The following is a 71,037-nucleotide window of genomic DNA, read 5'->3' as shown; positions in this document are numbered from 1 at the left end:
ATTCATTGCTTACTTTTAGCTAACTATTTCAAACTTGTTTTTTCCCTTACTTTTAGCTAACTATTTCCATTATTTTTTAGCTAGTTTATATGTTTATTTTTTGTTTATCCATTACTTTTAGCTGAAAACTAACAATCTGAACAGTTTGCTTTTAGCTATTTATCCTTAGCTGTTTAGACCTCCCTGCTTATGCTAACTACTCAACTGCAACACATAGTCTTCAGGTGTTAAAGCTAACTTAAAATGCAGATACATAGTCTTTATTTTTGGCATGGCAACTGCAGAGATGCCCCATAAGGTATGAGTACTGGTTGAGAATCACTGCTGTATTGCATGTTCATGATTTGACTTTGTAGCTTAGTTAATATTCATCTTACATCAGCCTACCTGGGCTCTCTTATCTGTCCCTACTGTGACAGGCTCCTCCTTTCCCAGACAGCAGCATACATTTTGGCAGCTGAATGTCATGACGATAAAGGCTGGAGGAATTTTGGCTCGCAGGGGGAATAGATGACGCTGACTGATGTTTATCAAATTGTAATTTTGTGTTCTTCCACCGTCCAGTGAATGTGGGGTGCTCTGTTCATGCGGTGCATCTGTTTCTTCGACAGGACAGGTGAAAATGGCGGAGGGGTCCAGAGACCAGGGAGGCGTGGGCACCACTGATCCTGAAGAGGACTCCCCCAATATGATCGTCTACAGAAAGGCAAGGCCAACTCTATGTGTGTGCTACTGTATCTGAGCTATATGATGGGAGAAACATTTGCTGAGGAGCAATGACCCATAGACAGGCTCCTGACAGCCCACTGGTCTGCATCAGTGTGTATCCACCACACACATGGTTTCACTGTCAAACTTAGGTGTCAGTAAGCCTCTCTTTCAACCATCTTGAAACTCCCTCAACTCTTCCTACCGCTGTACCCATCGCTATTCTGTCAAACTTCATCCCTCCAGTGTTTTAATAAGCTCTCAATCCCATCAGTGAGGGTTTGGGCAGTGAGAGGGCCTTTTCGGTGTCAAGGGTAATTACCTCGTCCCCATGGTGCCTCACTTTCAATAGCTGATGTTTGATTGGAGAGGGTGAGCAGTATCGGTGGCTAATTACGTGGATGTTCGGCAGGGAGGAAGTGGCTGATTCTCCAGGGCTAGGATTGGGAGCAGCCAATGAGGGGGTGGTTATTACTCCTCAACCGACGAATAGCTTGTTATTTCTCTGCCAGCAGTGTGACAGCCCACTCAAAAGAAGAAAAAAAAAAGAAAAGCTTCTTTTGATCAGATTTAAACCACGGGATCCACTGCTACCGCAGAGCCTGCTGTCTTGATTACGGTAAAAAAGTGAGCTATAAGCAGGCTGTGGTAGACAGATCCCAAATCTGTTGTTTCATCCTGCTCCTAATGATTGTCCGTTCATATGGCTAGATAAACATATTAGTAGGGAAATGGCTGAGACAGGATGCGAAATAATTGCTGACAGTCAGTTGTTAAAATTTCCTTTTTGGGCGTGTTGTTAACTATGTGTCACTGTGCTTGGTGACATACTGAAGAATTTCTTGTAAACCTCCATCTGTGTAATAAACACCTCCAGTCTGCGGCTCACCTGGAAGAACTGTCAGGACCTCTTTTGTACTCAGAAACTTGATAAATCTCTGACGCTACTTCTGGCAATTATGCTACTGGGATTGTGTGCTAACAACTGAGTGTCACACGTCAGCAGTTGGCAGCAAAAAGACAAGTGGAAGTGCACTGCCAGCAACAATTCACTTGTCTACCGTAAATACCCGTTAGGGTAGCACTGGGCTGTTCCAGTCTCTTAAAGTCTCTGCCAGGAATCCAGGAATAATAATCAATAATCAAATCAGAACTATCACTGTCTTGAGACAAATGTCTTCTATTCTTGAAGCCTGGTATCACATGACTGTCAAAATATTTGTGTAATGTTTTGGGCTATTTTATATGTCTATTCTGCATGGTAATGCATTCATTATTGCAATGCGGTATTGTCATTATCCTCCATGTATTCTAAGAAGCTGTCACACTGCTGAGAGAACTTACTGTAGTTGCATGTAATACTGGGTATCTTCATGGATTTCACAGCGTAGCTTCATTATGTAACACTACACATGCCTGGAGGCAACGCATTTAAGAGGCTAGTTTTTCCTTGTCAGGATCCTGCCTGAGGGAATATTCATCATTTCATGTTTTAGTCATACGCAGTGACAACAGACAGATGATTCTGAGAGTGACAGGACATTTCTGCCCTTCTTCCTTTGAAAATGTGATTTTTGATTTGAAGCTTTTGAGGAAGACAGCTGAGGATACAACACAACTAGATAAGCAAATGTGTGTTTTTTTTTTTTTTTTTAGGAATAATAATTTGAGCTGCAATATTTGTGTTTTGGCAGGCTTAGGTCTGACTGTAGAACCTGACCTTTAATTTAATTGACGGTGCATTTCCTTGTATTTCACCTCAGTGTCAGTCACTACCTTAAGATGTCAAAGAAGCCAAATGATAGAGAGGTGCTGGGTCTTTGAGGGCAGAGTGCCCATGGCCTCTGGACTCAGTGGGTGGGCAGCTTGGCGCAGCGTGAAGGCGCTGCTTGCAGAGAGGCAGATGGCCACCAATATGTTCAGCCGCCTGGGAAAACACTGGCAGCTCCATCCCAAAGGCCTGAGCCCCTGTCAGCTGGAAGACATCAGCATCTTACAAGTGCCCTAGTCAAGAGATAAAAATATTTCAAAGTGTGGGCAGCATCTTTTTGAAATGTGTTGAAGGTTAGGGTTAAAATACCTTCACTTATATTGCCATATCTGTTTCAGAACTATTAAGTTAACTGTGTAGGCAGTTAGACCCAGATGAATGTGATGTATTTAGCCATTAGAGAGGCTGAGTGCTCCGGACGGGAGGAGGCTGTCTTTGTCAGATGCATTGTAGGTGCTGCAGTACTATCCTGCTCCGTCTCTCTCCTCCCACAAAAAAGAGGAAGTCAAGCAAAACAATCCAATAACTGCAGGATGTCTTATTGCCTCAAGAACTTGTAGAGAAAATACAAACGTAAGTTGCACACATACTCTAAGTACACACACACAGGAACTCATACACATGCTTCCTGCACCTTACGTGTTTTGTTGTCGTGTTTTACCTTGCTATGTTCGGCATGCGTTGCAGACAGAAGGTGGTGGGTAGATAAATGGGACTGGCACCAAGAGACGCAAAAAAGAAACCCAAACCATGAAGCACTAGTGTGCGGAGAAATGCAATTAAGCGGAGGAGAGAGGCCACTTCATTGCTCTAATCAGGTAGAGCTCACAAACTATTAATAGTTAACATCTCTCATCCCCTGAGTGCATGTGTGTGTCTTCCCCTTTTCCCCCTCTGCGACTAGGGGGCGAAGACTTATCCGAGCTGTGTTGGCTGCCTGGCTTTTGACAACGCACACATGCACACACACACAGTTAATTGTTGCTGAAGGACTAAAGCACTCCTGTCCTACCACCCAGGGAGAGTTAAGGGTTTGTGCTGCATCCTCTCATCCTTTTATTCAGACCATTAAATGTCTGATTGGATAATTCTTGGCAGTGATACCCACAATACCTGAAGGCCGGTATTATAGCCATAGCATGTGTGGTATGTGTGGTCACACACAGCTTTCATCCAGATGGGTTTTAGGAGCCATTAGCAGATGAATATTAGTAACGAGCCATGCCAGGAGGTTCAAAAGCAATACTTGGTGCCAGTGGCCTTTGGGTGTGTGTAAGCTTTAACACTCTATTAGCAGAGAGTAGTTTGGTTGACAATTGCAGCTGTGTTATTTTGTAGCTCAGTACACACCAAGATTTTCTCTGGTCTTCAATGGATCTGAACATGTGGTGCTCCAAAAGCTCCGTCTGTACCATAAATCAGCACAGAAAATGCTAATGGCGTGGCTCCAGGGATGGCAATATCAGTCCACCACTGAGGTCCAGACTGAAATATCTCAACTTCAATTGGATGGATCGCCAAAAGATTTTACACAGACATTTATGATGATTACAAGATGAATCCTTCCGACTTTGGTGATCCTCTGACTGGAGCAAGCGTCTGCTCTTTCATTGCATTTGAGGTGATGTGCCCCCTTTGGGTTGCTGTTTTGTTGGTGGACCTTTAAGCATGTGTTAGAGATAAAATAAAGAAGCTGTATCTGCTGGATATGCTACTCTGTCTCTATGTCATGTGTACTATTTTTTTCATCAAATTTTCCCAGTAAGGCAAACCCGAGAGACTTCATTTTGTCGGTGGTATAGCAATGGATTTTTTTTTCTTCCTGCCCACTGATTGTAGTGTATTTCTTTCAACTCAGCCTTGTTGTTATCAGTGCTGTTTTTACTACCTTTCCCCTTCTCTTTTTTCTCCCCCATTTATTCCTTTGTTTTCAGCCTTTCTTCTGCTTCTTGCTGATTAATAATTGAAGCTCATTTCAAGCATTCCATCTTCGGAAAAATATCTGGTCCTCTGGGACATCATATCCCCCCCATTCATTTATTCATATCCAGCATATTTTTTATCATCACTTTGTATTTTTATCCGTGTATGTGCTTCTAAATGTGAAGAGGGGAGTGCTAGAGGAGAAAAGAACAAAGGATGCAAAGAAAAGATGGGTTAATGCCTTAATAAAACATAATACTTCTACTCCGTCAGTTGGGCAGATCTTTGAATTTGCATTTGCACGAACATTACAGTTTTGTGATACATGATAGCAGAGGTTTGCTCCTGTAGCCGGAGCTATGTGGTGACTAACACAAGTTTTCACACCTGTGTCACTCCTGCAGACTGGATAGATGTTGAATCTAACATACCCTGAGTGGCGTGAGAAGAAGAAATTACTGTCAATGCCAACTCTAACCTTGCACAGCATCCACATCAGCGGCTGTCAGCGAGTTGAGTTTAGGATGATTTTAGAGACAGGGCACAGAGGGAGTTCACTCCACTCCTACAGAGCGGATGATATGGAAATGCTGGAAATATGTATAAAATTACAGCAATCACACTACCGGTTAGACACTGACTCTCCCTTGAGTGGCAAGAGAAGATGAAATTACTGCAAATGGCAAACTCCCACATCGTCCATTCGCCTACTACAGCAGGGACTGACAGCTGGCTGAGTTTGAAGAGGACTGAGGCGCTGCAGTTGTGCTGGTCAGAAGGAAGCTCGCCTGCCTGTCTTCTTGCTGCCGTCCATGAGTCACACTCTCTTCTCTCTCTCTCTCTCAAGTGCCTCCGGGGCCCATGGAGGGGTATATCTCTTCTCTTTCACGACTAACCTCCATCCGAGGTGTCTATGGGCTGCGATTCGCTGTTCCTCTGTGCACTTAAGATAGCGCGGTCCAGCCGAACGCTCTGGATATCACCTCGGCAGCTGTAGGGACGAGTTCTCCCAGTGCTTTATCATGTATGACCGTTTTAACACCATCCCCACTTGCACCATGGTAGCCTTTATCTGAGGCGCTGGTATGGGCTGAACTATCAGGGTCACGCTGAAGCCTGTGTGCCTGTATGCTAAGTGCCAGTGTGGGTTGCTTTCCTAGTTGGGTCAATAAGATAAAACAACAGTAACAGTGCAAACCTTTATCTCTTATATAACTAACTCCTGTCTGTTTAATGTGTTGGCCTGTCTCTTCGTTCCAGTAAAGCAGAAGGACCAATACATGAAAATCCTGGAAGTTCAATGAAACATACATCATAACTGGATAATAATTCACAGTGTTTTGGCAGCCTGAGCACTGTGTTGACAGGATTATTCACCTCATCCACAGAGAATCACTGTGACTGAAATAAAAGGCTTTACTCCAGTGAGGAAAGTCCTTCCTGTGCCAGTGCCTCTCCTGGTCTCCCTCTCTGTTTGCACAAATGCTGACAATATGCTCTTAAAGGAGCACATTTAATAATGCAGCCAGTGTCTCTGTGCATCTTATTGGGACTATGCAAGCATAGAGTGATGTTAATAGGGAGTTTGGTGGGGGGGTCGGAGGGTTGGATTGGTTGGCACCAATGCGTCCTACTTCTAAATACCCTCCAAAGCCCCCTGAGCCTCCCACTTATCGCAGCCTGAAAAGATTGCTTGGAATTGCACTAGAGATGGAGTACGCCTTAAATACCTCCTCCTGTACTCTGAATAACCTCAGCATCTCTGCAGGACGCTGAGGGTGCTCACCGCACTCCTACAGAGCGGATAATATGGAAATAATATGGAAATACTGGAAATAAAATTACAGCAATTGACTTGGAGAGGATACAAATCTCATTAACTGTCTTTGGGTTAATAGTATCTGTGAATAAACTGTTGCCCAGTTAAACTGTTGTTGATGATGTTGATATAGAATAAACTCTTGTGTCATCATGAGCTGTAAATACTAATGGTTTTATTGGAACTGGCTCTGACATTAGTATGTTAAAAGCTGCTGGTGCTCAGTACCTTCGGGTGACACTCTGACATGTTTGACAGCAGTGACTTGCTGGGCAAACTGTAGCCCTGCGGTAGTGCTGACACACTGAATTAGCAAAAAATGGGATGTAAAAAGAGAACAAGCTATTACAGTCCCACATGGTTTTGTCACATTTTTCAAAACTAATGCATTCACAGCAACCGTGATAATAATTACATCCCTATATAGCATTTATTGTAGGTGTACAAGGCGCCTGCCAGGAGTAAAGTGATTTAAAGAGATTAAACATCAATTCAAAGAAAATCATTCTAAAGTAATAAAGTAATAGTAAAAGTCATCTAAATACTATTGAGAAACTGAGAAAATGCGTCATGAGTCTCACCTGAAGATCTCTGTCTGGACTCATATAGAAGTGAAAAGTCAGCATTGTATTTGGCCGGATTGAGCCATGCTTGGTCAGGAGGTGACGTCTGCTGAGTAAACGCTACTGAAAAAGTAGGGTTAAGCCCAAAAATACATGTGGTAGTCAATTCAAATTCCTGTGCTGAAGGCTGCGATATAGCTTGAAATGAGCAGGACTGAGATCGGCTTTTAAAAGGAGACGACTATCTCATGTCTTTAACTGATTTTTTTTTGATAGTTGGAGGCAGAAACCAGAAACCAGCTGTGAACATAACATTGCCATATCATCACCTTATGAAGCTAATATGCCTAATTTTACATCCAGCAATATAATCATTCATTTAAAGTCATCAGATATTCACGCTACTTTGCTCTCTTGTTTGGTGTCCACCAACTTGTGAGAAAAAAATCGCTTTTTAGCTGCTAAATGCTAACTGTACCAATGCTAACTTTGTCTGTTTGCCATTTGGTGCCTTGCAATTAGCGTACAATGAGTATTTAAAGCTTTCTGTATGGGTTCAAGTGACCCCTTTCACATACAAACAATAATTCCTGTGATCCATTATTAATATGAAAATGTTGATTATAGCCACTTTAAGAACCACAGTCTTTGTATTAGAGCACTTCTGCTGTAAGTTCAAAATTCTCAAAATGAGATAGCCATATTGCAAAAACTAAAAAGCCATTTCTAAATGACAAACTGAGAGCTACAATAAGTTAGACTTGAAGGACTTATCAATATATTGAATAAATACTGGCCTTTATTCTTATGTTTCTCAAAGTTCCTCTCCAGATGTTTAAACCATGTAAAAAATACTCTGCTATGATTAATATTTTTGCTTAACGTGGTTTTCCCCACATAAAAAATAAAATAAATAAATAAATATATCAAAAACTGGGGGCTGTAACCACATAATTTCCTCATAGAAAAATCTGGATCAGGGCTTATGCCCCGCCCAACAGCAGAGTATCAATATAATTAGTGGAGCAAACATGTTTGAACCTCAGTCAGACCCAGACTCAGGAATTTTTGAGGAGTTTATTTGTTTATGTTGTTTGTTAGCTTGTAGCTAACTGGCAGCACGGCAGACACAGTGTTGGTTGCTGTGCTAATGCAAACTCTTGCTCTTTGTACAGACAAGGTTTCAGGGTTATTTTGCCCGCCCCCCTTCCTGCAAGTTGACAGGATTGCTTCCTTATGTTTGTGACATATGAATCCCTGGCTGTCTGCAACCACTTTTATGAGACTGTCATTAGTTCACTGGAGTTCCAAGGTGGAAATACTCTCATGGCATCGACTGCTTATTTCGCTCATATGTCTTGTATTATATGAAAAACATCATATGGACATGTTAACAAGATAAAAAGTTGATTTTCATTGGAGGGGGTCTTTCTTGTCTTACTAATAATGACATGATTGTAGATCACAGATGTATACCTGTAGTGTGTACTCAACCAACCTCTCATCTTTCATAATATCAAAAAATATTTACAGGAGGTTAAGTTTTTAATTGTGTTAAGCTTTTCTGTCCTCGTTTTTTTACAACCGAAGTTGCATCATTAAGCCACAGAGATGGATTAACTTTGTGAACTGATCTAGTTTTCAAGGGTGCAGTAACATCCAACACTGACGAGCATAGGTCCCTAAAGTGGCTAACCGAATCATTTGTGTGTGCAGTGTCTGTGCAGAATGAGCCCTAAGTCTGCTTTTACTCAATTCAGCTGATGAAAATTTAATAGCTGATTGAGCATTAAGGATGAAGGAGCAGAAGCTTTATTTGTCCAGCAAAATAACAACTTTAAAGGAACATTAAAAACCAATATTCTTACGATCAGAGATAATGATCCTCAGTGCAGAGTTTCCACATTTATAAAGAGACACACGGTGGATAAATTCAGCAGTCTGTAAACTCAGCACAAGTCTTTCTTCTTTTAATGTTAAGTATTAGAATAAATTCTCAGATGCGTACGAATCTTACTGCAATGCTCATTGGCATCTCACTACTGCTACACTCTTCCCTTTTTCACAACTTTATCTTCTTCAAGATTCAATTTCGGCTGCAACTTTAACTCCGACTTGTTCAAACCTCGGGGGATCTTGTCTAGAAATGCTCCTCGCCTCCCCTTGTCCCATTTTCACTCTGACTACAATGCTAATCAAAGAAAAGGGTTTTTTTGTCACAGCTGACAGTCTTTTTCGTTGGTGGTACATTTTGTCCCTGTGTTGGCAGACCAGCCGGTGATGAGAACGCTCTCAATATGCTGAATAGAACTGATGAAGTATGGTTTGCTCATGAAAAAAAAGGCTACACTCTACTTGCCCGATTACAAGATACTTCATGTTTTAATCTCTCAGTGCTTCGTTAGACGGCCTGTCCTCTGCTCAGAGTCTAGCAGAATGAAAGAATGAAAAATGGCAGAAGAATCTACAGTCTCACTCTCATGCAGTATTCAAATGGCTGATAATTACTTCTGACAAAGACAAAGAGCATAATACAGAGTACAGCTTGTCACACCATGAAGACTGTCAATGATATACGCTGATCAACAACACTTTGCGAAACCTTACTAATGTACTATAATTGCAGCACCATCTGCCAACACTCCCATTTGTATTGTTTACAGACACATCAGATAGGTTGATAGATCGAAATGAGTTGCCCTTAAAATAGAAGGTCTGACTCAGATGAGAGGGAGACAGACACAGAGTGTCATCTGTGCACTGTTGAACCACAGGTAATGATGGAGTGTCTGTTGCTGGAGTGGTGTGACTCTGTGTAATTGTCTCTCGGTTGACGCTGAGGCAGGGATGAGTCACCCAGGCCCCAAATGTTAATCACCCTGTCCAGCTAGTCTGACTGTACAGCCCTTGGAGGAGAGATCAGACCATTTGGCTTCACTCCAGAACATGGAACCTGCACCCCCAAACCACCACCACCCCCACCCCACCCCACCCTTGGTTCACTGCAGACCACCCTGACTCTGTAACTTTGCCCCTTGGGATTTCTTAGTTAAGCAGCACACAGTTGTCACTACAACTCAACCCCACATTCAGAAATTAATTGGACAAATGACTGAAATGTCCTTGTGTGTTTGTCCGGTTCAGTCACAGCCAGAGTCATAAAAGGTCTAAACAACTCATTTGTCAAAAATGACAGTTCTATCCTCTGGCATGCAGGGAGATTTCAAACTGAATGTGTGATGTTAGGGAGTCTGACATAATGTGAGTAAGCTAGATAATCGGTCGCCGATTTTCTTATTTCTTCTTCTTCAGCTTGGAAACAATAGAAATGTCCTTGTGGGAGACCTTGCTGTGCACCGACTCCCATTTCCACTCCAATTGTTCTGTCGATAACTCATACGTTAGAGGCCAAATCCATAACAAAGCTGCGATTACTTTCATCAGACTGAGTGAGTGAAAAATCTGAGCAACAGAAAATGCAGAACCTGGGCCCTAGTCTTTCTGAGCTTTGCTTGATGAAGGTTGCATTTGCTTTTACACGTTTTCATATTCAGATTTCAGGTGCACATACAGTACATGAGAGAGTCCTTTAAACCAAGTATCCTAGATCTTTTACCAGAGCGAGAAACCTTAATTAATCCTACCTTCCTCTTCAGCTACATGCCAGGCATCATGAGCTTAATTCATTTAGACACACACAATACATCCAGTGTCAAATTTGACACTACTGCTTTAAATGAGATTGGTCTTAATCAACAGAAGAGAAAGTAGGAAGGGAGTGGCGAAGCTTTTAAGCTTGTAATAATCATCAGAATCGACCAAGGCCAGATGGGGAGGAAGGCAGTGACGATGCTGCAAAAAGGGTGGTAACATGAGTAGAAGCTAACAGTGTTATTCTCTATTCCTTAACATGGCACAGCTGCCAGCAAGGCGCGCATGCACATTCATAAGTGTGTGATTTTTTTTTTTTTTTCCACAGTAAAGGCTGTTGCTTTGAAAAGATAATGAATGAAGTGATGGTCATTTGCTGTTGGTTTGTTGTTCTGACTGCCAGCGTCAGTCCAACTCCACAGGCTACATGGCTGACGTTTAATCAGTTTCCGATGGGACAATGATGTAAGAATGACTGTCAAAGAAGCCTGTGGTTTGACTTATTACTCATCAGAAAAGTAATTACTTTCATTTATTAATAACTCTTCATCAAAAGAAAGAAACTTGTTGTGGTACTCTCTGTTACTCAGCCTTGTTCTGTCAGAGGTGTCTGTGAACCAAAAGCTCATACACCCAAAAATCAAGCCCCTTCATCAAGCAGCCAGACTACAGTTTTTACTGAACCTTAGCAGCCAGCTGCGAGTGGATGGATGGTCTGGCAGACCCTTGATGAAATTTACATCATACTGACCCATGAAGCTGATCGGATGCAGAGACTATAAAATGCACTTGAGGCCAGATTTGAACTGAGCTCTCAAGTTCTCTCTTTTTCAACATCAGTCAACTACTCCCATTACTTTTCGTATGTACGGGAGAAGGACACGCCATGAACGCCTTTTTATTGAAAGTCTGACCAAAACTTTGCATTTGTACAATTTATAATTTAAAAAGGGACACAGTGGGAGGGAAGTGTGGCCTTTCAGAGGAGTTCTTGCCTTCAGAGGTCTTAAGTAGCTAACTAGCCAGCTGAGAAGATATAACATGTAAATAAGACACAGAGTTACTGATTCCTCGATTGGTGGAAGACAGCCGAGGTTCCCCAACCAGCCACCCATTTGCCAAGCTGACATGTTCTGGACCAGTGTGTCTGAGCTCACTGAGATGAAACTAATATCAACTTTCCGAGAGACAGCAACTAAATCAATCACCCAAAATGTCAAAGTAACAGACGCTGAAGTTACCTGTAATGTAATTACTGATTTTCCGATTGTTGGTCCTCACACTTCTCATTAATCTTTAATTAATTAGATTACTGTAATATATTACTCAGTAACACGTTACTGGTTTTGACTTGCAGTATGTTTAAATACAGTAGTGTCACACATGAAGGTAACTGTGTCTGTCCATTTGTACTCACGTCACATTGACGTTCACGTGTGATTGTGTCCATTTTATAGAAAAGCAACAGATCAGTTTTGGGGTCATAAGCTTAATCCTTCTCTACTTGCCAAATAATGCTGTTAGCTAAACCATGATCTTTTTGAGCTTAAAAAAAAAAAAAAGTACGACATTCAGCCCCTTTTAAAAAAAAAAAAAAAAAGTAATTTTGTTGCATTCTAGATGGAAGAAACTTGGTTAACAAAGCGGAAGCTATTTAAAGAAAGGTTTTAATTCTTATCATGAATCCATTAATTATGAATGCACTTGAATAGAGAAGACGGTGCATTAGCAGATGTTGAATCTTTATATATGACAGGTGATGGCTTTTTGTTTAAAGCTTTGCAGAGTTTTATCTCAATAATGCAAGGTCATCATTGTCCTGCCCTTCAAAAGAGGAGGAGACAATTTGCAAACTTTGCACTGCTGTGGTGAGAGAGTGATATTTGGGTTTGTCAGAATCCAGTATTTTTCCCCTTATGTATCTTTTGTAGAGTTATTTTTTTCTGTGTAATATTTTATTCATAGGTCGTGATAGGAATATCCTAATCCCTGTTTGGAAAAGTAGTTTCAACAGTTGCCGTTGTGGAGGAAATAACTAGACAATTCTGATGTGCAAAGTCCTAAAGCAGGTGTGGCAGAGCAAATCGCTTCACAAACCCTTGCTAAATTACAGCCAGCTGTCACGCACAGATAGCATACAGCCCAGGATGAAAACAGAAAAGGACACTCCACTTCATTTTGAAATATGTCGAGAGGAAATTAGATCACAAAGCATGGCTAGTCCCTTTCTAGGAAACCTATTCAATAATTCAAGGGGGTGTGATGGTTAGGTTGCAAATTCTAGCTCGGCGGACATAATAGATGGTTCACTTTTTGGCTCCCCTGAGGTGAAAGAATAAAAGATTTGATAGTGAATTTGGTTCCCACCTAGCAATGTATTAGCTAGCACTGGAGGTGGTCCGTTGACATTATAGATAATCAATCAGCAGTGAGTAAGGATTTGATGCCATAAAACAACCGTACTGTAGCGCCCAGGCTTTACTGTCTATTGATTCTATTATTCAGTCAGTCAATTGGCCTTTCAGGTAACACGTATCCTGTTATTAAACACTTTTTTTTGTGCCTGTGATACAATTGTAGGAGCTTCCTCTGGCCACTTCAGGCCTCATTCGGTTTCATTAAAAGACGATTAGGAGGATGATAATGGGACGAGTGGTGTATGAGGGAGAGGGTGACAGTGTGGCATCTCCTCTGCAGGTCTCTATCAGGAAGAGGAGTCATCCCTCCGGGGACTGAGGGGCAGCAAAGCACATTACAGGTTTGTGACGCTGCCTGCTGCCCTGTGGCACTGCGAGATGAGATTTTCCCTCCACATGTCAGCCCAGCCGCGCGGATTTCATTACCTGCACCTGCGAGTTGGAAGTAACAAGACTTTATTGCCAGTATTGAAAATCCGTCACCCAGCGAGAACAGAGTTGTTTTCGTAGCACCTCGCCAGACTTGAAATGATGCTCAAAGAAAAATATCCTAACGCTGCTCGGCGTTACACACAGAACAGCCGGCGAATGTGCTGCTTGCTCTCTGTCAGTAGGTTCGGCTTGTGTGAGTTACGCTGAAGGGGTCCAGAGGCACCTCCACCCCCCCTGTACTCCACAACGCCTCCTCTCTCTTCCATAACAGGTCTTTTCACTTAGTCCCTGTGTTGTCACAGTAACACTCCTTGCCCCTAAAAGCCTGTCAGCATTCTCACACTCGCAGGTAATAAGGACGTCAGGTCTGCAGTAACAGCAGTGTGTGGGTGACAGCCGTACCACGTTGGTGGAAAAGAGAGAGGGGGGGGGCTAATGATACACAGTGGAGCTATAAAAAAAAATCCTCTCTTATACCAGTAGCCAATACAGGAAATCCATGCACCTCGAAAGGTCAAGGGTCTCTCTTACTCACTGATTGCATGTGAGCACAGGAGCACCGCAGGAATAGAGCTGAGAACCAGTATAATTTTGAGCTGAGGTATGAAATGTGTAGTGGATTGAAACATAACATGTCCCAGGAGAGAGAAGGAATTAGGAGCAGATGGTGTTATGGAATCATGACATAAAGTGGAAAGAAAAAAAAAAAAAAAGGATTCCTTTAAATCAAAAGTTGGCTAAGCTGATTAAGATGTGATGCATCATTTGGCTGCAAGTGCATCTATATGCAACACACACACACACGCCTGCAAACGCACACACACATATATGCGTTACCCATTCAACAGTTTACTAATGACAGGCTAAAGAACCATCTGTGTGTGTTGTAATGGATGGAGCTGAGCGCAGATGGGAGAGGCCGGATCTGCCCACCACTTGCATTTTATTGTTACTAGAGAACACGTCTTGTCATCTCAAATAACCGCCTCAGATGCCGGCTCCATGTCTTTTGTGGTTGCGTCGGGCCTATCAAATATCACGCATCAAAGCTTCAGTGGAAGAAGACACTGATTAGACAGCAAGAGGAAATTACTTGCTTTGACTGGTGTAAATATTGAAAGGAAGGAGTTATGTTGTTGACTTCTGAAGCCCAATTCCTTCACTGTGGCAGCCTCTCCTCTCCTCTCCTCTCCTCTCCTCTGAGATGAGTAAACTCTGTGATGAGAGAGTTTTCCGTCTCCTGTGTCCCAGACATCAAGAACAGGCTTGTGGGCCCTGCGAGGGCCGAGGCAAACCTGGGCTTGATGACGCCTCCTCTCTCCTCTCTTTCGCTCTTTCTCTCTTTCTGTAACCCAATTACCACCAGGCCTCAAGGAATAGGATGGGCAGGAGTGGCGTGTCAGGGGACGATGCCAACATCAAAGATAGACAGATGGTCCTGAGGTTTTACCACCTCAAACCAATCTCCTGTAGATATTATTACTGGTGTAGTGCCCCAGATAGGAGGCCAAGATGAAGATATATTGATCAAGAAAGTGAAAAAGATTCAAACCTAACATGAAGTCAATGTCACCCCTCACACACAGACAGCGACAGTGAGTAAGAGTAGCTTCCACAGGCCACTGAGCTCCTAAATTGGCAGCAGTGGGGAGAATTGTGCCCAGTCTCAGGCTCCCAGAGGGGCTTTAAACTGTGGGCATCCTCAAAATAGACAGTGTTATCCACTGCCTCTCACCTGACACCGTCACACCAGTGTTGATTTTCACTCTCACAGTTTAGCAGCTTACCTAGGTCTTGTATAACAGTGAGCATGCTGTGACTTAGAGGCGAGACTTTGATTTCTCTCATTACTGAGCGAATGAAGGACAGCAGTGGCCCGGCGAAGACATAAAAAAAAAAATACGCTGATAAATGATAGAAAACCCTCTCTGGAAGAGAAGTTTGAAACTGAAAGTCAGGCAGATAGAAGGAAATGCTTCCTGTCTGGTGCAGTCTGTCGCATCCCACTGCTCCCTCTCTATTGTTTTATCGTTACTCCACGTGTAAATACCCTTCCTTTTGCTTTTCTTCCCTAATTACAGACTGGCGGATGTAAAGATACTGAACCTTATTAGAGTCCGAACCTTTACAGAGTCCCCACAGGCACTCAACATGCAGGTGCTGTGTGAAGTGTTTGCAGTGAAAGTAGCCTCCCTGCATGTAAATTTGCTGTTAGTGAAAGCTCTTTAAGGTAAATCTTGCAGAGGAGTGAACTGTGGGTAATGTGATTCTCTCCCTCTGGAACAAAAATGACCTTTTGTGGCTTGTTGGCTGTAGCTGTGGTTCATTTCTGACATGCAATAACAACAGCACAGTTATAAACTCAAACACGGCACAGTAAAAACCAGCCTATAAAAGCGGCCAGTCGAACTTGTGGCTGCTGATGCCCTTCATTTCAGACAGTGTCTTTTAAAAGTAGCCCCCTGTATCTGCACAGGGCACTTTGTTTTAGAGTGGGCTATCTATTCAGAGGAGCAGCAGACTCCTGTTTTTTCCTGCACTCAAGCCCTTAGCAACCCGTGGAGTATCTAACAACAGACATTTACAAGAGAGGAGATCTTTTTCGGTCCTCCTTGAGTCTCATCAACAGAAAGGTGACCTGATGAGTCACTGTGGTTTGTGTAGGCTTACACTCTCCTGAGTGTAGCCTGTCTTAGCCAAGCAGTGCATTTGCATTTTGCTCACAAGAATCATGCCAATGCTTTGATTTTTAAGCATCTCCTTTTGATATTGAGGAGCATAAAAGGAGCTTGTTAATTCCTTTTTCTTTTTCTAAAAAAAAAAAAAAAAGAGTCAGAAAGCACTGACAACAAGATTATCCCTGCCGTCCAAAGAGCTCGATCTGTAATTGTAATTTAGTCAAGCTGGCATGCTGCCCATGCCGGAGCTGTACTTGACAAACTTTTAATTGCTTCACTCCTATTGCCACTGTGTTGCCATGGAGATGGAGGATCTAAGCTGACACACACACACACACACACACAATTACACACACACACACACACACACACACACACACACACACACACACAAACAGTGTCCCCCATCCCGTTTGCTGACATCTCCGCAACGCATGCATGTCAGTTACCATAAGGGATCCTCAACTGGCTCAAACAAGAGACAAACATCCTCATCAACACTCTCTGTCCCAACATATGGGTCTGATTGGTTCAAAGTGACGCGCAGCATCACAGTCGGACGCTTCTGGATCTCAGCGTGTTCCCTCCCCTGAGGAGCATCCAGCTGGGTGGGCAATCAAGCAGTGGCTAATTGGACTCTTCGTACAGTCGTGCACCTCTGGGCCTCTTTGTCAGGGCAGGGTCTCTATTGTTTTGTGACCACTTAAGCTAAAGAGGCTGCTAATGCCTGGTATGTGCTTAAATTACACATGAATCCACAGGGTAACACCTGACTTGAGGAAAGAATGTCACTGAACACTTGGACTTAATTGCAGGAGCTGGTTGGCAGAATAAGATGAATATAGTGTAAGTCTACGTTGGATTATTTACATGTTTACTGAAAGGTAACCAAGATGGCTCCCTAATACTCTTAATGTGTTGCCTCACTCTTGAGAAAGCCTGAAGAGGCCACTAGGCAGAAAAATACAAAGATGTGCTCTAGCATTCATTTAACCTTCAACAGGATTTTCTCGAAATTATGAGGAATGGGATTCCTAAACTCCACATTCAAACAATTAACTTTATTGCATCTACAATCCACTTGCTACTAATGATCACAGGGAAACAGATTATGAAAGGTATTGGCAGAAGGCAAAATGGCTTCGCTGGAGTGTGAAAGGCTGCAGGGCCTGATGGGAAAACATTTGTTTATTGCAGAAAAGAAAAGGCTTCCCCTGCAGGGCAGTCCTGTGGAGATGGCAATTTGGAGAAGAGATGGATCACTGAATAGGTCTCTTTCAGAACCGTTAGGACTTACGTGAAATGCAATATTAGACTCACCAAGAGCTTTGTTGCAACCGTTTATGCTTTTGTGCATGTGTTCATAAGCACATGCTGCATGGCTGTGCATAGGTATGCGTCAGTGTGTGATTGAGTAGTGTATGTGCAAATGTGATTCATTCACACGTCTCCAAAGTGGTATGAGTTTCCAACTATTGCACTTGGTTTTACAGGGTTTTTCCAGTCTGCTGTGTTGCTCCTTGCATGGCTGTAACTCTCTCTCTCTCTCTCTCTCTCTCTCTCTCTCTCTCTCTCTCTCTCTCTCTCTCTCTCTCTCTCTCTCTCTCTCTCTCTTCCCGGTGTGTCAGACCCAGCAGAGAAGCTCTCATAGCTCCCTCATCATGACTTGGCATGCTAAGAGAGTTGGAGGGTGGGGGGGGAGTGTTGGTCTTCTCTCCAGCAGGCTTTATTCTCACCTCGTTCCCCAGGGCACCACACACCAGCTGGAACTCACTTAATTATGCACCCAGTATGGCACAGAGGTCAGAATGGCACTCCAAAAAAAAAGTGTCGTGTGACAGGTTGTGTACTTTGGAAAAGTTACTTCACAGTGCGTCATCAGCCCAGACAGGACTCCATGTATTAAATACACACAGTATGCACAATTATTTCACGCTTTGCAGTATTATTTATAACATGAATCGGCTTGTAGACAAATAAAAGCATGAACACAACAGTATACAGGTGTTATTGAGAAAAAGATAGCTACTGTCCTTTAGAAAACGGGGCTGAATGAGAAGAGTTTACACACAGTAATGATTGGCAATGACAAAAACATCACTAAGTTTCACTCACTCCATTCATGTGAAACCAACTGAACTTATCTTTTAACAGTTAATGAACAACTTGTAAAGCTTGCTGTTTGTGGTGAGGTATAAAATGTTGTAGAAATGAAACCAAAAAGAAGGCTACAGGCTGGGTTACTATGCCAGTGGTGTCTGACTGGCCCACAGGTTGCTGGAGGCATAAGTGCTGAAAAGATAGTGCTTATGACAACACACTCATGAATGCATTGGCCTGACCCAGTGGAGGGTCAGTGCAGCCACAGCTACACACTGTGAAGGTAGAGACTTAAAATGTAAGGCAAGACATCGCTCCAGCACCCTGCAGCAGTCAGCAATCCAAACAATATGCAAAACGAGAGTGTACAATTTAGCAGCGCTTTGAGGCGATGAATTAATTTCAAGTATATAAAGCAGTTTGCACGAGCAAGGCAAAGCAAAACAGTTCATCTAGGCCTAAGTTAATTGACACAGCAACTGACTTACGGCCAATTAGGAGGCAAAGCAAAACAAGTGGCATACTGTAAGGCAATGGAAAAACAACTATTCTGTTAATACATATTAAAAAAACATATTAATGCAAACACATCAAGTCCAGGATTTGGAGCTTGAATTGCAGAGTGCTGAGTCCAGTCGTATTCACCATCTGCTGATCCGATATTGTTTTAAATTGAAGGCAATATGTTATAAAAAAAAAAAGAGATTTGCATACTTATAATTGTTTAAATTCAGAGGACACGTCCACGGTCAGTGTGGAAAACACCTAAAGTAAGACAAAAATGGCTTTTTATCATTCAGCTGAATATATGCAGCATTTTTCTGTTAAGGTCATATGCATTTAAAGCAGTATTTCCTTTTATTGTTGAAGGTCACTACTTTAAAATGTATTCATATTCTCTAATTTCACGATGGTTTGCAGCAGAGTCCTCCTGACGTATTGATTATTTTAATAGTTGAGAAAAATGTAACTATAATAAATATCACTTTTAGTATATGATACTCATTTAAATCTATCTCTTAATATTCAATACTATTATTATTTCCATTGGTAATGACAAACAAGTGACGTATATACACCCTAAAAAAGCATCAGGGCTTATTAAAGTGTTTGAGAATGACTTAGCAAACTTGAAAACTTTTCAAAGCCTCATCACTATTTCATCTTCACCTCCCAGCGACCCGTCAGAACTATCTCCATGCCAGAAATGTATCTTTCCACCCGTCACCTGGACATTTCCTCACAGACCCGAATGTCTTTCAACAATGACAAGTGAGTCTGAGTCTGCTGATGACTGCTGAATCATTAATGGCGCTGTTACGGCCTGATCCATCTTCTAGCAGCAGCGGTCTCATTTCTGAAGACTGGGCCAGTTTTTAATAGCTTCATCTGTGGCCATTTTTGGAAAAAAAAAAAATAGGGGGCGCAGGGTTTCAATTAGTAGGAGAAGTGATTGTTTCCATACTTACAGGCTCGCATTTATTTTATGGTTATTTTTGTCGCTGACGCTCCAATTTACATGGTTTTATTTCACTTCATTAAGTCCAATTACAAGACCATGTTACAGGAAGTAGTGACATCCTGTTATAGACATTAGAGTGCACAAATTTTCCCTGAAATTAATGTGGAGTAAATGCTTAGTTGTGGCCTTAGTTTGTTGCTGTACATCTACATCACCTGTAGCTGCTGCCTCACATTCTTTAATTTAATAAGCATGTTGTTTTAATAGTTGCATTTTACTGTGAGTATTTCATGTATGTTATTAACTAATGTCTCAATATATCCAGTGTGTACAGTATATATGTCATGTTATAGGTGACACATGGTAACATCACTCTTGTTATGGGGACATATATGTCATATATATATATCATGAGTCATGGTATAGTTAGGCATAAAAACTTTATAGTATACTAAGGTAAAAACAAAAGTCATACGATAGTAAGGCATGAATACGTGCAATAATAATAATAGCAAAGCATAAAAAGTCATAGTAAGCCAAAAAAAAAGTCATACTATAGTAAGGCATAAAAAGCCATAAAAAAGTCATAGTGTACAGGCATAAAAAGGCATAGAAAGCCATAAAAAAAGTCACAGTATAGTAACTAATTGTAAAGCCAATTAACCTGACGTGCATATCTTTTGATTTTACTCCTGTTATCAACCTACCTACCCTAGAGAAGACAGAGGCCAGGGTTAGCTTGCTGGTTAACGCTAGATAACATGATTAAATAACATAAGTTGACATTTTCCTGGTGACGTTAGGTACCACTGTGATATTCTCCCATGACGTCAGCCCCCGCCTTTTCATTCAATGAAATGCTAGCATGCTTAAATCTGTCTTGGATACGTAGCCTCTTGGAGGGCACATTGGAATGACCTAATATGACTTCACTCCAAACCTTGTGCGAACGAGTTCAGTCAAACATTGGTAAGGACAATTCTGTCCTCCCAAAATATTTGTAGGGACATGTCGCTGCCATCCATATGCAAACCTACGCCCTTGCCCTAAACCTTTACCCTCCTACCTGTGCCATACAGGGTGCTAATGCTGCCCACAGAGCTATAAAAGATAAGATGGACAAACCACACTCAGGCAAATACACAGTCAAGCATGGGTACAATTTTGAACACACGTGTGCTGCAAATGCAAACATACAGTGGCAAGATACACAAGTGTTCTCCTGATAATCATTTATAGAGCTTGGTGGCTTGGGGCAAAGTGCTGTTATCGCAGGCTAGCAGCAATGTTCAGCTCTCAAAAACCCCTCAGACCAAGCTGCAAACACCATTAGCTTGTACATCCAAGAGATATGATGTGCACTTTCTATAGTTGTTCCAAGCACTTCTTGTCTCCTGTCATCCTATAGCGAGATAATGAGTTCTTCTTTCTATGCCGCTATAGTGCAAGGTCCATTATTACATGAGAACAAAAGGACTTAATCCTTTCCATGTTGTTTTGTCCCAGGGGATTTGAGTAGTCCTTCAGAGTTGGATCGAACGCAGCTGATTTCAAAGCTTTCCCCTTTTGTTTTGCGTGGAAGGTTTGTCCTCAAAGGAAAGATTGTGATGTTTCAGTGCTAATCTGTTGTGCACCTGATTGTGCTCATGTAAAACTGTTTATACTCACATGTAGGCGAAGGCAGGCCTGAAATACCAAGGCTTTGATCACAACACAGAGGGCAGATGCAGCTCTTTCTATCTCTCTCTCCGCTGCCCTCCTGTGAGAGATTTATCAACAGAGTTGAGGCAGTAATTCTCCATAGTGGATGTTCAATAATTCATGCCAAGACACTCTCTCAAGCTTATGGTGAGAGATTGGTAATTGTCTTGCCACATAGTGCTCCCTCTCACCTCTCTGATCCGCATAATGTGTGTTATTAAATCCATATACAGCTGGGTATTTTGTTGTAGATTCATGGGGCTTTTATGAATCATCCATTTAATGCTTTGCCACGGAGAATGATTACATTTGATTGTAATAGTGGCTGAGTAAATGTGCCATAGCATGCTGCACTCTCTGCTTGTTGTTCTCTCTTTACCCCCCTTCTCCAAAAGATACTGTAGTTTTGTTGTATCACTTTAAAGCTACACAATCATGCAGAATCGAAGAACAAACGTGTAATCAGCTGAGGACAAATATTACATCTGTTAACATAAAGATGAAAAGAATAACAATCTCACGGTTGGGGTAAAACGCACATTTGAAAGCGCAATAATAATGTAGGAATAATTTTTGCCAAATGCAAATTTACTTTCTGTGTAGGGTACAGAGAACTGGTGAGAACACACACACGCACACGCACACGCACACACACACACACACACACACACACACACACACACACACACACACACTTAGAGGCATGGTTTGCAGATGGGCCTTTAAAACCTGACCCCTGATTTGACTGTCAATATATTGGTCAAATCCAGCACTGGCTCATTGAAACAAAACAAAATGGACAATACAGAAGGTGTGCATTTAATTAGTCAAAGGATATGTAAGGTGATATTCTGTATCTTCTTATTGTCAACAAATCCCATGAACAAAACCAAAACTACCAATAAATGAATCCTACTAACAAGTGTTGCCTGTGCAGCTTATTCCCCTGTGCCACAGAGCTCCATTGATGTCTAAAACCTATTAAAATACACCATTTCACTGAGTGATTACCATGAACATGGATACTGTAGTTTATCTTTCAAGTCAGTTCCACATACACCGTCCTACTACAATATTCACTATACCCAATATGTATTAATCCCCAGCTGGAAATAGTCCCTGACAAATACAACATTTAATGTTTTACATTTACATTTTCTACTTCTATGGGTTTCTGGTTGAGTACCACAGACACGGTGTGGCAGTAGAAAGTTTTTACATTAAACTAACACATTGTTTATTTTGGTCTTGTCGTAGGATTTGTTGACTGTAAGAAAAACATCAGCCTTATCATGTAAAAGTATTTTGTATTACCAAATGTAACTTCATGCACATGTTGTCCGATGATTATCAGATTAAGATTAATCCCCAAAAACAACAAATCATAAACTCATAAACATTTACAATGTCACAAGCTTACACATTACACTTATATACTTATTACACTATTCAGTGTTTTAGAGTCTGTCTTCCTGCCGTAGTGGAAGGGGTTCACTCACGGATATGCTGTGCTAAATGATGAATGAACAGTGGAGGAAAGAGAGGAGAGGGAAAGACATGTCTTGGAATGGCACGAACTACAGCACAGCGTGGTGTTGTGTGTCTGTGATCGTGGCTTGGAGTCAACTGTAAACGTGGTGGGATAAAGGGAGGAACTTGCTGTAGCCTACTTTGGATGAGAGGAAACAGAAGAGGCTTCTTTGAATTCGGAGTGTGTCAAGTCCATGAGTTGAACCCTCCAAATTCACCTAATCAGCTTTGTCATTACTGTAGCAGCGTGTGTGCCTGTGTGCATATGCATGTGGGTGTGTATGTGTGCGAGCATCTGAGTGTGCTCACTTACTAGACAGATGCTTAGGCAGCCATAAAGAATTTAATAGCCAGCGCAACGACCTTAGCAGCTACTGTACTGCATATGGTTGGCTGCTGATAATAAAGCTAAGTGTGCAAAATCTGGATCTTTTTGATGTAGATTGATTCCTAGTGAGACTCCAGCAGGCAACAGAGCACTGCCTGTTCACATCAATATTTGACCTGAGTCGAGCTGAGTACCTTTTTATGTTCAAGTGTTTACAAGTCTATACACTGTATATGGATTTCTGTATTTTCATGTGAATTTTTACACGTGTGTGTCCATGTCCTTGAGTGACTGGATGTTCGCTTGTTTACTGTATGTGTTCTCCCCTGTGTAGTGGTTGAGTGGCGAGCTGTTCCGTGCCTAATTTTAGGTGGCTGATGTGTGATGTGTTTGGGGCTCTGGCTGCGTCGGAGGTGTGATGTTTATCTCTGCCTCTGGGGAATAGCTGTGACAGCCTTTTACAATTGGCCAAAGCTCCTGACCGAAGCCCTTGTTACAGCTAAATCACCCCAACGTGCAGCTATATAAAAACGACAATGTGTAGGTGTTCAATTCTATCGAAGCTTTGACCCAAGGCCATTCTGTTTTTAAGGTCTGAGCTTTGTAGAGTGAAACATCGAATAGAGCGTCTCTTTAAATCACTATCAAACCCCAAATATGTGTAAATTCAGCTGTCTGGCTTCACCCCTGATCTTGACAAGCATAGATGTGGATTGTACTTTCCTAAGGTCACTTTGCAGCATCACTAATCTGGCGTCCACTGGGTCTTACATTTCTTTCCAAAGCTGCTCTCTAAAAATGTCTGGTGTTGGTCCTCCCTACTGATGTATCCAAGGCAATGCAGATTTAATGAAAGGGCAAAAAGCAATGTATTGAATTTTCTTTTAGTTTGTCTATTTTTTCTACAAACAAAAGTAATTCATGTATAAATAAAAAGTTTACACATAACACTTAAACTAAACCAGATCTGAATTTAAAGATGCACCAGTCAATGTTTAATAGAGCTTGTGGTTATAGGTGTAACATTAACAAACACTGTAGTTCCCCTTAGCTCTGTGGAGCATTTTAACGTCTTTAAGCTCAGCATTTTGGTTTTACGACCTGCAATGGTAAGCCTACTGCTTTGGCTCAAGCTCACCGTTGGCATCCGCTTGTTTACAGACACAACAGGCAGCTGTTTTAAGTGAAAAAGCTCTGATAAACCCAGCCACCGCCAAACAACACATAGACAACGTTAGCAACCAGCTGGTGAACATTTAGCCTCTAGAGTTAAGCTAAAAGGAGAGTGTATACTTGACTTATATTTCTCAGGAGGCCATAAACATGACTCAAATTGAATACTACTTGTTATGGCATGTTTGCTATAACAACTTTGTAAGGTGATAGATGATATGTCAGTGTTTACAGATTGTTCTGCTGCCCCCAAGTGGCCAGACACTGCAGCAAGTTAATCATAATTCTACTTTTTAATTACTCCTGTTATTACTGAAAACTAGACAATTAAAGTGCATGTTCCTCATCCCTGCCATTCCTTTTTTTTTATTGAGGAAAAAGGTGTTGTCTTGTTATAGAAAACATGATATGACACCTCTGGCCTCCCCACAGATTGAAGACATCGTAACACGAATACAAGATGAGAAAGCTGGAGGCGTAGCCATCCGGACCGTCAAAAGCTTCCTCTCTAAGATCCCCAGTGTGGTATCAGGTCAGTATTTGTGTGTATAAACGTGTGTGTGCATGCGTGTTTACTGTATATGTCTGTGTGTGATTGCACTTTTACACATGCTGCAGTTGCTTGCACGTCTCTTCCTAATAAGGGCTTGTCTTACCTGATCTGCTGATAATTGTGAGTATGTGTGTGCGCTTTGTAGTCTTACCCAGTAAGCGGGCTTGGTGAGATCGGATGCGTCAGAATCAGTAAAGCAAATATGACCTTTTGGGCTCATTTAAATTGCTGCTACTACAGTTGGAGGCTGATGATGTCTTTGCCGATAAGACCCCAGCCACTGAGGAAACAGCCTGTGGTGTGACGCTGCCCTTGTCACACCGCAGAAAAGCTACTTTTCTCCTTTTCTTTTCTGTCTGTACCCTTCTGTGTGTATACACACTGTACTCCTCCGTGTGTGTGTGCATATGTGTGTGCTTGTGTATGAAATGAGTCACCAGTGTTGGACGAGGGGGTTGCTCCCTCTCTCCCAGAGGCTGTTTTCTGAGTCACTCCTTCACATTGGCTCCTCCAGGCCCGACTGCCTCACGCTCTCGCTCAGCAGCCTCTGCCAAGCTCAAAGGCCGGGCCAGATGTTGTGCTGTCCAGGAGCAGAGAGAGAGGGAGGGAGAGAGAGAGAGAGAGAGAGAGAGAGAGAGAGAGAGAGAGAGAGAGAGGGAGGGGGCTGAAAACCTGTTAACATTATGTTATATTTAGACACCTACTCAGCTTTGACAGCTCTGACCCACAGCTTTGAACAGAGATGAATCACAAACACTTCCTCAAGGCTCACTTGTGTTTGTGGATTGGAGCATTTGTTGAATCTATTGCAGATGTGGGACTGTGACTCTACTTCTAACCAATGTCCTTCTCTGAATACCAGGGGCTGACATTGTTCAGTGGCTGATGAAAAACCTCTCCATTGAGGACCCAGGTACGCCTGCTGAAAAATGTGCCATTACATTTAAGCACAACAGAGCTCAATTCAAGAAGAGAGCAATTTCGAACACTCTCCCTCTCCTATCTGTGTGCCTTCTCTCTTGTCAACAGCTGAAGCCATCCACCTTGGGAGTCTGGTCGCTGCACACGGCTACATCTTCCCCATCTCTGACCACGTACTGACGCTTAAAGACGATGGAACCCTTTATCGCTTTCAGGTACAGAAACCATGGGAGAGTCCTATGAGAGATATGTGTTAGGAGGCCTTTGAATATAGAATAATGAGATGATGGTAGCTATCAGAGGGATATGTTTGTTGCGTGGTGCTAATGAGAGCAATCCTTGCTAAGCCTATTACTCATCCCACCAAGGTCGATACTTTCTATCCCTGCTGGACGCTGCGTTGGTGCAGGAGGTGGGACGCAGCGAACCGCCTGTGGGCCAGCCGTGCAGCTTGCTGGAGGGGTGTTTTTTTCTTTTTCCTTCGCTCCATCTGATCCAGCATGAACTTTGACAGGTCCCACTGATGGCTATGGGCTCCATGATGACTCATTACTGTGACTGGGCCATTAGAATCCTAATCTGGCCAGTCAGCTACAGTAGGCAGGCTCCCCTATGGGAAGCACTGAGCTGGCTGCATGCTGGCTCTGCACTTTTCTCTGTCACCAGCCTACCCCTGCTCCTCCCCCTCAATCTACCACTGAATGCATTTATCTTCACCTCTATTGCTGGAGATTAAAAGCCATTATTGTGCCTGCGCAGGGAGGGCAGCGTGTGTCACACTTGCTCATTCAGCGGCGGCTAAAAATATATTTCCTCTGATGTTGTCGTGATGCAACAGGCCCACGTCATCAGAACCTCTCAAAAGAGTCCATGGTGCATTTCAAATGTATTGGCCGGTCTCCAGAGCTGTGCTGTGAGGAATAGTGACAGGGGTATTTTTCCTTGCTAGCCTAAAAATAGATACTATACTGGTAGATGACCCAGTTTTAATGACAACTGTCTTCTGTTGTTTGTCACATATTTTTCCGATTTGTGCACGAACATGTGAAGTCCTATATATCAACTTGATCTTCTCTGAGGATACAATTACAGTGCTGAATGAGAGCATGTTAACCTTTCTGTTCATTACACTCAAACAAGCACATTCATCAGCATCAGCCTTTTGCTCTTAGACTAATTATCATCATGAATAATAGTGGAAGTGAAATATGTGGTTGAGTACCACCAAGTTCTAATTCGGCCCTGTTATTAAGAATGCATGATAGATGTGAGTGATCCATTATTAATGGACTCGGGAATGAACTTTGAATGTGTAATATCAGTTGCAATAGACAATTAAATATGGATGGGGAGAATATAGCTACCATTGCTCCCCAGATAGTTATGTGCAGCACATGGACATCAAGGATCATTATCAAACAAAGAGTCGTCTTTTGACTATGTGCTGAAGACAAGTGCAGAGGGAGTGTGGGTGGTGGGAGAAGTGAGATTCCAACATTCATATTAGAGAATATTATTGTTTATCTCGACTCTTATGCAAAGAAAAGATTGTATTACTGATTACATGAGTAAATAAACAAAGTCTTTCTGTTCCGTCCCCCTCTGCTTTCATCAGTCTCCATACTTCTGGCCTTCAAACTGTTGGGAGCCTGAGAACACAGACTATGGTGAGTCACGCACTGTCTATCAATTTTTGCCTCTTTCTCCTAACCAGTGAGATCTCACTGACGCCTTCAGCTGTCTATCATCCTCCAGAGCTGAGACACAGCTCGTACTGTAGATCCGTTGTTGACACTCACAGAGTTATCGATCCACAGGGCCATTCCCTGTAATGTATCTGGCCCCCAAGGAACACCCAGTGGAGAGAACCCTATGGGATGAGATTAGCCTAACAAAATAAAGAGACAGTCACTGATGTGACCACATCTCGGGCTCTCTGCATGGCATTTACTCAAGGCTTGTTATTTCAGAAGACAACACATCGCCTGCCTGCTTCAGTATAACATTCATTAGTGATGGTTCACACAGCTGAGACTTCAGTGAAAAAAAAAAAAAAGAGCACCATCCGTTGGAAATACACTTTTTTGTTTTGTACAAAAAAGACGACCCAGCGCACTGACTCTATTGCCCTCTTCATGTCTCACTCGTACTCTCTTTTCCCCCTCCAGCCATTTACCTGTGCAAGCGCACCATGCAGAATAAAGCCAGGCTTGAGCTGGCTGACTATGAGGCTGTAAGTACACTGTCATTTTTCTCTTGCTTATTGCCGGGAAACTCTCAGTTCAATGCTATCATTGTGCGTTGATCATAATATGATGACACTCTGAATTTCCTGTTTTCCTTCACTATGCCAAAGAACAAAACAGCTGATACGTTGTCCTCTGGGGCCTTGAAATGCCAAAATCCATTCCTCTGAGCAAAATGCCTTTATCAAATTACATACTTAGACAGATCTTCAGGAACAACATTTGGCAGAATATGATGCAGTCATTTACCGGCCCCAAAATGTAAACAAAACTATCTATAAGCCTACTTTGCATTAGTAGATCAATAGTGTTAAGGGAAGCATTACTGTACTGCTGATCTCTTGCTGTTATACAATAGCAATCAACTGCACTTTAATATTCTAAATTACTCTGCAACTATTGTCCAGTAGACTTCCTTTCTCTCCTATTCAGGTCACTTTATGCCTCCAGGCCTCATCGCTCTCACTGTTACATGCCTGCTAGTTGGTACTCAGGTTTTTTCTCTCTTTGTAACGAGGTCACGTACTGTATCTCTGACAGATGCTTGTTTAGGTTTGTTATTAAGGACATGCAGCTTTGATATGTGTACAGTATGGAGCTTTAAAGAGATTTTTTTTTTTTTTTTTTTTACAAAGCAACATTTATCACGCAATGCTGAACTGCACTCAGTGTACTCATGAGTTTGTGGTTTGAGTCGCAACCTTTGTTGGAGATCATCCCATGCTGGTCTCAGATCACAGATGATATTGTAAAAAATGAACAAAATCTTCTCATGGAACTCATGACAAGATTGATATCACTAACATCTATGCTAAATACAACGCTACAGCCAAAGGTTTGTTCATTTACCTCAGCACAAAGACTAGAAACAAGGGGAAACAGCTAGCACGTCTTTGTCCACAGGTAACCAAATCCACCTACACGAGAAAATACTGCTCACTAATTAACACCATCCATATATAAACCAAAGTGTCGAGACTCAAGGAAGTTACAGGAAGTTTTTTGTTGTTGTTGCATGGATTAAATAATATATAACATGTTAATTAGTGAGCTTTAGATTTAGTTGCCTTTGGACAGAGCCAAACCAGCTGTTTCATCCTCTTTCCAGTCCTTGTGCTAAGCTAAGCTAACCGGCTGCTGGCAATATATGACTTAATATTTAGCACACGTGTGTGAGAGTGGTATCAATGTTCTCACCATGCTCTTAAGCAAGAGAGTGGATAAGTATATTTCCCAAAATGTCAAACTATTCCTACTAACTACTAAGAATAATGCAGTTATTAGTTACAGCTATTACGGTGATTAATTTAACAGTTGTGTGGACAAAAACAGCTTGAAACCTGTGTGCTATCAGCAGTTCAGTGACTTTTTCAGGGACATGTTAGTCAGAGGTTGTCTCATCTCAGCAACAGTAAATCCACAGTTATGGCGCGCTATCACAGTGAATGGATAATATAATCATCTAAAGACCTTGGATTCAAATGACCTTCTCCCCTAACGCTTTGCCTGATTGGTTCCTCCAGGAGAACCTCGCCCGGCTGCAGAGGGCTTTCGCCAGGAAGTGGGAGTTCATCTTCATGCAAGCTGAGGCTCAAGTCAAGTGAGTACATGTGTGTACATGTGAATCACAAACACGTCACCTCCTGACGTCAGTGTCTTACTGACATGACAAACTTATAGAGAGATATAGAGGATGGACATATGTTGGTGAAATTAGTTTTTTATATTCAAATGTACAAACACCAACCTTTGTCCATATGCTTGACATATGCTTGAGTGTTATTTCCCCAAGGAAGAGAAAATGCTTCAGTGTGCTCTCAGTTGGGCATCGGGCCAGTGCTCTTCTCATTAACAATGCTCTGATGTTATGCTGTGCTATGACTGGAGGGGTGTATATGCATTAAATACAGCAAATACTCCCCTATGAGAAGAAACACACACACTCTTCTCCCTAACTTCTCTCTCTTATAAGACTCCCATCTGGTGGCTGGCATGTGCACAGCACTAATTCCTCCCATCATTCATTGAGGACGGACCTTTCCTCTCCTTTCTATAGAAAATGTTCACGGAAATGTCATTGACAAGTGACTGCTGTTTCATACAAGTTAGGGCGATATGGAAAGCTACACGCCTTCTTACATCTGTGGATTAAACAATGCCAAGCAAGGACCAATCGGTAAATGTCAGTTATGTAAGAGCTCCCACCAGCAGCAACACCAGGCATGGCTGGGTGAAGTGAGCAGACAGGTTAAGACCCACACTCATCAGCTTTTTGCTCTCCAGTCTGGCCTGTCAGTGGTTTCAGCATGCGTGTGTGTGTGTGAGTGTGTGTGTGCGTGTGTGTGTGTGTGTGTGTAATTGTGAGGCATGATTTATTGAGTTTACGCTGTTTGATCGGATGTGTCAGAGGCGTGAGCTCCATGTATGAGTGGTCTGTTTCCTCTGTTCGCAGGATTGACAGGAAGAAGGACAAGGCAGAGAGGAAAATCCTGGACAGCCAGGAGAGGGCATTCTGGGATGTCCATCGGCCAGTGGTGAGTAAGGATCAAAGTCATGAAGAAAGAAAAGGAAAATAAGGTCAGATGCTGCAACTGTAAAAAAAAAAAAAAAAAAATGGAAATGAACAAAAAAAAAAAAGAAGGAAAGAAAAGAAGGGTTGTTATGTAGGTAGACAATTTTAGCACTTAAACTCTGAAAACAGCCGATTCAGCGCCACATTCTGTTCAGTTGAGAGCTCTGTTTTGTTGTTGGTAGCAGAATCAGATTTGGTGCCAGTCACTTTGCATATGAGCCTTTTGTGAGCATGGCGTCGTTGAATAGAAAGACAGCATAGTATTGTGTGAGGAGGACAGGCGCAGACAATACATGCTGGCGAAACACTGTTATCTGACCCAGAAACACACTCTGTCTCCTGTTGCCTCCCACAGCCAGGCTGTGTCAACACCACAGAGATGGACATCCGCAAGTGCCGAAGAGAGAGGAACCCACACAGGGTAAAAAAGGTGAGCAGAGGAGACAGAGTGTGTGGATTTCCAACCTTAATATTATTATCTCAACACTGGTGTTTGTCAAACTTATTGTCCCACACAAGTTTTTAGAAATACTGAGGTCATATATCCAGATTGCCCTGCACCAACACACCTACTGTATCTAATTTTTTGACAAAAAATATAGTTTTTAAAAAAAAATAAAATGAATACTTTTAATAAAATATTTTAATAAAATATGCACATTTTGCATTTTGTTTTTAATTCTCTGACAAAAATTACAAAATCTAAATTTTTTTAGTTGTAAAAATATTTTATGAAATATATTTTTATAAAATGTCTTTAATAAAATATATATATATATATTTTTAAAATTTACTGTAGTATATTATTTATATTGTATAGACTGATAAAATTATTTTTAATAGAATATATAGATTTTACAAAACAATGTAAAAATGCTAAAAATTGCTATTTGTGTGTGTGTGTGTCGCATGAAAAGATACTGAGTTAAATATAAAAATCTAAACTCCACTTCAGGTTGTTAACGCCCCCAAATTCCCTGACACAATCCCTGACACCAAAAGCAGCTACAGACTCCCCGTGACTCCCCAGAGTCCCTGGTGTGTCAAAACAACAACAATGGTATCAAAACAAAGCATGTCTCTCTCCTCGCTCTTTGCAGTCGGTCTACGGGGTACCAGATGACGGTCAGAGCCAGCCGAGTCCCGTCCACATCAGCTCCCAGCCGACCAGGAAGACCACCAAAGAGGACGTTCAGAAAGAGGTAACTCACTGTGTGACAGTCTTCTCCTTAGGTCATTACCAGCAGCCCGCCTCACCCATCCATCATAATGGCAGTCGGGGGTTGCAGACTGATGACCTGCTACCTTATTTAGCCTCCTCATTAGTCTCTCTCGCTCTCTCTCTCTCTCTCTCCATCAGATTACCTTCTTGAACATCCAGCTGGACAGACACTGCATGAAGGTTTCCAAAGTGGCCGACAGTCTGATGAGCTACACGGAGCAGTTCATGGAATACGACCCCTTTGTGTCAGCCACAGAGCCCTCCAACCCCTGGATCGGTGACGACACGTCCTTCTGGGACTTGGAGGCGAGGTGAGGACATGTTGAGATGTGGGCAGAGAGTTCCTTGGGGGCTGATAAGGCTTTAAACCAATGCTGAGGTCAGGTGGAGCGTAGCGTTCTTGGTGCTGATGAACTTGCTGTCCTGAATTAGGAGATATCTGTCTGTTTGTATCTCATCTCAAATGAAATGAAAGGTTGACTGTACTCTGACTTTTGGGCCTCTGCTCTCTGCAGACCAAGAGGGAAAATGACTTGTTAACAATGAACCACACTTTTCTATTTTCTTTTCTTCTGGTCTTATGTAATCGGTTGTATTGTGAGCAGTCGTGACCCCAGCCAGCAGCGGGTGAAGAAATGGGGCTTTTCTCTGGAAGAGGCGCTGAAGGACCCGGCAGGACGAGACCAGTTCCTGAAGTTCCTGGAGTCAGAGTTCAGCTCAGAAAACCTACGGTGAGACGTTCAGCTCTCCTTTCATAATTTTATTTCACAAATTTTCCTCCTTAAACACTATGGTGTGGTGCGCTATGTGGGATATTTTAGCATGAGGGAAACTCCACCGATTTTACTCATCAAAAGTCTGTTTACAGGTCTTGACTAGTAGCATACTACTAACAAGTTGCCTCAAGTGATGTCACTCGAGTCAGCGCTGGTTAGGTCTGAAGACGTGTTTCTTAGACCTCTGTAGCCATCTACTTATCTCTTCTTCTTTTTTAAACTATCCATTGTGAGTCCAACATTGTGGTGAAGCACTCCTTTGATACAGTAACACAGATAGAAATTTAATTTAGGTCAATAATCGAATAATATTTTGCAGCACAAATAATAAGAATTTTCTTACTACAACTCCTTAATATTTTAAGATATATAGATAATACTAATACCATGCATGGTGGTGGAAACATTTACTCAAGTACTGTTAGTACAATTTTGAGGAACTTGTACTTTATTTGAGTCTGATCATTTTCTGTTACTTTATTTTCTTACTCCGCTCATTTCACAGGGAAATAATATTTTACTCCACCGATATTTGACAGCTATAGATTACTCTACCGATTCAAATTTTACATGCAAAATGTATGATCATCTAAAAACACACCTCCTTTACCCAACATAATACAAACCTATCTACAGGGTTAAAATGCTGCATACGTGTTTGCATCAGCAATAACAGCAATAGTTCAGTTATATAAAATGCGAATAATGAGTATTACTAATTAAAATACTGCAGATGTAAACATGCATATTTACATGTATAGACATATTTGCTAATTTGTTCATTAATTATCATAGATAATGGTATCATAAGCTCATATAAGAGTAACTTTAGTACAAAAAAGGCTGCTTTTATATTTACTGTATATTTTTGGGAGGTTGCTACTGACTAGATTTGACACTGTTGTAGGTTCTGGTTAGCTGTGCAGGATCTGAAGCGACGGCCGCTCCAGGACGTGCCCTCCAGGGCGCAGGAGATCTGGCAGGAGTTTCTGGCTGAGGGAGCGCCGAGCTCCATCAACCTGGACTCTCACAGCTACGAGCGCACCAGCCAGAACCTCAAAGACCCCGGACGATACAGCTATGAGGACGCTCAGGTGGACTGTGTTGTTTCTCCCTCATGGATGGATTCACACGGATATGCATGTTCACGTGTGCATGAACGCAACACTCACACAAGGCTGAACAAACACCAGACACGTATAGTATTAACACAACTGCACCTGTGCACATAGATATAACGAATATAGAGGTCATGTAGTGGGGGCCATACTTCATTAGAATTTGACTGCACTTTCTACAGTGTGTTGTTAAAATTTAAAAAGATATACAGTTATGTCAAATAGAAGCTCTATTTTTCAAGTAACAACTTCCTTTCACTGAGTTCAGATGGGTTTACCCACCACTACATCATTCACTCACTCACTCACTCACTCACTCACTCTCACACACACACACACACAGCCATTTTATTTTCTCTCTCATCCACCCACAGAAACACTGAACCCTTCCATCCCCACTCACGTTACACAAGTGAATGAATGAGAGGGCGTGGAGGAATAGAAAGAAAGAGGAGAGAAGAAGAATGACGGAGTGTGTTTGTGCCAGGGCCTAATGAGGCGAGTAATGCCATGAATAGGTTGTTCGGTCGGTTCACCATGGATTCTTCTGGTTTCAAAGTGGGTTGGTGGTGTGTGACGTGAAACGCCTCTCGCTGGCAGGACATTACTCAGCTCCGTCTCACAGGACTCGGCCACTCATGTCAGCATGCTCGGTTTGCACCCTCACCAACCACACATGAATACAATAATGCATTACCATAATCAGATCTCCATTTTTATTTCATTGCACTTCTCTTTCTCTTCTCTTACTGGCATCAGCCGGGCCAACAAGCACTCATCACTTTTCCTTTCTCTTGCAGGAGCACATTTTCAAGCTAATGAAAAGTGACAGCTATGCACGCTTTTTGCGATCCAACATCTACCAAGATCTCCTGTTAGCCAGAAAGAAGGTGAGCTGCACTCACTGACCCCGATGTCACCTCTTCTTTTTTTTTTCTTTTTTTATAAAACTTTACCACTTTTATTACTTTTGTCACAGTAGTTTGATTCTTCATTTTTATGATTTAAAGGACATTACAGGTTCATATTTCTTGTGTTTATCCAGTCTGCTAGTGACAGTGGTGGAATGTATATGTACTAGTACAATTTTGAGGTACTTGTACGTTATATGAGCATTTCCATTTTTTTCTACTTTCTACTTCTAATTTTTTTTGCACATTCAGATTATAGATAGCTACCTGGCAGTATATACTGGCACTGTACTGTAATGTAATTAAAATAAGCCCAACTTTACCAGCTGCAACATTAGTGATGCTTACATATCAATGCATTAACATTTATAATCCAATAATATAATAAACGTTATTCTGAAATGGGTCAACTTTTACCTTTGGTACTTTAAGTACATTTTGATGTTGATACTTATGTACTTCTGCTTATGAATGCATGACTTACTTGTAACAGTATCTCCACACTGTGGTGCTGCTACTTTTGCTCGAGTAAAAGATCAAAATACCTGTTCCACCACTAGTTAGTGAGGTTTTCATGATATACTGTACAAGGGGAAAGCAGTGTAATTCAAACATCTTTGAGGTAATCTGATCACACGTACATGCTACAAATGTGGGTAATTTTAATGTAATTTAGTAGTTTTTTTTTTTGCCAGCTCTTACTAATGTGTGGCGACCAGCAATTTGATACTGTATGTGAGCTTTCATGAGACTACAATAGTAACAGAGACCCCAAAATGGCAAAACCAGTGTGCCCAAACTGCAGGTGCAAGGAAAATGCTAAATTATTTAGAGGGAATAGTCTTGAAAAACATGACATCATATGCCAAACTGCTCTGAAAGAGAGGAACAGGAGTCATTCTGTGGACAGAGAGCAACCACCATACAGTATATAGATATAACAGACCAGTACAGTGTATAAGTGGCTGACAGATGTAGCGTAATATGTGACAATGTTGTAACAGTTGGTGATTTTGTTGGTTTCATGTTATGTAGTTTACCTCCTGTATCTTATCAATGTCATTTCTAAGACTTGCACAGCTAAACAAACACTCATTGAGCTGTTACTGTGTAATATGGAGCTTTTCAGCAAATCACAGCTGCCTCTGTTCATGCTAGCCTTTCTGCCCCGTCCCGTTTGGACACCGCTCCTTCTGCTGGCCTGTCACTGACACCACTCCATTTCCTAAAAAAAAAAAAAAAAAAAAAAAATGCAACCCCTGCATTGTCCACGGCCCTCATTTTTGCAATGCCTGACCCCCTTTTTTATCCCTCACTAACGGCATCACTCCCGACCCCCCCCCCCCCCCCCCCCCCCCCCCCCCCCCCCCCGTCAACACCCGTACCTGACCCAAACACTCACCCTGCTTCCCCCCCTCCCAAAACAGCAGCCAGCAGACACTGAACAGGGCCGCCGCACCTCCTTGGAGAAGTTCACCCGCAGTGTGGTAAGTCATTTGGAGCTGGGGCTGTTCATATCACAAACCACACTGGCTGGCTCACTATCAGTGGCTTTTGCAGTTATAACCATATTACACTCTATTGTGGCTTTTAGACCTGTAATAGGATGTGTATGTGGGAATAAGATAACATGCTAGTCACATGAATGGTTGCAGCTTAGCATTTTCAATACAATCACCTTGTTGCTAGAGATTCTGTGTGATTTATAAAGTTCTATAAAGTACAGCATCTCAGTCTAGTGATGTGTTTGCGTTTTAATTGACCTTCTAGGGCAAGTCTTTGACGGGAAAGCGCCTGACAGGCCTGATGCAGTCATCCTGACACAGCCTGTGCTGGAGGGGCACACCCGGACCTTGTCGGAGGGGTGACTGCCACACAGGGGCCGGGGCAGGGGCACAGACAGTGGAGCTGGGCTGGACGGGGCTGCTGTGGAGGCTCTCGGACACTGCTCCGAGGACTGCTGCCATACTGTTAGTGCAGCACTGGGGCCTGCTGGGGTGAACAACCCAAATGGGAACCAATGAGGGAAAGACAATGCTGACAAGGGGAACCTCAGCCAACACACCACATGGCATGCAGCATACAGTATAAGCACATCCAGACTAGGGCTGCCCTCTTTTCATCACTTAGTTGGCCAACTGGTTGTTAGGCTCTTTGTCGACTAAACTGATTAGTTTATATTGTTTTCATTTTGTTTTATATACACGTTTATTGGATATCAAAAGCAACAATATTCTTTGATAATAAAAAAAAAAAACTGCATTTAAATGCTATTTGCCACAAAACTTACAATGAATTGACAATTGCTTTAATTGTCCTAAAGCAGCTGGGGACTGCGTAAAAATAAAAGGTCAAAGAAGCAGATCAACACAGACACAAATCTATTTTACATACGTACGTCTCTACTCGCAAGGCAGCCAGCAATAATTAAAGCATGAGACCACTTTTTTCTTTTTCTTTTTTTTTGAAATATATCCAACCTCTTTTTATAACCTTGAAATTTCTATTATATCTGTTTCTTATAAAGCACATGACATGCCAGTTAAATAGTGAACGTAGTTTTAGCAGAACTCAAGTATCCAAAGTTGGTTTTTCCCATAAGTTATATTTAATGACATCTACAAAATTGATTTTTGAAGGTATAATATTTCATGCTTCATTACATTCCAAAAATCTGGCATAAGGGCTTAATGTAGCATCCACACTGCACTGTTGCATGTTTCATCCAAATGTCTTCGTCGAGGATTAATGTTTCGTCTCTGCAACAGTGCTTTGCAATGAGACTTACGGCAAAGATGAATTTATTCCAGTTGGCAAATTGGTCCACTGCTTTAACAACTTCCAGGCTTCAAGTTCCAAACATTTTCAGGCTGCACAGTCAAATTGATCAGTTTCAAATGTCTGCGTGAAGAAACGTCTTAGATGCTTCAAGACACATGGCCCACATGGTGGTGTGAATCACAGTGATTTGAGGTTTACTTTAATTCTAGTGTGCACAGTCACGTGTGAAATAGCATCCACACGCTTTTCAGGCTCCCACCATTGTGTAGTGTTCAACGTTTTCCGGTGCCATGGGTCCATCTAGTGGTGGATAAACCACAGGACCAGCAACAAGAGTGTTACAAGACTATTGTGTTGTGTTCATGTCATATTGAAGGACATCATGATGTCAGAACTAGTTGTTCTCCAATCATGGAGATATTACAAGGCCTGCTGCCCGTTACGGGATCATTTATGTTTTATTGTTTTTGTACTGCATGATTTTTCCATCTTTTGTTTTCTGAAAATAATGAAACCTGTCCATTTTATTGTTTGGCAAAATGTATGCCATGACTTCTCCGTTTAATAGTGTCATGTGTTTCAATGACTTTGGGGAAAATGGTGCATGTTATTGAACCATAATGGAGCGTTAGATGGTTGGACTCTCCAAAGACAGCGCACAGATGGGGAAAAGCCCTGAAGTGGAGCAATTCTCCTCAGTGAACGGACATCAAAGCCCGGGAACGCAACTGGGGGACAATATCTGACCCGTCACGGGCGCCGCACACTGAACATTAAGGCCTCTCTGCTCCGCTGTGGCTTCAGCCTTCTTCTCCAGACAGAAAGCTCTCGGACTAAAGAGATTTCAATCTCACAGCTCCCCCATGAGGCCAGTGACTGCTACAGTGACGGACTATCACTGTTGAATGAGTGAATCATCTATTCTTTTATATTAGAGTCGTTGCAATGCACTGTACAGGTCATATTAATAATTATCATTATTATCATAAACCAATAACCTCTTGATTATAAGGTAGAGAGAGATGTTTAACCTGAGTCGATGTACCAAATGTTTATTCTCAGCACAAACACAATGACACTATGTACAGAGTGCATTGTAGATGTAAACTGGCTAAATTTCATTATCCAAAAGCACACTTTATTATGATATGGGCACATTACTATGCATGTAACATATTCAGGGCATTTTGTGCTTTTAGTTTCTCAATCAGCAAAATAACTACTGGCACTCTAAAACACTCAAGCACCTGCTATCTATTCATGGGTACCAAATAATAAAGACTCTGGACCTGTCTGCTCTGTGCCACTGTCTTGTTGGTGTTGTGCTCTGCTCCATTACTAAACAATTGAATACAAAGGTGTCTTCTCCGTGGGGTGACACCTCTCACTCATTAGCACTTCTGGCAAAATTATTTGAAACTAACTTAAGGGAGACTTGGTATTCTTGTTCCATAGGACTAAATTATCTGCACAATATTTCAAGGCTATCCATCTAATAGTTGCTGCAATATTTCTGTCTGGACCAACAGACACACTGACACCGTTATACAGAGCTATGCCACCAGAGTGGCTAAAAAGCAAACACAATAGCATTGTACTAATACATACCAGCGATGTGAATGATGCATTGTGTCTTTTGTGGCCCTGTCGAAATCCTGCCTCACAAACTGACAGCATGGGGTTTGAAAGACATGGGCATTTACCAGGCAGGCAGGTTCTAATGAAAAGGTGATTTGGGATTGCATTATGGGAAATGTAGGATTTAGAAGTTTGGAAGATTTGACCCATACTAGGGACTAAATGTCAGGATACCGACCTAAATTTGTCTGTTGTGAGTTTCCGTACATTGTGGAAGAGTAATGCTGAAAAGCTGGAATGGCTCTTTACATCATGCGAGTGTATATAGAGTGATTCACAACTGGTCCCGTTATAATTGTTTTGAGCTTTACAAATTTCTCAATTTCAAGCAGTCTATATGCCTGCTCTAGAGATTTAGTTTCTTAAACCTGTTTAAATGCTGTTGTATACCACTCTGTGATAAAGTGATTTGTTACATTTAACAGAATCCATGTGGAATCAGCTCTCACAATGCTATCAAACTATTCTTTTCAGCTCCCTTCAAAATCGTTTTCACCACTCCTTACCTTTCTACTTGTACCCGCAGTTAACATTCAGATCCCACATGCTGCCACCAGCAAATATCCCTCTCTGCAGACAGCCTCTGCTGCTCTGATACGACTTCTACATACTTACTTTTGATTTCTATAGCAGCACCTACCGATCAATACGAGCTCCCCGAAGTAGAGCTTCTTCTTTGTCGTCTTGTTCCTATTTAGAGTCCTGAGCTACCACCGCTCTAACAAACTCAAGCTGTGTTTTTCCTCTCTGTCTGCTCACAAAGTCTGAGGGTCACTCCAACCTATTGATCCAGTTTGGATTCTTCTGCTTATCAGCCGCCTTTGTAAGATGATCCGTGGCCTTTTTTTTTGGAAAAACAGCAGAGGATCACCATTAATTCTTTATTTTTTTTTCTTTATTTTTTTTCAGAACAATAAAAATAGTTTAACAAACAAAGACTTCTTCATTCTCTCCATTTCGACTTGTATTTACAGCTGAAGATGAAACAAACACCCAGTCATGTCCATTTCATCTCCTCTTGGCTCCGTTCCCACCCCGATCCTCCCTCTCCACCCCCGGCAGGCTTGACAAGAGAGTACCAGGGCCTATTGCTGTGTCTTTGACGAGGTATACAGGCTATTCAATGATTGGTGACACGTTATTTTAAGCAGACGTCACTGACTTTTGCATTTTAGGAGCTTCTCCTTTTGTTCAGAACTGCACCACACTTGGCCTGTTTGTTATACGGTAGGTAACAGGTTATGACTGATGACACATGCTTTCACTTACTGGCGTGACTTTAGAAGATAAAAGACACTATTTTACTGTGGAAACACCACATAACTGATACAAGAGAAGACGACAAGATAGTTGACAAGTCTCAGATCCAATGAAAGTCCAGATGAGATAAACTGCTGTGTGGAGGGTCCCTGAGGGAAGTGAAGAAAATTGGTTTGAATGCACAAGCAAGTCATACCAGACACATAAGGAATAATGGTTAGCTTCAAAAACGGAGCGGCTATTATCACACTGCAGCGATACTGAATAATCACATGGAAGTACATGGCCCTCTTACACAGCATGTGCAACCTATGGACTTAAAAGGCTTTTTGATACAGTACTTCAAGCACCTTCTAAATGTCATAAAGCAATTAGGCCCTCTAAAGCACTCAACGGAAATGTCACAAATGTTGGATTTTACAGTTTCCACTTCTCACCAAGTATGTGGATCTGAGCGGGGTTATGTCTCGCTAGCAATGACATTTTTTTGAAATGCATTCGAGATGAATCTCACTCTCATCCGAAATCTACTGAGGCTGTAGATTTTAGACAAAAAGTGGACGAAATCCGCATAGGCCAGACAAAGCTGAAGCTTGTTATTGCGATGTTTTCCTATAGCATGAGGCTGCAGCGTCCCAAATCCCTACTGGGAGTTGATTGTAATGGGATCCGTGTGTGGCGTTTTTTGTCCCTCCTCGCCAACTGAATACAATCACATGAATCAGGGCTGAGTGGCTGAACAATCAACAGCAGAGGAAACGAAAGATGCCTGAGTAGTTGTGGCTATTGTGCACCTGATCAGGACAGAGGTATTGATACAGTCTGAACAAACCCAAGAAGTCATACTAATTAAACTTTAAAGAGTTCAAAACATAGAAATATTATACAACAGAGAAAAGATGCAAAAAAAAAAAAAAAAATGAGCTAAATTACTGCGGCCCATTAGAGATGAGAGAGGCAGAAGAGATAGAGCAAAAACAGACAGAGGGACAGAAGCAGAAAACCTTTGCGTCCATGTCAGAGTATTAATACAGTAGTCCAGAGGTCTGCATGTAATAGTGGTGGATTTGAGCACCATCTCTATGGCTGGGGGTCAGGGGGTCACTGGTCCAATAAGGTTGGAGGGTCATGGCTGTCAGAGCTGGTTTTCCAGTGCAGAGCGGCAGGCTGGCACAGTGATGAGGATAATGACGTCTTAGTGTCACATCGGATCACACAGCAGACACACAGTCACAGAGCAAGAGTGGGCAGGCTGGGACGCGAGGGCCCCAAATGCACCCGTTGGGCACAAACAAGTCCAAAGGCCTGGCCTTTAGTGTTCCCATAGTTCAGTGGAGCTCCAGCACAGCGCAGAAAAGGATGAAATGAAGCTGGATCTACTCACATATCAAATGTTCAGAGGGGATCGATACATATCGTCAAGGGAGCAGTTGCTTCAATTAAGCCGCATGGCCTGTAGAAGTGGTGGATGTCCGTTCATCCGTTTCAGTCAGATATTTTAGGCCCGAGACGGGAGGGACATGAAGGCTCATCAGTTTTTGAGGGTTAAATCCTCTTCTTCACTGGTCACCCCCACCTCTGGGCCAATGTGCTGAGTGCTCCTGTGTAACGCAGACAATATGTGTTAGACTCACACACGGTATGTCTGAACAAGACTACAGCCACACTAGCAGCTCTGTGAGGCCGTGCTCAGGCCAGCGGATAAATGTTAATATGCTGATGTTTATCGGGTATATTGCTCATCACGGTCACCAACCTAGTTTAGTTTGTTAGCATAATAACATTTGCAGATGGGCGCTGAACACAAAGTGCAACAGAGGCTGGTGGGAATCTGATTATTTTTGCAGTTACTCGGTCATATCGGAAAAGTGACCTTGATGAAGGCCACAAGCAGAAACGCGTTGCTCAAATTAAGTTCTTCTTTTACTACAAGTGCAAAAGTGACATTTTGACCTGCTGATGACACAAGAGGAAAAGTCGGGGGATCACCAAAGTCATCCTCTAGGGCCCATCAATGTCTGCACCACAACCTGCTTCAATCCATCCAATAATTGTTGAGATATTTCAGCTCGGATCAAAGTGGTGGGCTAAAACTACCATCCCTGGAGCTGCTACTGTAGATAAGAACTACAATAATGTGTGATTCCTAGTTTTTGTTACTGTGATTTGTCAGATGGATTTCTGCAACTTAAAAAGTAGGGTGATTGACTGTCTGTGACTGTCCAATAAATGTACAATGTATTTAGCTGTATCACATTTACACTGGTTTGTATCACTGACAAACTATTTCAGTAATCTGCTTATTTTGTGACAACACTTAGTTAATGTATGAGTAGTGTGAACAACTGTTTGTTAATCCATGATCTGCAAAATGTCTTACATCCCTGAATGAGAGAAGAACCTGTTGCTTACCTTCCTTTTTTTTTTTTTAAGTCCATCACATCTGTAAAGACTATATTTATATAGACTTCTTCATCCAAACATTTCCAGTGGGCTGTGGCAGTCCTTTCATTGGTTCCTTCATTTTCATACAAGTTTAATCCAAAGTTAGAGCAGAAGAAGAGGCCTTCATAGTAACAGCCACTACTGGTCCAAAAAAACATCCAGTAGCTAAAGTGTGTGTCTGCAATGACATTCAATCAACCCCCAGACGTATCATTCATGCCTTTATAATCTTCACTTGTTCAATTTTCTAATTTCTCCAGTGTTTTTTGTTCATCATATTTATGCTCCTTCTGCTCCAGTGAGGGGGAGAAAAAAAACAACAAAAAAAAAAAACTCCAAAAACATCCTCCATTTTGCATGAAGGCCAAGTCACTTGTCAACAAACACTGACAGTCGTTCATCGCCTTAAAAGTTAATATATATATTTATATATAAAAAAAGGTGTTCATAAATTATTCAACAATGTTCAGTAGATAAAATACCACTTGCATTTCTGTCCTGAAATTATCACTTTGTGCTTTCTGCAAACAAAAACATTGAAAAAAGAAGCAGCAAATTTTTGCCAGAGGTTAATCCATATAAAAAAAAAAAAAAACAACAAAAAAGAAAAGGTTTGCTCTATCTGTGACGGTTGGATATCCCGTTGCTGTTTGTAGCGGGCTCCTCCAGCTCGTCGTCCTCAAAGCCGTGAAAGGTGGAAGTGTCGCTCTCCGAGGTGGTGCCGAACAGCTCCTCGGCTCCGGTAAAAGTCCCATCTTCCTTCTCTTCTCCGCAGTCAGCTGGGACACAGGACGAGGGGGAGGGGGGCACGTGACACCACCATAAAGTTACAGGAAGTCAAATCATATTACAAGGCCCAATCATCCACTGTGAACACACACTTTGGATTCAGTTTGAATAGAAAAAGTTGTATATTATACTTTGGTGTATATGAACTCACTTGTGCATTGGCAGGCTGCGCAGGGAGACCCAGATTTACCCGTTTTCTTGTTGGAGCCCTGGCATTTATTACAGTAGTTGTTGGGAATGCTGGTCCCACCTGGACCCTTTGGACCTGTGACGAAATTCCAGAGAAAAAATACCAAGTTTTAGGGATTGGTAACAATTCAAAGACGTGCAATTTTACTACCCAACTTATGTGGGGTAAGCTTGTCATTAGGACACAAACCATATACAGATATTAGAAACTTCCTTTTCTTTGCTTAAACTTCAATATTGGATTGAAGCGTTATTTGCGTAGACATAGATTTGTTTTTGGTGGATTCTTTCTCTATTGTAAAGATGTCTTGTATTCTGACTTCTCTCCTTTGTGCTCCTGGTTTGTTTTTGTTGATTTCCCGATTACGTGGGCATGTTTTTGGTGTCAGGCCTTCCTTGGAGTGGCTTATCAAGTTGATTGTCCTGGTTAGTATAATGCCATGTTGTATGGGAGAGCTAGTAGAGAGGGGACACATTCACGTCAAGTCAAGACAGTTGGTCGAATGAGGGCTAAAAGTGTGCACTAACAATATAAATCTATGTACATTAAATATGGGTTTAATCGCCTTGACAGCAGACTTTGGCTGATGTGAGTCCTCATTGTCTTCTTGATCTTCAGGCACTTCAGTATTATGAAGCGCCAAGTCAAATATATATCAGAGCTTTCAGAAAAGAATTTCCCAGCTTTAATTTACAACTTGGATGTTGACGTCAACACTATTCAAAAGTCAGATTCTCATAATTAAGATAACTCCGATGTGACGTGTTGTTTCTTCTCCTTTGGGAAAGCACTTTGCAGTAACACTGATCTTTATAAGATCAAATAAATGCGTCCGAGTTAAGAGTGTGCAGCATTCCCATTTTTGTGCCTGTACTGTGGCCTGTCTACTAAAGGTAAATGCCAAAAAAATTATCTTAGAAAGATGAAATTATTATTTAAAAAAAAAAGGCAAAAACAAATCAAAGAATGAGTTAAAGAAAGTTAAAATATGCTGAGGCATTTTAGTGCCAGCTTTCTGTACAGGACATTTTTTTGGTTTGTTCAAAGAAACCACACACTGTAGTAGATTCCAGGAACAGCAGTCAGACTTCTTACGTTTGTGTCTGTCAGTCTGTGGTGCAGAGGGAGACCTGGACGCCACCGTGTTCCTCTCTCCAGCTCTGTCCTCCTCTGCCAGGTGGGAATGGGTGTAGTGGTAGCTTAGTCCCGTACGGTTCCTGTAGCGCTTTGCACAGACTGCAACAAACAGTAGGCAGATGTTCAGTCCCACTACTGTGGCCGCATTTCATCATCTAAAAATAATTTGGGCAGCACAACATTTCTTAATGCAGATTTTTTTTTTTTTTACTTTTCTGCCCACTTGTGTTTAAGATGGAGGCCTCAACATCGTCTGATTGTAATGAGACCTTCACTGAGCTACGAGTCAAACACCCACCCAGTGTCTGGCAAACTGGTGATTCCCTCAATTACAAAGCAACTTGATTAAAAACTACATGTAGTTTTTGTATTTAGCAGCACAGAATGTTTGTCTCACCATAAATAGGAAAGCTAAATAGGCCTAATGGCATTTAATGGAGGTAACTATTCAACTTCTGGCTCCAAAAGGGGAAAAAACTGTAAGATCTGATTACAATAGTCAGTCAAATAAAACAGAAACCCAGACAACATAATAAGCATGTCTCAGTTTCACAGCACCAAGGGCACTCTTCAGCTTGAGAAAAGTAAGATAATATAGGGGCTGAATCAATAATCACAGCACTTGTAACTACCACTCAACAATCAATCAAAATAAATATAAAGAAAGCTACTGGCCAAAAGAGTCAACAAATGAAGGTACCTGAGGTCGAAGATTTTGAGTTCTGCTTTTGTTTGTATCTGTCTGAAACAGAAAAGGCAAAGAAGAGGGGAAAGCAGTGTGAGTATATGTTGTTTAAGAAGAGTCGTGACAGCAAGAGTAAAATCCAATACCCCACCACCACCACCTGGATTTTCCACATGCAACTTGCATGTACAGGAATACTTGAGACTACAGTAACAGTAGTTTGCCTGCTCTCATCCTGTGGTTTCATCTGTAAAAACTGTGACTGGGTTTCACTGGTTTGACTTTTTCCCCTTTTTTTCTTAGTGTGATCCTTCTCAATTCCCACCAGTAGGAAATTATGTCTGAGATACATAAAGAAAATTCTGAGTATTTTTTCTAGGTACTGTACAGAGTATATTAAACTCTTATAATGAAAAAGGCTCAATAAGTGTCTGAGAAATCAACAGACCATCCAGAAACTACATCATATTGTAAACTCAGCATTGTACACTCGCTATTTGAAAAGATATGTCAGTGAAAAAAAAGAAAGAAAAAAAGAAGATGTTTTACAATTTATCTGTACTTACTGTCACAGACATATGGCTTGTCGTCATCCAGATCTGTCCTCCTACGGCCTGAACCCCGACCCTGAGGAAAAAAAAATACCCCACTGACTCAGTGCAATGAAATCTATCCCTTCCAACATGCAGAGCCGAGCTGCATCACACACATATATATTGTATCCATAGAGAGAACGCAAAACAAATCACACCGAGCTAAATGTGATTTGATGTGATTTAAGAAGATGAAGAAGAAACAGAAACAATGTCGATCTTCTTGAACTTATAGTGGAGTCCCGGGTTACAGTGCAACTGAAGTACATGACCATTTGGTCACTTACTCTCCCTTTGCCCCGATGTCTCCTCTTGGGAGTGTCTACTTCGTAGTCGTCATCATCGTTGAAAGCGTCTTCTGCTGCGTCGGCCTCCAGAACCCTCTGAGACACACAAAGAGAAAGAGAAAGAGAGAGACAGAGAAAGCGAGAGAGAGGAAAGACCATTTCAATACTCAGCTCTGATTAAAGCCCAGCTTACTGAGCAGCAACAACAACAGAAAACGCTATTTTATCAGATAATCTATTTTTGACAGATGTAATGTTCTTTCTGTTCCTGTATAAATATCTATTTAATGTGGAGATGCTTACAGATGACATTGTTTATTGAATTAATTTGTTTAGTGGCAGTGGGATGGATTTAGAAGTTATCCGCTTGCCTTGAGAGGAGGGATAGACTATGGTACTCCAAGCTCCATCTTCTTGTATGTCCCTTTTGTAAATATCCACAGGTTTCCACAGGTATATTTGGTGGAATGTGTGATGTTGAAATATGACGGCTTTTGACTGCAGAGACCAGCAATGTTTTGGACTGATAGAACTACTGAATTTAAAATGCATGTTCATATTATGCATCATTCTGTGGCCGTAAGTCATTATTATTACCATATATAACGCTCAGTAAATGGGAAATCAGACTCGAAGCAGTCCACTTGTCCAAGCTGCTTCTCAGCGACACAGCAGTCAGCTAACAAGCCCCGCAGGTCAGCCGGAAAAACTTGGCAAGTTGCCTTGACAACCAGTTGGGGCGCAACACTTCACTCCCGGTGCCAGGGCCCTCAATTGTTTGAGTGATATCACTGAACATTAACATTTTAAACGTTTGGCTGACGAGCTTAACCAGAGCAACACACACACACAGAGAACCAACCTGGATCTCCAGCAGACTCTCCTCATCGTTCTTAGCGTTGTTCCTCTTGTCTAGACCCTCTCCTCGCAGCAGAGCCTCCAGTGTGGTGCTCTGAGTGGGCAAGGTGTCCTTGGACATGAGGCCACCGTCTGCGCAAAGACAAAAACAGGCAACACGTGATGAATCATTAAAACACCAGCTCATGCTGTCACAGCGTGCCAACACATATCTATTGTTCACTTCAGGTTCCACAGGTATATAAAAGCTGCTCTACCATGTTCTGTTTTTCCTCCTGCAGCATCATCATCATCATCATCATCATCATCAGGCGCTGTAATTGCGACAAGATTGATGAGCGCTACAATGTCTAACCTATGTTCAGCAGCTTTCTATAAGCATATTTCCATTTCCACACCGAACCTAATAAAAGCATGTGGCACATTACTGGAGCATTTGATTTTTATAGCAGCTGTCATATATATTTTTTTTCTGCATGCAACAGAATGTGTCATCACAACTATTTTCACAGCACTATTATTACTGAGAAAAACATATTTTTTCATTCAGAGAAGAGAATGCATTTTCACTGGTGAGCGCTGGATAATGCAGCGCGATGTAGACATTAGGCTGACTTCGTCCACAGGAATCTCTGAGGTACAATGTAGATAAGTGGCTTATCACTTTAACCTGAACGCATCATGCAGATATCTCCTCCTACAGTGAGCTGAAGATCTAAACAAACAGTGTAGGAGGCGAGCAGGTTGAGCAGACAAAGAAGAACAAACAAAAGCTTTGACAGTCGGTCGATTAAACACATCTTATTTACAAAATCTCTTCTCCACAGAGAGCTTCATGATCATCCAGTTGCTGTGGATGGTTGAAAAGAGGACACACTTCAAAGCCCCCCACCCTTCCCTTGACTCCAGCTTTCTATCTTACCACTGTGCCCACTAGAAAGACTTTTTCACAATATTGAACATGAAGTGCTGAAGCAACAGAGGGCTGCTGCTGCACAGGTAAGAGGGCGATAGAAGAGGTAGGCGTGAGGAAGCAGATACAACAAGCTTCTGTAAAATGGGCTCCTCCACCGTGTGGTGGCAGCCCCTCACCATTGTGTCTGCACACGTTGACTTTCAACTCTCCGCGACGAGACAGACCACCCCCCCACCCCCCGTCCACGTCCCTCCCTCTCTCCCGACCCATGGGAGCTGGGGGGCTAAAAATAGAGCCAGCAGCAGCCTGCAGCAGGGAGCTGATTCTGCATGCAGCCCCAGTCTCTAGCACACCATCAGTTAGACAGCCTGCCGAGGCAGCGAGACAGATTCTGGCTGCTGCCCTGTGCTGGCCACCTCTGGCCAGCTGCACAACGTGCTCTGTATAAGAGACGCCAGGTTAAATCAGGGTATGTTTCCCCTCTGTTGGGCACTGGCAGACAGCACATACAATCCACTGTTGTTGGAGAAGGGAAGGGACAGGAGGGTGGTGGCAGTGGTGGTGGGGTCTTAGCGAGCGCCAGCTCAGTGGAAAACAATAGGCTACAATGGGATGTGTTTGGGAAACAAAGGCTTGGTTCATATGCTATCTCTCCATCTTGCTTTCTCTTTCCAGGCTCTCTTGCTCAGTCTTACTTTCTCAACTTCCCAAACATTTGTCCTTCCACTGTGCAATGCAGAAATTAAAGCATCATGACAATGGAAATTTGCCTCAAAAACACAAGGAATTTCTCACAGCCTTTTATAGAAACTACTAAAAATTAATACATGTAACATAATATTTCTGTGTGACATTCTCCCTATTGTCGTGTTCATTCCTTAGGATAGTGTAACATCCCAGTGGGTATGTGCAAGCCCTGGGCACAGAATGGACCAGTTACTTGAGCTCAGGAACATTGGCCACAAAACACACACACAGACGACACGGCAATTTATAGGAGAGATGAAAGAGTTGCCACAGAGAAAGAGACCAAACCAATCGGCAAGGGAGGTGGTAAGTACAAAATAAGATACAGGGAGAATATAGAGGAGAGGTTAAATGTTTTGAGTGAGCTGTTTCAAGTGGCAGCCCAAGAAGGCCAAACTCCATTCAATAACATTTATTAAATACTGTCTGCAGTGGCCGAACTCTGTCTCGCTGCTCCCAGCAGTGGTAAATCTAATTACATGTTCTACTTCTCACAAAACAAGTTTACCAGCCGGGGTGAACACAGCCACATTTCATCCTCTGAAAAATGACTGGCAGCCTGTTCTGCTCAGCGCGCGGAGACAGAGTGATATGCTTTTAGTGAGATTATTCCAGATCATCACCAGTAATCACATGAGCTAAAGGAGGTGGGTGGGAGATGGAGGGAGAGATGGCTGAGCGGGAGGAGAAACTGAGAGGAGCAGGAAGCGACAGGCAGGTGGCTTAAGGAGAAGGGGCTGCAGGGTCTTACCGAGCTGCAGGCCGTAGATGCCCAGGCGGGGATCTGTGGTGTTGTGCAGCCGTCTTTTCTTTCTCCAGCAGCGGGCGGGGTAAGTGTACATCTGCCCGGCTGAAACCCCTGTATAATAACAGCAATACACATGCCAACACTTTCAGTTTTTGAAAAACACATTAATAAAAATTATTATCAAGGTTTATTTTTTAAGTATTTTCAGTGTACAAAAATACAAATACAAACACAAACACAACACTGTAACCAATCTCATAACAAGTGTCCAACCACCCACCCACCAGACCTACACCATTGAATAAAAGTTAGTCATTCCAGACGACTACCCAAGATCAACTACAGTTTTGCTACTTGTGAAAATGTTATTGCAGTTGACTTAAAAAAAACTGTCGATCTACCAGTCGTCTCAGTCCTACTTTGTTTAATATCATCTAAAGTGAAAATCTTTTGGGATTGGACAATAATTGAACAAAATAAAAAGTCTGAAGAAGTCACCTCAATTGCAACAACAGATTAATTAATAATGAAAATAATCATTATTTGCAATTCTAGTTAATATCTTTAGATAGTGTAGATGCAGACACCATTTTTACAAGCTCAATGCACCAAAAACACTTAACTCTCACTTAATATTCTTTGTATGTGTGCGAGTGTGTTTATGTGTGTGTGTGTGTGTGTGTGTGTGTGTGTGTGTGTTTGCCCACCGGGGCTACGGTGGTGCCGCTCCATCCAGATGTAGCAGTTGTTCTGGGCCACGCCGGTTTGTGAGTCCAGGAATGGCAGGCGGACGCTGCGTTCGGCACACAGGCGAGCATTGTAGCTGCGGCACTGCTCAATAGCATCCTTGTAGAATTGGTCGCCCAACCTGCGGGGGGTAACATTAGCAGCAGAGGTCAGTGACACTGAGTGATGTGGTCGACACCTGTTCAGTCACTGACGTGGCAGCTGGTTTGAAGAGCTGGGCAAGAACAGACATGTTGCTAATGACTAGTGTGACTATTTGCAGAATCTCTGATATGCGGATTAGCCTTTTTTAGTTTGTATGAATGCTGTGATAGTGGCCCGTTGCTTCACTGGCCACAGATCATTGAATCATTTAAGCTGAGGCTGCTGCAAGATGATGGAAAGCAGATCAATACAACATAAGGAAGGAAATAACAGCTGCTTCTTTAAAAGAAGAGCAATTATGCAAAGGTACACTGAAAATTATCCTCAACATGAGTAACGCATCAAACTTTTAATCACTCCTGTTCAATGCAAGTATCAAACTGACAGCTAAGCCTCTCTATCCTCTCTCTAGCTTGCCATTGGGGAGAATTTGTTGAAGGAAAAACAAAACAAAGCAACACAGTTACAACAGTGCAACAACTCTGGTGCTCCCACTCCCGAGGTTAAACATGTTATTACCTCTGTGGGCTCTTTGTCTGATCTGATTCCAGATAGGCTGTGAGCTACACTGGTGTTGACTGAGTCAGATTATCACAGCAACACTGAATCTGCGGTCTGATATGAAGTCACTCCTCTGACCAGCTAGCGAAGACTCTCGCACTTTAGTTCCACTTTTCTTAGCGCCACTGAGATTTTGGCAGTCCCTCAGGGTTTCAGAGTTAATATTCAGAGTGAAATGGGGGAGGATATTTCACATTCAAGCCCTCAATCGCTGCCACACGCCTGGTATGGTAATTAGCCTACTTAATTAATCTCTGCAGAACGTCTAGCACAAGAGCAGGTTCTAATTTCACTATATCAAAGATGTGGGGGGGGGGGGGGGGGGGGGGGGGGGGGGGGGGTAAATGCAGCAACTCTGAAATCATAGCAAGGTACTTTGTGTGTGGTTTCCACAGTGTGATGTTATATCACAGGGCCAACAGGGCAAAAAACACTGTAGCCAACGGTTCTTCTAGTATGGACATCTCCACATCCGCATAATGAAGTTCCTACACGTGTTCTCAATTACAACATTAGGAAGACGGCCATTTTGAAGTGAAACTAATGAGCTGCGGGCTGTGAGTCGAGCCTGGAATCTTAAACTAGAGGTGGAGGAGGTGGGAGGCCGATTTGTCAGCGTCTTCCAGATCCTGCTCACCCCTCTCTTTCTCTTTCTCTCTCTCTCTCTCTCTACCCCACCACAAGACGACGTCCAGCAGATGAACAGCCGTGTTAGAAATGCTGTCCCGCACAAAGCCCACGGCTCTGCGGTTCAGACAAAGCCACAGTGTGTGAGGCTTCTGGGAAAGGGAGGCTTCATGTCAGTGTGACTGAGAAGAGTAAACAGTCACAGGTACAGAGTGAGTGCAGGGAGGGGTGGAAAGGTGTTTGAAAGAGAAAGATGGGGGGGAATAAAAACAACAAGACAGGGGGTTCAAAAAGGCACGAAGGTTGGAACAGAGGTTCAAAGTTATCAAGCAGATCATGACTTGGGGCCATGGGGCTTTGTTTTTCCTTCAGCGTGTTACAATCATACCAACATAGTGGCTTCATTGTAGCTAATAACCATGTCACTACTAGGCTCTGTCCTGTAAAGATGTTGTACAGTGTTACAAAGCCAAGAGAACACCGGTTTCTCAGATGTCCCAACACTTTCACAGGTTTTAAGACACAGGAATTTTTACACAGTCTACACAGGGATATACCCTAACCAGATTTAACACCTTCAACAGTAGAAAGATTTCCTTTCAAAATGATAATTTGGCTCATAAAAAATAATTACACACAGCTGTGTCATTAAATGCATTCCTCAGATCTATACCACACATGTAGGTGTTTTGTTTCCAACAGTAAACGAAACTAACCTGTTTGCCCTACTGCCATTCCTTGATATCAACACACAGTTCTGCTGGGACGCACTGTGACATATCAGTTTACTAAATGCAGACCAGCTGACCAGTTGTAAATGCTCCCCGAAGCCCACTACGAGCGCACACTCACTGTGTAGTGCCAAGAAACTCCTGAGACTACTCGAGTCGAACAAACCGAGAGAAGACGCTCATCAGTCTGAAGTTGAAATGTGCAGGGTTTCTGGGAGGGAGAATGAGGGTGGGGAGTGAGAGAGAGCAAATAAGTGGTGAAAGTCTTCTGGTGGGTGCTGGATGTCTGTGCGACGACATGCTCTCCATCAGAGCACCCGGCGCCACGAGCAGCAGGTGCACCGGCTTAGGTGAGAGATCTTTCTGACACTTGTAATGAGTGACAAGACCCGCACGTCCAGCCACACAGGAGACAGACACGTGCACGCACACACACGCGCGCACGCACGCACACGCACACACACGCGCACACACACACGCACACACGCACACACGCACACACACACACACACACACACACACACACACACACACACACACACACACACACACACCACCTCTATGTCAGTAGTCACGACTTCTCTCCTCTTCTCTGGTCTGAGGTGTGTGCTTTTGTTTTTCCGCCACCCTTTGAAATCGAAGTGGTTTGAGAATAACTCCAGTTTATTATTACAACTTGGGTGTTAATTCTATAGTTTTGGCCACTATTCCTGTCAAGTGTGACAACATTGAACTCACCACATTAATAACTGAGATTTGGAAACTGAGCAACACCACTAAACAGAAGTCAGATGGGGCAAAGCACACACACAAAAAGCAGTCTGGCATGACTTATGAACTTATTTGGGAAAGAATTCAATGGCACATAGTAAATTTATCACTCAAACTTTCTGTTTTCAACATCCATCATAGTTTACAGACTAGCTTCCTGGTTCAACTATGACTTACCGTACTTGCATTAGTTGTGTGCACACAGTTTTCCTGTAAAATGAAGGCCTATTACTAACACTTTGACCACATTCACTTTCAGTTTCGTCTATAAATACAGTAGTTTAGGTCAGTGGTTCAACACTTAACGCTAATGATCCCCTTTAAAAGGAAACAATCTCTGCTTGTGAGGTGCCATCACCAACATCTTATCTATCAAGTAACAAGAAGTGACATAGTCAGGTAGTGTGTAGGCAGGACTAAAAACAAAAATCAGTAGAAGATTGTTAAGCTGAAACATATCTCTTTTCCTCCTGCTTTCCTCTTAAATCGGGTCAAGATTTATCTTTGTTAACAACCTGTCTTGACTGTTGTCTCTAACACAGCTGGACTTCCTATAGCAATTTCCCCATGTCCTGATTCTTAGTAATTACTCTCTGAATCCAGTTTTATCAAAGCTGATAGAAATAATAGCCAACACACGCAAAAAAAAATAAAGACATAGGTTGTAGTAAACCAGAATTATCCTTTTAAGTCTTAGCTCTGCCTAATGGTGACAAAACCCAAGGGGCTTAACGTGAACTTAAAAAGTTCAGGGCTTAAAAAAAGGTGCCTCAGAGGTATGTGCTACACATCCTCAATATCTTCCAGTTGAGTAGAGAAGGTGAGTGTGTGCATGAGGGCGAGGAACAAAAGCAAATCTTGTGGCCAGTGGGGCCTCCGCTATCAGCGTGTTCCTGTCAACGGTTCGCTGCGTCACATGGCTGCGTCCGTAATGTGAGCATGTGTCAACACTCGTTTTGCATATCTAATGACAAACTTTAGTTTGCAGGAGAGCAGCTCACAGAGGCCAAGTGAGCTGGAGCCACGACAAAACTCCTGTGTTTACTTTAACACAGCACAGCTCTTAATAGATCGGAGTTATGTAAAACAAAAACAAAGAAAAAAAGTATAAAATGATGATCTAGTAACATAACTTTGCAGGTGCACTGCTGCTTCACAGGAAGCTACAGCTACCACATAACAAGAGAGGGGGAGGAGGAGGGGGAGGAGGAGGAGGGTGTACAGAGTGACTGCATCCTGACAGCAACCTCTGATTACACCAATCAGAACAAGAGCGTCTGGGTGAGGGCAGGAGTAAAACCAGATCATACACCTCCACACACTGAAGTGCCAATAAACAGCAGACCTGACTCTCCCAAAGTCTACTCAACACCAATGACAAGGCAGCAGCTGGATTGGGGAAGCAAAGAAAGAAAACTCCAGCTGTAAATAAAATTTTATATGAGCATCTTTATGAGCTTCTTTATTGATCAAATATTCCAGACTCCATTTTAATCAGCAGATTCTGGAAATTACTGTCCTCCCAAGCTCAAACAAGGGACGGACCTCACACAGACGTGCACAGGCCCGCACACTGCAGCTTCATGCGCCACCACATCTCCACAACAAAGTCAAACCAGAGTTTCATTTCCCTAAAGTGAATCATCTTTTTTTTTGTAAAGAAAAATACAAAAAAAAGAAAAAAGGTCAAACTGGTCCACAGGAGCGACATCCAATTAGTGTCAAGTGTGACTAATTATAATCTGACAAACTTGTGAAATGAAGTCAGAAACCCGAGACAGAGGCTAATTATAGCAGATTGAAACACTTCATTAAGCACAGCTTATAGCAAGGAGACATTCCACATCTGAATGCTAAAACGTTTCTCAGATGAAACAGCAGCTTGACAGCAGACGCATGCTGAAGCGTGCTGGGACACATGAGAGGGATACAGTCCAACAATACAATACTAAAATGCACTTTCCCATACTAATAGAGAGCGGAAGGAAATATATATATCTTACAACATTTACATCCAACACTTTAACATCAGCTGTTTCACTGAGCTGTTCAGATGCCAGCAGAGGGAAGCTGTGATTGTATCGGGCCATTCCCTGGTTGGCAAAACTGTGAAGGAGGGCACTGCAGGACAAGTGCAAGCATGCTCAGTCGACTCATGTATAAATACAGATCTAGGGGAAATTTTGCATTTAGCTAACAGTCTTTTCCAGAGCATCATGCAATGAGGGTGCAGGTGGGGGGTTGTCTTGCCAAAGGCCACTTTGACAGCCCCTCATAATATCACAGAATGAAAGCAAGTAGTGGGGCCTGTATATTATCTGATCCTTAGCAGAAAAAGGTCAATGTGCTATGGAAGAAAAAAAAAAAGCACAATCAGGTATCAAAAACATCACTCTCAGGTGGAGTAACAACACCAGTGGGTGATGTGCAAGGTGATGTGTGGTCCACTCGTTGTGCTACAGTCCACGGAGGTGCCAGGGTACCTCTATGGAGGAGCAGATGGTTCTCCTGCTTGTGCCCAACACTTCCTCTCTGTCGGAGCATCTCTCTGACAGATGGGCCCAGGATCCTGGACCAAGCTAATCTCCAGCACTCCTCCACTTAAAGGCACAGTGGAGTGCCTGCTCTACCTTTCACAGTCCCAAAGAGCCATGATGATCATTACAACCCATCAATACAGGCTGACGGCTGCTGTCACGTCCAACTGAATGTAAGCATTTAAAGACATGCAACATTATGATCTAGTTCTAATATGAAATGACAAGAAAACAGGAGGCTAATTGTGTCTAACTTACAGTAATATGTCTACCAATGGAATTGGGTGAAACAATACAGAAGAACAAAGGAGAAATGGAGAAAAAGGTGGAGCATTTCTTTGAAGTTGAGGGACAGAAATGACTATTGAACAGGCTATCTGAGCTCAGGGTGACAGTCTATTTCCAACCGCGGACTCAAATTTGCTGTCACTTTTGTCGATTTCGCCAGCAAAGCATGCAAATACAAAATGCCTCCTCCCTTGCTTTACCGGGTCCTGACCACGTCTGCGCTCGGAGGAGCCAAAGTTGACATGTCGACAATTCACACCAACTATAAACGACTTTCGGAATGTCAGATGATATTCCGCCGCTATGCCCAACCGAGCACGAAGAAAATCGGCTTTTAATTATTCGGTGGGGCGCAAAGGCACGTTGTCGACAGTTTTCAAATAAATTTATAGCCCAGGAAAGACGACACTCTCCTGTGTTGAATGCAAACCCACACGGAGGAAAAGCTCCTCCGGTGCAGTCAAAATGTCAGGCAGCCTTACGCACATGTTTAAGACTAAATGTTAAAATCTTGTGGAATAAAAGAACTATACGAGGCTACTTTGCCATGCAAGAAGTACACAAAATAGATTTGGACAGCTTAATCTGTCATATGCACACGACAGGAAATGACATGCACGAACAGCCAGTTTTAATGTACGAGTTGGCAACAAAGTAATTATTCACAATTTCCTCAATGTCTAAATTACTTACGCTTTTAGTGGATTCTGAATGACAGCCGCCATTTTGCTACAATGTAACGCAATATCGGCGTCTTGCAGTTCTGAGGGAAACCTACGGAAATTGACCAATCAGAGCTCGGGGTGAATTCGTGGACCAATACATCTGCAGCATAGGCGGACGGGGCGTGGCTTAATGGGGTAAACTGTCAAAATTATTTTAAAGGGTTTTCCCTTGTATTTAAATTGTACACAACTGAATTACAGCACTTTTAAAGAGACCCTTACTGTAGCTTGGATACATATCAAGAGCAATTCCCTCTTTGGCAAGTCAATGCAGTGCAAGTGGCACAGAATATCAACATGGAAGCTTGTGTTTAATTATTTATTAAAATAATTATAAATCATTTATCATCATCAATAAGCACCAAGCAAATAATTTTCCCTCACTTTATCCGGGGCTGAAGTGTTGGAGAGGAGAGGAAGCAGAGCTCATAATGCACAGGCGTGCACACGATCTATTCCTCCCACATACAGTACAGTAAGTGGTATGACACAGGGAGATTTAAAACACAAACACACACACACACACTAAAGACATGGAGGCAATTTCAGATTATGTTTTGACAGACGGGAGCTGATACAACTTTAATCGTATGCAAATCTTCCACCAATTCAGCAAGTATCCACACACATCACTGTTTCAAGTTAGTTTCCAACATTTTAAAATGCATTGATCATTCCTGCTTGATTTGTAGTGTGTAGGTGAGTGTTCATAGTAGCACCCAACCTAGTCGAAGACTAGACACCACAAAGGATATCTGAAGCAACAGACTGCACACATTTGCATGGGAATGAAGTCCAGTACAAGTGATCTGACATGATGTATTTCCTATTCTATCCTGTGCAATATTAGAATCTCAGAGGAAGGTGTGTGTGATGCAACATTCAGACAGATAAATCTATTTTGAGACAAGGCAGACACAACATCTTCTCATCAGACATCAGAACCAAAAAGTTCCACGTAAGGACCAAAGGGAGAATTAACTTTATCTACAAAGCTTACAATCGACAACCCTTTTTTTTTCTCATTTTTAACAATAAAATACAAGCATATGTGTTAAAGGCATCACCTTGTGCTTTGTATCATATCCACACGTAACAGTCTCATTACTCAATAACAAAAAAGTAATGATGCAAGACAAGTTAAAGCTCTCAGTCACTAAATATGGTTCAATATCTCATCATTGCCACATTTGAGCATGTGTTTTTCTGTGTAATGCTGAAAGACAAAAAAAAAAAAAACTATGGCGAGAAAGGGTGGTTCAGATACGGTCACTACAAAGTACATAAATATCTACACAGTAACTAATGTCAAACAAAAAACAGAAAAAGAAAATATACAATATCTTTCAATAACAGATCTAAAATAACAGACAAACTAGCTGTGATGAGCTGAACAAGGAGTTCTTATCCTGTCAGACTTGGAGGCGTGAATGTAACATGTAAAACTGGTTTGAAGACAAATGTGGATATTACTCAGTTCTGCAGAACAATATCCATACACCCTAGCAAACATCAACTGTAAATATTTAAAAAACAATTAAAATCAAGGTGTCAAGAAAACAAATTTGAACATTAAATACCTACATTTCATAGCATGTATACACGCTTGGTAAAAGAAATAGTGAGGTTTATTCAGAGACCGTCCTCTGAACAAGTAAAAGGCCATGAATCGCTCAGACTGTCATGCATGCCAGAGTGCTAATAAGTAATTTTTTTTTTCTTCAATACATAAATAATTTTCAACATTTCAAATGTACACTCCTCTAACATAGTTCTATGTCTTCATACAACCACAAAGTACATGATAAAATATAAACATTATACCAGCACAGATACAGTGACCTGAATGATTTTTGGCACACCAGATATCCACACTCTAGAACCCTAGATTTCAGCTCAGTCTGGGACAGACTGGATATCTGGGTTTTGGCCATCGTAAGCAACAGCCTATAACAGCTGAAAAAGGTTTAGTGCAAAAACTAAAATGTTGCAATACAGCATGCAATGGAGCCTGCAGTTATACCTGCATGGATGTAAAATATCCCCTTGCCATTACACGTACTACATCAGAAAAACAATGCTCAATAATAAGAATTGCTGGACACTAATCACACCAACCGCATGGGGTTCTCAACTATCTAATATTCTTTAAATTATTTTTTTAATATTTTCTGATAGTAGAAAAATAGCTGAACAGCCTTATTTAACGTAAAATCTGGGATTTGTGTCGATAAGAATCAAAATATTCACTCTGTGAATAATCAGAGTGGAAATGCAGGTTTCACACTCAGTCAAGTAACTAACATGTTCTGGCTGTTCTACAAAGGCCACAGGAACTCAGAAATCCCAAATCTGCTAAATGTCCTATATATATATATATATATATATGCCTAAAAACTTCCTTGCCACAGATACAAGACAGAACCATTGGAGTAACGGAGGTAAAGCAGTGACAGACTGCGAGCTGAGTGAGTGAGTGGTTCTCTCCGGTGCTCTGAGGAAGGAAGGCCGTCCCTGTTAAAGTTCTCCAGGTTTCTGGTTGCAGCTGGTGCACACGCGCACGGGGTGGTCCCAGCCCCGTGAAGGAACCGGCCGACGCTCTGGGGAGCAGTCGTCACACACTCCTTGGCCACAGGCACGGCAGTGATGCTTGGACAGTTTGGCAGTGAACTCGCGCTGGCAGTTGTGGCAGGACAGGATGTCCTGGTCAGGCACCCAGTAGGCAGGACGGGCTGCATCTTTCACTAGGCCTACAGGGAACACAACACAAATAAATACAAACACTTATTGTTTGTGGTGTAATGTAACAGTTTGTGTTTTACATTTACTACACACACTGTAGTCATTTAAGTCAACTTTATAGTGTGGACAAAAAATCAATATCACAGTTACGTCTGTTAGCTTAGCTTAGCATTGAGACTGGAAACAGCGGGAAACAGCTAGCCTGGCTCTGTCCAAAGGTAATACATCCTGCGTTCTAGTGCCTCCAAAGCTCACTAATTAGCATGTCATATCTAAATGTCATGTCATGTTTAAATCTGTTTCATTCCTGGAGTCTCCGCCGGTTGCCTGGCAACGACATAAACCTCTGTGAAACTTGTATTTCTCAAAATGACGAACTATTCCTTTAATTTAGAGGCGCATACACTTGATGTGCCACTTCCATTACACTTAGTTTTACTCTGCAGTACCTCCATTCATTTGTATTCACACAGTAGTTAAAATATTTTACTTGTATCAGTCAAGTATTATATAACTTCTGCCTATACTGTTGATATTAAAACACTTTCAAATCTCAGTTATCAATGCTTTATTTTAGCTTTATTCATGCTGCCTACTCCTCACTACTGTCTGAAATGCACTGAAACTCCAGGTAAAATGAAATCCTTAGCTGTCTTGGATCCAGTTACCATGGAAACACAAAAACAAGATTTGGATTTGTAAATAAGAAGGCTAATTTTGTTGTGATTGGAGCAGACCTTGCTCTGGGGTATTTTTGGGATGGTGTTGAGTATATAGAAGTTTTCAGCAGGATATCAGGTTATCAAAAACCTATTGATCAATGCACATAGTAGTAATTGTTTTTGGATCATCTTTACAGAAGCGTCTCATATTAGTTGTTATAAAAATGTTATTTTCATAAACACAGGACCAAAGTACATTCACGATGTTAGTGCAGAGTATGGAAGTGAGCAATACTGAGCAGTCACTGAGATGTGTCATGTAAGCAACTTCTAAGTGTCAATGTCATTGATGTTTAGAAGTTAAATAGCAAAGGTAATTTATAGCTGGAAGCCTCATAAAATGAAATGGAAATGGCCTGTAAACATTTAGCTGGCAAGAATAACACATTAAAGGCAAATGCAAATTTTGCATTTGAACCCCTGCTTAATGAAACAGACAAAACCTGATTATTTCAATGTCATTTGTCTGAGAGTATTTTTTCAACACATTAGTCATATCAATTGTTTCTTTGATCTATGACATTTGCATGTTTTACAATGAGTTAAAAGAAACCTGTGAACTTTTTGGTAATGGACAGGTTCTGTTACAACTAGGTTATTAGGTCATCCCATATTCCTTATAAGGAGGGCTTTGCCGGCTCCTGCATAACATCTTGGAGAGCTCAAACTAGAAACAAGACCTCATTGCTTCTCTTTCTTGCTGTACATAAGTATGATACACCTCTACCACCAGAGGGCATTGTATCCATACACTCACATTTACTGGGTCATTTACCCTGGTTACATAACATTCCTCTTTAGGTTTGTTTTGTGCAACACTCACCAAGTGGGATGTCAATAGCAGTCACCACAACCCCTATGGTGTTGGTGACTGCCTCTCCAACCTTCCTGGCCAGGGTTCCACCTTCTTCCTCTTCAAGCTCTGCTTCAAGCAGCTCTGTACAAAGAAAATGTCTTTGCTCAAGTCACAGAACACCCAACATCAACGGCTTCATAACACACAGATGACGAAAAACAGGGGACATTTGACATTATTGAGGGAGTGTGTACCTGCATATGAGACTCTCTGCTCGAAGCAGACGTCACAGACTCTGACAGGGCCAAGACCCCAGCCTCTCTCAGGGACGGGTGCAGCTTTGGAAGAGCAGCCATCGCAGAAACCCTCCCCACAGGCACGGCAGTGATGCTTGGTGTCGTTGTCCTGGAAGACTGCATGACACTTATGGCACACCTTACACAGGAGAAAAATAACAACAGACACTGTTATTGACCAAGAGCTAGAGGGAGGAGGATGCAATCCGAGTCCATCCAAGTTTTATCTTGTGACCTGCAAACATAGACATGTGTAACAGGCACAGAACACCAGACAGTAAACATCCCCCTGGACACTAAAGTGTTGACTTGGCTGTTGGTGGCGGGTGGCAGAGGGTGGGGCTGAGTGTCACTCACCAAGATGAGGGAGTTGGGTTTCCAGTAGGCTGGGGCGATCTGATCTGTCAGCCAAGAGGTGACAACCTTGGCAGGCTTGACACTGAGCTCTGACACAGACTGGGCCACTAGGTTGACTCCATCTAGAAGGCGCTGTGCTGCATTGCTATTGTCCTTTAAAAAGCCATCCGACTGCAAATAGAAGACAGGTTTTTTTCTACATCAGTAAATGATGGTTATCAATATGTGTATTTCTGAACCTGTATGATTATGGATAATTAAGGAAATACATTCAATGTTGGTTAAATAAATGAAATAGCTTGTTCCTCTTACCCCTGGCCATACATGCTGGATCTCGGTCCGGACAACTGTATCCACAGGGTCCTGGTTCCCGTACCAGTACTGACGGCTCCGATAGATCACTCCACAATTGGGACATTCAATAACATACCTGAACATACACACACACAAATGTACAACTCTGTCAAAATATGTGAAAATGTTACTACGTGCGTTTAAGGTATGATTTGCTGTGGTACATGTAGGTTAGTGTGAACAGAAAAATTTGATTTTAGTTCAGAGTCTGGAACACCGGTGCTAAAATTGGGCTCTGGAAAGGTAACATAAGCCTAACCTAACCCTAGTTACATGTGACCCTGCAGGTCATTCCCCTGCTACTCACCCAGACCAAGCGTATTTGGCAAGGCCCATCCATGGAGAGTCTGAGGAAGCTGAGGTCTTGGGGACAACTATCACTTCCTTTCCACCTTCATAGCAAGCCTGAGGTGATGCACCACACAATGATTTTAACAGCAGGTTCATTAGTCAGGGAACAAGAGTAATTAAGAAGTCAATGGTATAGAGAGACAGCCCAGGTCTAACTTAGTGATACAGGTGAGCTATTGTTCTTACCTTACAAGTGTAAATGCGATTATCGTACTGAGCGGAGTAACGACAGCGATGCTTCGCTTCATGGCACACTCCTTCTCCCAAGTGGTTCATGCTGTTCTTGCAGCCAGACCTAGAGCAGAAGTTATAATGTAAAAACAACTAAAAACAGCAAGAGAATGAAGGTTAGATGAGAATGGATAAAGAAGGCTAGAGTTACTGACCCACAACTGAGGCAAAGGCTGGAGCAGGTGAAGTACTCATCTGGAAAGAAGCAGCTGTGAGCTACCAGCTCACCTGTAATCTCCCCATTGAAGCGCTCACTCAGTGCCTGCAGGACGGAATCAGCAGATAATAACAGAAAATGTACAAACTTACAGTTTTTGATTTGCAACAACAGGCAAAAATAACCACAAACGAGTTAAAAGCAAGCTGGAGGCCAGTAGACTTTATCCAGCCCTACCTGCAGGGCTTTGAAGATGACCACAGGCGTGCGTGGAGAACGGGTGGCGTTGTTATCCAGGAGCTGCTCCAGTTTATTCTGCAAGCCACGGAAGTCGGTAGGTGGGCTGAGAGTCTGAGTGCCCCAGTACTGGACAGAGCTGAAGGCCTCTGGAAAACGGGAAAGCTTCCGGAAGCGCTCCAACAGCAGCCGATCTACCGACTCGGATGACTTATCTAAAACAACACAAAGATGGAGAGGGTGTTTATTACTGCAGATATTCTACCTGTACCCATTTTGGTATAAGGGAGAAAAACACTGCATTCCTGAAATATCAACGTGTTGAGAAAGTTGTAGCCATCAGTTAAAAAGATCACATGTAGCTCATTACATTTGTTGTCTGAAGTCTATAAGGCTCATGCCAGTTTTCTATCATGTTTTAGCACACTTCATGTGTGCTTTATACACCAAAACATACCATGTTTTGAATGCACTTTTCTCCCTCATAAGCAGTGATTCTTTTCTTGCAACCTACTTGAGTGTGGTAATGCACATCAGTGAACATCAGGCTTTTTTTATTTTTTTATTTGTCAGTTATTTTATTGCTGAATGGAAATGGAGCAGAGTTCTTACAATAACCTGTATTTAGACCTTTCAGCAATAACATATAGGCAGGTATGATGCTGATAGTATGGCTTGTATGCCTTTCTTCTTTTGCTATTTCTCTTATGTTGCTTTTATGTATTGTGTGTGTTTTAATGTGAAATTGTTGTTGTTGTTTTTTTCAATGTGAAACTGCTTGTGATGCCATCTTGCCAGGACTCCCTAGAAGAAGACATCCTGTATCTCAATGGGACATTCCTGGCTAAATACATAGGGTAGCTAAATAAATAAAATGCTCACTATGGGGGATTTCCCTAACTGAAGCAAACTGCAAGTCGCTGCAAGTTGATTTTCATATCACTCCAAACTGAATAAAACCCAGTAGCTGCATGGAAGTTATTTAAAAAAAACTTTTAAAATCGCATGTTTTGTAGTTGTAGCAAATGGACTAAAACACAGAAAACCTGGTATTATCATTCAAGTGTGTAACTACAGTTGTAAGTATGTGTCATTTTTGACTTCACTGACATGGTTTTCGGTTTAGTTCAAGGAGCAGTGTTTACACATTTCTTAAAAAGTTGGAATGCCGATTGCTACCTCCAGTGATGAAAGACAGAGAAACACTGCAAGCTATTTGCTAAACCTGTAACTATCCGCTGTGTTTATGCTTTTGTTTACTTTAAAGAGACCGCCTCTCATGCTTTACAGTGATGCAGGCCTACATTTATGGTGATACAGTCACAATGTGCTGGTCTAACTTGTCTAATACATGTGTAACAGATGAAGTAATTATATTTCTTAGAATAGAAGTGGTGAGATATTTTACCTGAGCCAAGCAACTTAGTGTGAACTGTTTCATGGAAGATAACCACCGCAGGGCCCAGGGTGGACAGTGGGACATCCAGGCCACAGCGGGCCGTCGTGGCCTTCAACTCCTTGGTGAAATGCTTCAAGTAGGCGTCTGAGGCGTCCCCAAGGAACTTGAAGAGGTCATCATGAAGACGGTCAGCATGGGTGCGATAAATGATGAGGTCAGAGATGGCGAGTACCTTGAGCAACAGACGGGTTCTCTGGCCTTGTTTGGAACTGTTTCCAAGCAGCCCCTCCGTATCAATAACCACTACTTTATGGATGGGGTCAAATGCCGCCCACACACCCACTGTACACGATTCTTGTGTGGGAGAAGTCTTGAACACTTCTCTCCCCATAAAGAATGTGTGGTTGAGGGTGTGAGATTTGCCCTCTCCTGTGTTACCAAAGATGGACACCACCTTCAGCAGCTGGTCGGGGTCGCAGTTCAGGCTCTTCATAAACAAAGCTTCATCTTTTATCTTTGAAAGAACAAGAGAGAGGTGGAAATAAGTTACTTAAAATGTTTTTTTTTAAATGTACAAGTGTACACAAAGAGATGAGACATTTTGATATTTGATTCTGTTCCTCACCTGCATTTCCTCATTCTCATCAACCAAGAGAAAACTGGAAACCTTCTCCAGAAGTTTTGCTCTCTGAGATTTGATGTCATCGGCGATTTGAACAGCTGGCTGAACAGGTGTCTGGACAGAGTTGACCTCTGCACGTTTGGGTGGTGGAGGATAAGATGTGAGCTGGTGTTTCTTCTTGTTGCCTCCACTGTGAGTACGCTTCTGACAGTCTTGGCACAAGTTAACTTTGCAGTTCTGACAGCGGACCACGGATCTATGGCGTTTGCCATTGTCTCCATTACCTCCTTTACAGTTGTCACAGTAAGGGACATGTCCCGGACCTATCTGAAGCCGTTCATGGCTCTTCAAATGCTCCTGACTGTGGAGCTCAAACTCACAACGAACACATTGCAGGCTTTTGCATTCATCACATTCAAATGCAGCCTCCTCAGAGCCACCACAGGCATAACTTTCTTGACATATTAGACTTGTATTAACTCCCTTTTCTGAAGATGAGCCATGCCCACTCATCGTTTCCTACAAGGTCAACTTGAATACTGAGCAATGCTTATTGGTACAGCTTTGACAACAGCACCAGCTATTTCCAATAGCAGTTAATGAAAAATGCACAACATATGGTAATACTTAACTAAGCTGAAATGACCAAGTACAGGGACTAAATCAACTTATAACAGCTGCATGTTAATAGGCCTGGTGATTCACTGACTTTAACAACGAAGTCTCAACAACAATACATACAATTAATCAAATTAGATTTCGCATTAAAAATAACTTGATGAATTTTAAACACTTATAAACAGCTTTATTAATGTAATTTAGTGCAACTAACAGTGACGCAATGAAATAGGAACAGTCGTCTCCTTGAATTGCAGCTGATATCTTTTTACTACTAACACTTAACGTGTTCGTGCATTGAAGTTAGCAAATTGCTGCAGCATAACATAAAATAAGTAAGCGAATAAAACTATAAAATAACACAGAAACCTGTAAAGGTAGCGTGTACCGACCAAGACAATGAACTCTCCCTGAAAAGATGAATGTACAAATGTTGATGCTAACAACAGGCTAGCTAGCAAACTGACCCTCAATAGCTCGCTAGCAAACTCGGCAGACTATTTGGCATGCAAACATAAATACTTAGCTTACAGCTAGCTAGTTTCGTCGGACTGCTTTAACTTTTTCCAAAGAAAAGCTGTAATTATAGAGCCACCAAACCCTAACAGTTCATAGCCGTCCAAACAAGCAGCTAGCCTCCGGTCTGTCAACTGAGCTGTAACAACATATCAACAAAAACAACAGCCAGTCGATGTCAAAAGCTGAGATATCCGCGGACTCTTTTACTTTAAAACGGGAGATAAATCCGCGCGATTACGTTTAAAAAGTCTTTTAAAAGTGTTACTCTGTTTGAATCCTTCCGAGCAGTGTCATTGTTTTGTTCTTCAGTCCCCTCCCTGGCAGATTTCTTCTCTAGCTACGTTATTTTGTTGCAGGTCAGATCAGCTGATCAGAGTATTTTCAGTCACAGGGTCAGAGGATGGTGAAAGTGCGGTTGCATGATGGGAAACGTAGTTCTACGAGACAGGCCGTCCTGTTTGTGTTCTGTGCAGTTGCCAATCTATTATTACGTTATATTATATCATATTATATTAACTTCTTATACTCGGTTATTTCTTTGTTTGTTTTTCTAATGTTCTGTGGTATAAAAGTTCATATGATAATACTGATGATATAAAACTGAGGAAATGATCTCTGAGAAAATTAACAAAATCAAATAGCTCTCATCGTTTGAGTAAGTGTTGGACAAAGTGTTCAGTAAATTTTAATGAATTTAAAATCTTGATCATCATTGTATCTAAGAAAATTCCACATGGGTGGGTATTTTAAAAGTTGCCTAATTGTTGGAAACATGCCTCAACATACAGTAAGCTTTCAAACAGAGGACGGATTTAAATGGCTTTTGTCTTGTAAAGTAGCACATCAAAGTATCAGCAGGTGACCATTTGTCCCAAATGGCACTTTGTGTTTTCCCTCCATTTCCTCACTGACAGTATCTTCCACTGCAGGATCTACAGAAGTCTTTTAGATTTATTCATTAATGCCATTTTCAATGACTGAAAGAAAGAACAGGAATATGTCTTACACTGTAGTGCATTTATTACAAAACCTTTACTCACACACACAAAAATATGAACAGCAACACACAAAACATGAAACCAAGAACAGCAAGGGGAAAAGAGCAGAATATATAACCTTCTTAATTCATTGATTATCACATTTCTTACAGGATAAGCATGGATGTCAACGCAGGCTTTAAGTCCAGTTCTTAAAGTGCACAATCCACATTTTGCAGAGAGATGTTTCAATAAAAATGCATAGTTTGTCAAAAAAAAAAACTTAAAACAGTGTCCACCAAGCTCTCCACTCTTTGATTCCACATCAGATGTATCTGAAGATTTTCCTCCATCCACAATCACAAAACGTCTTTAAACGTCTAAGCAGGCCGAGCTTTTTAGATTTAGTGCCAGTGTGCTTGTGCTTAATGGCAGCAGACACAGCACAATCAAACACATCTTTGAGGTTGTGTTGTGTTAGAGCTGAACACTCCACATAGTCATGAGCTCTGATCCTGTGTGCCAGCCTTCTGGCCCGGCTGAAGTGAACTGGTTTGGTGCGTCGCTGATCCAGATGAATAAGGACGTCCACATTGTGGCGAAGGTCTGATTGAGTTCCAACAAGAACAATGGGAGAGGTTGGGTTGCCGGCACGGATCTGAGGGATCCATTTGGAGGTAATGTTGTCAAAGGAGACAGGGTTGACCAGGCTGAAGCAGATGACAAAGACATCCACATGGGCATAGCACAGAGAGCGGAGGTGGCCAAACTCCTCCTGACAGATCAAATGATGAGAGATGAGGAGCAGAGGACTAAAACTGGTCTGTGAAAGAAATCATAATGTGGTGCGGAAAATTTACCTGACCAGCTGTATCGATCAGTTTAACTCGAGTTGGGATGCCATTCACATGAACAATACCTGGAAGTCGAGTAGAAATGAATATAAGTTTTATTTAGAGTACAGCAGCTGTTGACCTTTAAACAAAATAACCTTTACTCACCAGTGAAAACATCAAAAGCTGTTTGTCTGTACTCGCTGTTGTATCCATTGAAGATGTAGCTGATGATCATGCTGGTCTTCCCCACAGCTCCATCGCCAACCAGCATGCAGCTCAGCTCTTCCCTCAGTCTGTTTGGTTTATCATGTCTCTGACAGGCCTGCGCCATCTTTCCTTGTATTATTACTCCATTATCCCAGCAGTTTGAGAATCCATGCAGGAGTGCAGTGTTACAGTAAAAGATGTTCGCTCCCCCAGGGGCTGGAGGACACCTCGATTTGAAAGAACAAAGGCGCCCAATCAGAGGAGTGACCCCCCAGCTCTTTGACTGTTTCCCTTTGATGGAGATTTACATAGTCACTCCCACCAAGAAAGGCTGACCACTCGCAAAGGCCAGCTCATCTGACCTTAAAAACAGTACAGTATTGTAAAAGAATAGATACTATTATTTATAGATCAACCAACTTAGACTCTTGTTTTTAAATATATAAATTTAACTTTATCTATTTTAACTTTATGACTTCATATAAATAAGGCCAACCCTCATAAATGAGAAGTGATAACGTGGTTTTCTTTAAAAAAAACTTATCTACGCTGGTACAATTGGACTGAATTAATGCAATAACGGGTGTAATACAGATGTTGGTCAATAGAGGGAAGTGTTGCTCCAGCGTCCTCCTCTGCATGTTTGTATCAATCTTGTGCTTCATCCAGGCACTGCCTTCAGTTTCCTCTTGCATTTTCTTCTTTAAGGTTTTTGATTGATGAGTGAAAAACATCATATCACAGTAACTTTGCATTACAGAAATCTTAAACTTCCATGTTTGGTTGCATTAGAACAAAATCAGTGTTGTGAAGGCACTGGAAGGCAGCGTTACTCTCTCATGTGAAAGGGCAAAGGGCACAGCTGAGGGGGGCATTGTTAGACTGTCACCAGCTGATTTTTATAGCAGAAACTTCATGTGCCATGTTTCATCCTGTCTTTTCCAGGGTGACTGGGTTCAGAAATATAAACATTCACTTTACAGATTACACTGCACTACTACTATTAGCACCAACAATAATAGAATCAGTAATAATAGCAATAATAACAGCATTAAAATATTCAGTTTTGACTAAAACAACAACACCTGCCTCTTTTTATGGAACTGTTTTTGTTGCTCAACTGCGGGATGTATGATTGGTGTTAAGACATGTGCAGGTGTTGATGCACATAGTCAAATTTGCTTATGATCAAGCCTTCAGACCATCACCACACTATTTCTGTGGCTGGCCCTTACCCTTGTGAAGTACCGATAATAGCAATAATAGTACCATTGTCTTACTGTTGGTATTTTTGCTTTTATAAAACTCACCTGCTCATATTATTTTGAGGAGGCTTTGTTCATTTTATGCTCAAATTCAAGAACTCACAATCCACATTTTCTGCTCCACAATATCACAGCTGTAGCAAAAGATTTGCACAAGCATTGTAAGATGTGGTTTTAGAGAGCGGGAAATGTTTGGGGGTGAAAATACAGCTTTAAACAAAGTGTTGTTCCTTATCTGTCTGAGCCTGCAGGAAACTGTGCGAGCATTGTGTTGTAAGGTCCCTGCTTCCTGTTTGCCGTTGTTTCTCACTCACTCGTTCTCTTCTCCCTTTCTCTCCCCCTTTTTCCCACCACCTGCGGTGTGAGTGATAGAGTTTATTCCCCATAGTAGGACGACAACATCTGGTCCCCCCACCCCCTCCCAACCACCCCACCTTCCAAACACACATCATGTTGCCAGCTCGACTCCCATGCTACACCTCTGACAGCTGTGAGTCACAATGCGGTTCCTTAATCCAAGGTAAATGTCAAACACAGGAAACAGCCTTTAAATATCTCTACATCCAAAGATTCTTTTCCTGTAACAGCTTCTTTTATCATCATAGATCAACCAGTAAGCTGCTCTTCAGTGCTGCAAATGCAAATACAGGCATTGTGCAACTGAATGCAAATCTGTTTGCAAGGTTTGCATGTACCTTAATTTGTGCAGCAGATGTCAGCAACGCGCTGATGACTTAAACTCTAGCTCAGTGACTAAAGATAGGGATGTGTATCTGTTACTGTAAACATGTTTTGTGTTTGCATTCTCACGCTCTTTCTCATTTTGCATGACTAGACATGCAGAAATGTATCCTGACACAGATTTATGGAGGTAATCTGCTTAGTAAGGGTCTCTCAGGGTGCGCAGTTTAGGAGAGGCCCCAATCTACACACAGCACACACACAAAAAAAATTCTGCTCATGCTGACTGACCAAAATTTTATACAAAGATAAACTATAAGATGCAGCCAAATACCCCCTCATGTTTCTCGTCAAGCATCGCTCTGGTTGTTACAAAGTAAGCAGCAGGATCCGACTGAAGTTTCAGTCACATATCAAATCTAACAACAATAGAAAAATCTGCCAGATAGGTGTTAAAAGATTATACTCCTCCCTAAGCCAGAGATCAGCATGGCACGTTATAGACAGGGGCACAAAACAAGTGGCCAACACAGAGATGAGGCGATAAACAAGCCATTTGCATAACATTTCCTGCATAATGTGCCTTTAAGTAGATACTGCCTAGGCTCTTAAGTGGTGAGGATTAGATAGGGATGGGTGCCTCCATCATACTGAGACCCCACATAATGGAAATGCTTTCCCTCGCCTTCTTTAGTTCCTAGGTGTTACTTGAGGGTCACGGATGGGACACTGTGTAACTCTTGCTTTACATATATTCGATGTAATCTCTCTTTGACAATGTTTGCAGCCCAATGTCAAAGGTTCTGACCTGCTTGGTAGAATATGAGACAAAAAAAAAACATAGTCTGTGATGGATTAACTTGAAGCCTTGTGTTGAACCCTTGGGACGC

At 42.1% G+C, this 71,037-nt stretch overlaps 4 protein-coding genes across 6 annotated transcripts in view; 1 reads left to right on the top strand and 3 right to left on the bottom strand.

Annotated features, from left to right (window-relative positions):
• Positions 1-38,650, top strand: part of LOC130179962 (regulator of G-protein signaling 6-like) — a 41,732-nt gene extending 3,082 nt beyond the window's left edge. The window contains exons 2-17 of one of the 3 annotated variants that reach the window (XM_056393183.1): positions 612-706; positions 24,689-24,788; positions 25,672-25,722; positions 25,839-25,945; positions 27,346-27,397; positions 27,899-27,963; positions 29,500-29,576; positions 30,429-30,510; positions 30,904-30,978; positions 31,649-31,750; positions 31,909-32,081; positions 32,376-32,501; positions 33,454-33,640; positions 34,465-34,554; positions 36,006-36,062; positions 36,346-38,650. In XM_056393183.1, the coding sequence (XP_056249158.1) occupies positions 623-706; positions 24,689-24,788; positions 25,672-25,722; positions 25,839-25,945; positions 27,346-27,397; positions 27,899-27,963; positions 29,500-29,576; positions 30,429-30,510; positions 30,904-30,978; positions 31,649-31,750; positions 31,909-32,081; positions 32,376-32,501; positions 33,454-33,640; positions 34,465-34,554; positions 36,006-36,062; positions 36,346-36,396 (1,479 nt within the window). In that variant the 5' untranslated portion in view covers positions 612-622 and the 3' untranslated portion in view covers positions 36,397-38,650. Of the gene's footprint in view, positions 1-611; positions 707-24,688; positions 24,789-25,671; positions 25,723-25,838; positions 25,946-27,345; positions 27,398-27,898; positions 27,964-29,499; positions 29,577-30,428; positions 30,511-30,903; positions 30,979-31,648; positions 31,751-31,908; positions 32,082-32,375; positions 32,502-33,453; positions 33,641-34,464; positions 34,555-36,002; positions 36,063-36,345 lie in introns of all 3 variants that reach the window. The other 2 variants (XM_056393182.1, XM_056393181.1) reach the window with 2 other exon arrangements.
• A 1,211-nt stretch (positions 38,651-39,861) lies between these two features.
• Positions 39,862-56,811, bottom strand: LOC130179963 (zinc finger protein DPF3-like). The gene is made up of 11 exons (XM_056393184.1): positions 56,749-56,811; positions 50,357-50,517; positions 49,653-49,760; positions 47,243-47,370; positions 46,381-46,476; positions 46,067-46,127; positions 45,516-45,557; positions 44,774-44,914; positions 43,640-43,753; positions 42,667-43,478; positions 39,862-41,855 (listed from the first exon to the last, which is right to left on the bottom strand). Exons 1-10 carry the CDS (start codon positions 56,778-56,780, stop codon positions 43,318-43,320), a joined length of 1,044 nt encoding a protein of 347 aa, XP_056249159.1. The 5' UTR covers positions 56,781-56,811; the 3' UTR covers positions 39,862-41,855; positions 42,667-43,317.
• A 519-nt stretch (positions 56,812-57,330) lies between these two features.
• Positions 57,331-66,523, bottom strand: LOC130180487 (zinc finger FYVE domain-containing protein 1-like). Its single transcript, XM_056394035.1, has 11 exons — positions 65,048-66,523; positions 64,432-64,936; positions 63,024-63,238; positions 62,785-62,891; positions 62,585-62,693; positions 62,355-62,452; positions 62,006-62,123; positions 61,694-61,864; positions 61,295-61,475; positions 61,068-61,181; positions 57,331-59,530 (listed from the first exon to the last, which is right to left on the bottom strand). Exons 1-11 carry the CDS (start codon positions 65,555-65,557, stop codon positions 59,298-59,300), a joined length of 2,361 nt encoding a protein of 786 aa, XP_056250010.1. The 5' UTR covers positions 65,558-66,523; the 3' UTR covers positions 57,331-59,297.
• Positions 66,524-67,289: 766 nt separating this feature from the next.
• LOC130180400 (rho-related GTP-binding protein RhoV-like) lies at positions 67,290-69,519 on the bottom strand. The gene is made up of 4 exons (XM_056393902.1): positions 69,512-69,519; positions 68,160-68,428; positions 68,019-68,077; positions 67,290-67,933 (listed from the first exon to the last, which is right to left on the bottom strand). Exons 1-4 carry the CDS (start codon positions 69,517-69,519, stop codon positions 67,484-67,486), a joined length of 786 nt encoding a protein of 261 aa, XP_056249877.1. The 3' UTR covers positions 67,290-67,483.
• Between the last annotated feature and the right edge of the window lie 1,518 nt (positions 69,520-71,037).

This window comes from Seriola aureovittata, chromosome 13, assembly GCF_021018895.1.
Source record: "Seriola aureovittata isolate HTS-2021-v1 ecotype China chromosome 13, ASM2101889v1, whole genome shotgun sequence".
Lineage (NCBI taxonomy): Eukaryota > Metazoa > Chordata > Actinopteri > Carangiformes > Carangidae > Seriola > Seriola aureovittata.
Note: the sequence above shows the minus strand (reverse complement) of the source record. Positions and strands in the feature narration are given on the sequence as shown.

What these genes read in the sequence shown, in the direction of transcription:
- LOC130179963 (XM_056393184.1), bottom strand. Translation starts at nt 56,780, where the DNA reads ATGGCGGCTGTCATTCAGAATCCACTAAAAGC. An exon ending in CATCTACGGCCTGCAGCTCG is followed by an intron (nt 47,371 to 49,652) that starts GTAAGACCCTGC and finishes GTCTTTGCGCAG; the next exon opens with ACGGTGGCCTCATGTCCAAG. An exon ending in GACATCGGGGCAAAGGGAGA is followed by an intron (nt 46,128 to 46,380) that starts GTAAGTGACCAA and finishes TTTTTTCCTCAG; the next exon opens with GGTCGGGGTTCAGGCCGTAG.
- LOC130180400 (XM_056393902.1), bottom strand. An exon ending in AGCTTTTGATGTTTTCACTG is followed by an intron (nt 68,078 to 68,159) that starts GTGAGTAAAGGT and finishes CTCGACTTCCAG; the next exon opens with GTATTGTTCATGTGAATGGC. An exon ending in TGATCGATACAGCTGGTCAG is followed by an intron (nt 67,934 to 68,018) that starts GTAAATTTTCCG and finishes TTGATCTGTCAG; the next exon opens with GAGGAGTTTGGCCACCTCCG.
- LOC130180487 (XM_056394035.1), bottom strand. Translation starts at nt 65,557, where the DNA reads ATGAGTGGGCATGGCTCATCTTCAGAAAAGGGAGTTAATACAAGTCTA. An exon ending in TCATCTTCAAAGCCCTGCAG is followed by an intron (nt 62,892 to 63,023) that starts GTAGGGCTGGAT and finishes TCCGTCCTGCAG; the next exon opens with GCACTGAGTGAGCGCTTCAA. An exon ending in TCCAGCATGTATGGCCAGGG is followed by an intron (nt 61,865 to 62,005) that starts GTAAGAGGAACA and finishes TTCTATTTGCAG; the next exon opens with TCGGATGGCTTTTTAAAGGA.